Raw genomic sequence first — 72,089 nt, 5'->3', positions numbered from 1 at the left:
TCCTACTGAAAACAGTGCTTCCCCCCCTCCCCCACTTTTCAAAAGCTGCCTATTTTACCGTAGGTACAGATGTAACCACAGGATAAGAGTCAACCAACAAGAAAAATGAAAAGAATGATGGAGTGTGTAATCACCATTTGGGAGCTTAGCAACACGTATTATACAGAATATTAGTGAGATGCTATCCTCTTGTTTTCTGCTGAAGACTGTGTCTGCAATGGTTTCACACTTAAGGAAGAGGAATCTAATAGCAAGAAAGTACAACGGTAGGCTCTTTGTAAAAAATGGGATTATTTGTGGTACATTGGTCTGGTAGGATCAAGAGACTCTTGCCTCAAAGTGAACTATCTTCTCAGGGTCAAAGAGATCTCAGACAGCTTCTTCCCCGTTGGAGAAATCTTTATGTCATCAGCCTTGACAGAGGTCTGTTACTATCTCCTGTGATGAGGGACGCAATACTTCATTGGGTATCCCATACTACTCTTCTTGCAAGATTTTTCTGGTTTACATTGAGCCAAAATATGCCTCCTGTAACCTCTTTACCCTCTGACAATTGACCCTCGTTGTTTCTTATGGAACCACACAGAATGAGCACAATTCCTCTTCTTCAATGAAAAAATGTCTCCAAAAAATTGTACCATATCTTTCCTGTTTTCTCTCCTCTGGACTAAAGATTATGTTTCTGCAATCACTCTTCACATGAAATGGTTTCTAGTTCCTTTCTAGTCCTGGCTGTGTTCACATTTGTTAGTGTCCCTCTTATGATTTGGTGTGTAGAATTAGTTATTGTATTCTAGGTGGCATGAAATTACCAATCACTGATATTGTTTTTAGTGTTACTATGTGTCTGATATAGTGTTAAGCCCCATAAATGCATTATTTGACTTAATCTTCCAGCATTTCTATGTGATAGGTGCTGTTAGTACATGACTTTACACATGAAGAAACCGAGGCACAGCAGAAAAGTGTTGGGGGACCTGGGTGGCTCAGTCAGTTAAGTGTCGAACTTCAGCTCAGGTCAATTCTCGCAGTTCAGAGATTGAGCCCGGAATTCGGCTCTCTGCTGTCAGCACAGAGCCCACTTAGGATTCTCTGTCTCCCTTTCTCTCCACCCTTCCCCTCTTGTGCTACCTCTGTCTCTCTCAAAATAAATAAACAAACTTAAAGAAAAGTGTCTGTGTAGGGTAGACTATGACATTGTCATGCGTGTCTGGGCTGTTGTAAACACAGTCCATGGAATCATAAGCACTATAGAAAGATGTGCCGACAATGGGCCAAGGAGGACTCGAGAGAGTACAACCTGTGGCTATCATATTTCAATTCACTCTGTCACTTACTTAGCTCTGAGAGCATAAACAAATCACTTAACTCTCCTGAAAATTAGTATTTTCATCTTTAAAATGGAGATAAGAATACCCAGGGATCATTCTGTGTAATTTTTTAAAGTATTCTAAGATCCTTGCATCATCTGCTAAAAATTAGAAGAGCTAATTAATATTAGACTTTGATAAGTCAAGGAAAAAATCTAATTTCTAGGTGAACCATTAAAAAATATAACAATAGAGCTAGAGGGGAAAAAGAAAGGAACACAACAGCTACAAAAAAAAACACCTTGAAACAGATTAGACATAAGGAAGAAAAATTGAAATAATAGATTTATACCCAAATAATTCACATTATCGTGCCAAATACAAATGGACTAAGTGATCCAACTAAAATAGAATTGTCAAATTGGATTTGAAGGAATACAAAACAAGTATAACTTTCTGACAAGAATCCCATCTAAATAATAATGATACAGAAATGTTCAAAGTTAAATGAGAGAACAAGCGATAGCTTGAAAACATTAGCCAAACAAAATTTGGTTAGCTAGAGTAATGTTACAGAAGTAAACTTCAAGGAAATGAAAATTGTTAGAGATACAGCTGCATTTCAAAATTATAAAAGGTTAATAAAAACCAATTGCACAGAGTGACTTTTCACACACCTCTCATAAAATGAGAGAACAAGCAGAAAATCAACAAAGATATAGAATATATATTAAAAATCAGCAAGAATGTGGAATATTTTAACAATACCATTAACCAAATTAATCTGACATCTATAGATGACTGCCGAACAACCGCAGAATACTTTTTCTTTTGACTTTTAAATATAATTTTGATGATCAATAGAGACTCTATATTAGCCATGATTTGTGCATGTGGGTGTATAATTTTGAAATACATTTGAGATAAATAAATACTGAATATTTTACATTGATTTTGTGATAATTACTAAGTTTTCATTCCAAAACTCTTAAAATACTTGAAAAGGATAACACATATAAAACTAAGTTATAGATTTATCTTTATACATTTATATATACATATATATATAAACATATAGTTTCATGCATTATACCTATACATAAAACTCTAAATAAAATCTTATGAAATTAATTTAACAGACAATTAACATATGTTCTACTCCTAATTCAGAGGCTCTATCTCAGAAAAAAATATTATTTCAGAACAAAGATAATATTAAATATAGCAGTTTATTTTATTTTTTAATGTAATTTTTATTTATTATTATCCACATAGACCATCTTTCAAAATCAACCATGTTTTGACTCCAAAATCAAGTCTCAAATATTTCACTGTAAGAAATCATACACGATAGGTTCTAACCACACTAGAAATAAGTAATGAATAATAACAAAAAATAACTAGAATGTCCCCATATGGTTGAAAACTTAAAAATACACTTCTAAATAACCTGTGGGTCAAAGAAAACATAGCAATGAAAATTAGAAAATACTTTGAATTAAATGATATTGAAAATTCTACATATCATAACTTATGGATATCAGGAAATTCATTCTAATAGGAAAAATGTATAGTTTTAGTTGAGAATCAGTGACCTAATTATTCTTGTCAAGAAAGTATAAATGGAATAGTTAATTAGGCCAAAGAAAAAAGAATGAAATAATAAAAATAAGAGCAGAGATTAAGTGAATTTAAAATGTATAATTAGAAAGATTAACAAAGCCGAAAGTTGATGATACATGTTGGTGATATTGATCAAGAAAAAAGAGAGAATCCACAAGTTACTATGGTGACCATTTATATCCTGGTTTAGCATACCCTCTCATTCTAAAAATTATTTGGGTCTGGTTGATAAATTATGGCCATCCTGAAAATACTCAAAATCAGAAATCAAAAAGGTACATCACTATAGATCATCCTCTACAATGCCCTTCCCTCTCTCCCCACCTTTCACTAAGAGCTGTTTATTCTGATTATCCCCTTATCTGTCATCTATATTAGTGCAATCCAGCCTCCTAAAAGGTCTCTGTGTTCTCTAGTTGTAACCAAAGTGATCTTTTTAAATGGCAAAACCAATTAGGTTGGTCCCAGGATAGGGTTGTTAAATTTAGTAAATAAAACTACAGAATTCCCAGTTAAATTTGGATTTCAGATGAACACTGAATAATGCTGTAGTATGTGGAGGCCCATGCAATATTTGGGACATGTTTGTATTAAAAATGTGTCATTTTCTTAAATTCAAATATAACTGGATGTGTTTTAATCTGGCAACCCTATCTTTTAACAGAAATTTATGTGCACAATAGTACATTTTTGACTTTAGGTATAATGTTGCACAGTAGATCTCTAAGGTTTATTCATCTAGCTTAACTTAAACTTTAGGGCCATTGATTAGTAATTCTCCACTTCCCCCTCCCTCTCAATCCCCGACAACCACTCTTTGATTCCATGAATTTGATTGTTTAGATACCTAATATAAGTGGGATCATTTATTATTTGTCTTTCTGACAGGATAATTTCACTTAGCATAAAGTCTTCAAGGTCCATCCAAGTTGTTGCATATTATACAATTTCCTTCTTTTTTTAAAGCTAAAGAGTATTCCATTTTATGTATATACCACATTTTCTTTATTCATTTATCTGTTTGATGGACATTTAGGTTGTTTCCAACATCTGCTTCAAGTTTTTATGTAAATTCCAGTTAGTTAATAGTGTAATATTAGTTTCAGGAGTAGAATATAGTGATTTATCACTTGCATACAACATCTGGTGCTCATCACAACAAGTGCCCTCCTTAATACCCATCACCCATTTAACCCATCCCCTCGCCTATTTCTCTTCTAGCAACCCTCAGTTTGTTCTCTGTAGTTAAGAGTCTGTTTTATGGTTTGCCTCTCTCTTTTTTCCTCCTAATTTCATCTGTTTTGTTTCTTAAATTCCACATATGGGTGAAGCCACGTGGTATTTTTCATTCTCTGACTGACTTATTTCACTTAGCATAATACTCGCTAGCTCCACCCACGTCGTTGCAAATGGCAAGATTTCATTCTTTTTTATGGCTGAGTAATATTCCCTTGTGTATATATAGCACAACTTTTTTATTCATTTATCAATCAATGAACATTTGGGCTCTTTCCATAATTTGGCTATTGTTGATAATGTTGCTATAAACATCAGGGTGCATGTATCCCTTTGAATCAGCATTTTTATATCCTTTGTGTAAATACTGAGTAGTGCAATTGCTGAATCATAGGATAGTTCTCTTTTTAAGTTTATTTTATTTATTGCGTGTGTGTGTGAGATAGAGAGAGAGCATGGGAGGGGTAGAGAGAAGGAGAGAGAGAGAATCTCAAGCAGGCTCTGCACTATCAGCATAGAGCCTGATGTGGGGCTCGAACTCACAAACCATGAGATCATGACCTGAGCTGAACTCAAAGGTTGGATGCTTAACTGACTGAGCCACCCAGGTACCCCTGAATCATAGGGAAGTGCTATTTTTAACTTTTTGAGGAACCTTCATAATGTTTTCCAGAGGGTTGCACCAGTTTGCATTCCCACCAACAGTGTGCAAGCGTTCCAATTTCTCTACATTCTTGTCAACACTTGTTGTCTTTCTTTTTCTTTCTTTTTTTCTTTCTTTTTCTTTTCTTTTCTTTCTTTCTTTCTTTCTTTTTTTTTTTTTTTTTGTTTTTGTCATGGCCATCCTGATAAGCGTAGGGTGATATCTCGCTGTGGTTTTGAGTAACTCCTTTCCGCATTTTAAAATCAGACTACTGGTTTTGTTGCTATTAAGTTATATGAGTTCCTTAAACATCTTGGAGATTAATCTCTCATTAGATATATGGTTTGCAAATATTCTTCCCATTTTGTAGGGTACTTTTTTACTCTGCTGATTATTTTCTTTGCTGCACTGATTAGTTTCCTTTCCTTTTATTTGATTTGCTTTCTTTTTGCAGAAGCTGCAAAATGCTTTTATTTTTATTTTTGTTACCTGTGTTTTTGATGTCACATGTATAAAATAATTACCAAGACCAATGTCATGAATATCTTTCCCTATGTTTTCTTCTAGGAGCTTTGCAGTTCTAGGTCTTACATTTAAGTCATCCTTTTGAGTTGATTTTTGTGTATGATGTAAGATAGTTGTCTACTTTCATTTTTTTGTATATGGATATTCAGTTTTCCTAACACCATTAGTTGAAGAAACTATCTTTTCCTCATTGCGTATTCTTGGAACTCTTGTCAAAGGCCAGTTGACAATATATGCATGTATTTATTTCTGGTCTCTGTATCTCAATTGGCCTATATATCTGTTTTTATGTCAGTACCATACTGTTCTTATTACTATAGCTTTGTAATACAGTTTGATATAAGGAAGTATGATGCCTCTAGCTTTGTTCTCTTTTCTTGGGATTGATTTGACTATTCATGGTCTTTTGTGGCAGATTTAGGTGACTTCAAACAAACATTCTGCCTTCAAAGAATATCAGTATAGTACTTGCCTATTTTATTATGGAAGTTTAAAAAACTTCTACCTTGCTTTTTCTGTTGCAGATGCCCAACAAACTCCACCAACTCCTCTATGCAGAACATAGGGGCTTAAGAAGAAGGCACAAAGAGGAAAAGTAGAGGCTTCTGAGGTGAACACCTTTTGTGAATGAGGAATATATTGACAATATATTCAACTTCGAACAGGCCTTACAAACACAAAGACCAACAGAGGTCAGGAAGGTCAGTAAACCAGATGGGACAAATAAAACATTTGGTCTTTTGGTTTGATATATTTTCTTACTTTTGATAGAGACACGGGTATAAACATTTACTATTTAATTCTGGTATAAGAACAAAAGCAGTGCAAATATGATGATAAAAGTAACTGACATTCACCTTCAGTGCTAAAGGACGTGGTGAGGTCTATAATAAACTGGAGAGTCGATGCAACACATAAAGAATGACCAGCAACACAGGCATGATAACAAATGGCAACTACTCTTGGCCTCAGTGCCGGGGAGACAATGGGAGGAGGGAATGAGGGGGTGATAAAATGGAGAGCCCAGGCTAAAAGGGGGTGTCACTTTTTCATGCCAGCTATTGATCCCTTGTGGAAATGAGGATCTCTTGTTTCCCATTATTATGATATTTTTAGAGAAGCTGGAAATCTGTATATTTATGTGAGATCTTGTGATTTTAAATATTGATAATTAATTTAATTTTTCAAAAACCAAGTTCAGAAAAAGAAAAGATAAATTAAACACTGTGCTGGTCAGACAGACATAATTAAAAGCAGACTTGGGATGGGTATTGAGGAGGGCACCTGTTGGGATGAGCACTGGGTGTTGCATGGAAACCAATGTGACAATAAATTTCATAATAAAAAAAAAGCAGGCTTGGGCCTGGAACTATTGGAGGCCTCCAAATCTAGTTACATTTAACATACTTCTAACTTTCACCCATCAAAAGTGATGGAACAAACAAACAAAAGATTCAGGAAAGAAAACCAAGGATTGGTCCAGGAGGTGAGCGAAGATATTTCTCGGAATTCAAGAATGGACAGAGAATCAAGGAAAAGACATATATCAGAAGCACTTATGCAACAGAGTAGTCACAAATATGTCAAACATCATCCCTGAATTGTATCTCAGAGTGTGTATAGTTTAACACTTTAATTTAACAGATGAGACACCTAAAACATAGAGGTTAAGTGGGTTGCTCAAAATCAAATGGCCAGTTTTTGCCTTGGTCTCATGATTCTACTACCAGCTCATGCTTTCTGTAGGGGCTTTCAGTGAACCTGTTAATAAAGCAGCCTCGGGAAATGATAAATGTTTCCCAGCAATTCACTTGGCATGCTTTTGTTTGTTTTCCTCCTTGTATAGAGATGTGAAACACCTGATTGTGATGGAAATTTTGTGGTTCCTGTGCACAACAGACAGCTATATGGATTGTAGTCTATTTACTATAGCCAACTTGGTGGGGCAAGTAAACAACAAAGAAAGTCAGTAAGAGCTAAACTCTGTACATTCAATTCTGGCAGGGAAAAAGGTAGGGATTGCAAAGGGGTGGTATGCGTTTATTCCAACCACATATACATGAAACCAAGAAGCCAAGTTGCTCCCACTTCAGTACTTCAGAAGCTTAGGAATGAGCTCTGAGTTGAACAGGGCAAAGTGTGATTTCAGAAGCCTTAAAATACTGTTCATGCCGCATACTAAGTTACTCAAAACAAATTCAAGATGTTTGCTTCTGTGAAATTATTTCACAGCTCCCTGCTTCCTCTCCCTTATTTAGCACACTTTCATTTCCAAGAAAGTCTGCTTAGAAACTCTTTTTTTCCCCCACCCTTCCTTAAAGCTGTCTGATTCTTCAGGTCCTGGCCATTTTCTGATTGCTTATCCTAAAGGTACCATGACATAATCGTGTCATCTCCTTCCCCCCTCCCAATATCAGATGTTTTTTTCTTGAGCCATCAAGGTCTAGAGCTTTGAGCTTTTCTCACCCTCTTTGTCACAATGATTCACTCACAGATTTCCCAAGAAAGAGCTGCCAAATTCACTAAGGAAGAGATGATATGATGCAAACACAGCTTCTGCCGTCCAGACAGATTTGCATTCCAAAGTCCCAGCTCAGAGTCACTAATCAAGGACTTGCTTCTGAAAACTTAAAGATGGACAGTGGTCAGAAAATACATGTAAATGTGAGTATAACGTGGTTACACATGAGCTCAAACTGTCTTAGGAAACAGAACTTTTATACACACACACACACACACACACACACACACACAAATGGTAACTCAGGAAGGAGATGAGCTAAACCTGAGTTGAATAGCTTTTAATCAATCAATGAAGATTTCTTGATAAATACCATATGCTTGGAAGATACCAAGAAAAGGAAAAATATGGTTTGTCTCCAAGGACCTTAAGTTCTGTATGAGGAGAAAAAAAATTACCAGGCATGAACTAATCAGATATTTGGCAGACTTTGAGGTGTGCTGAAGAAGTACAATAAGAAACGTACAAAGTAAAGACATCAATATGTTCTGAAGCAATAGTCAAAGGCTTTATGGAGTAAGAAGGGCTTGAGCTGGGTCTTGAGGGATAGTTAGGACTTAGATTGATGGAAAAGAGGGTACACCAAGCTAGAAGAACTTTAGGCATGTGAGCAAGAACAGGAAGATGGAGAATAGAGAAGAGATCACCCAGAATGAGGCTGAGAATTAATATTGGTGAATAGTGGGACATAAGAGCATATAGAAGAGAAGGGATAAGTATTTTATAAGTCAAGCAGAAGAGTTGGTATTTAATATGTTAGGAAACAGAGAGCTATTGCAAGTTCTTACACAAGGATATGAGTTGATCTAGCCATGATGTCCACCGGGGTTAGATGGAAGAAAGAAAGATTGTTTGGAGATTATGGCATTAATGCAGATATGAGGTGAAGGCATCTGGCTTTCAGGAAAAGGGCAGGCATGATAATGGAAGTTTAATCGTTTTAAAAGAGTTACCTAGAATAAAAAAATATTAAAACTAGAAAAGATGTTAGAAGTCATCTAATCAAGTTTCTTCACTTTATATAGGAGGAAATTGAAGCTAAGAAAGTAGAAGTGATTTTTCTAAGGTTACCTAGTCAAGTAGTTAGTGACAAAGCAGGGACCTAATGCAGGCCTTCCAACACCTTAACAGGTGCATTTTATAAACACTAAGCTGTTGAATTTAAAATGAGAGCAAGATATCTAAGTCGGATTCCCTGGAGGGAGCAGTTGATATGTGGTACAGACAGTCAAGTGAATGAATACTTAAGATGTTATGGGAAGGGATAGCATCTGGACCCACAATCATGGATGAGCTCTGAGAGGCAGAATATAGAGACAAGAACAAAGATACCCACATTGAAAGGTGAGTGAAAGAAGAGTATTTACAAAAAAACTGGGGGATAATCAAGTGGAAGTCATATCACAGGAACCAAGAGAAAGGAGACTTTCAAAGATAAAGGATGGGAAACTCACTTGTGGCCCAGACGGACTAGCAAGGACTGGATTTACTCTCCTGACTGAAACAAGCAAAACAATGGACAAAGCATATGAAACAACAGTTCTCAAAATATCAGACATTAGGTAAGGAAACGTAGCAATCCCTGAGAGTCGGATAACAAACAAGGGGAACTCTATGATTGCCCCAGATTACTGCCTTTAGAGTGTTTCCAAGCCACAGTACAAAGTGCAGGAACCCAGGAAAACCTGGTAGTCTTTCCTTGATTTGAAGAGACAGAGCTGTGGATCTGGGGACACCCAGGCAGCTTGGGTTTCCAGGGCAGAATACCAAAAAGGAGATCTACGTGAAAAGAGAACCATGCTGATCTGTAGAGGGTCTCCTTAAGTATTCAGCTGAGTACTGATCAATATATGTGTGTGCTGTACCATCTGAAGTGATTAGACATAAGAGTACTCAATGTTCACATAGTCTGGGAATAGTGCTTGTTCCCACTAGTCAGACTGCAAGAACTCAGTGTTCACAGATCGCTGGGTAGAGTACCCAGAACAGTCTTACCTCGAAAAGAAAAATAATTAGTCCAGACTAAGTATGGCTACAGTCCCACCTATCAAATCTTCTAAGCAAACCCAAAGGGATCATGATGTTTTAAAGTAGATGTCCCAGAAAAAAAGCTCAAGAATATTTATAGGAATACGAATATATCTAGCACCCAGCAAAGTGAAATTCATAATGTCTGTCTTTCAAACAAAAATTACCAGGCATGCAAAGAAGTAGTTAAATATAACCCTTAATGAGGAGGGGGAAAATCAATTAATCAAAATTACCACAGAAAGAATACAGATAACAAAATTAGCAGACAAGGACATTTAAAGTTAACATAATTTTATTCCATATGTTCAAGAAACTTGAAGAAAAGTGGAACATGTTAAGAAGAGACATAAAAAATAAGAAAGAAAAAAATGAAGTTCTAGATATGAAAACTACAATGTCTAACAAAAAAAATACTGGATAGGATTAATGGCAGAGTAGACATTACAAAGGAAAAGATTAGTGGACTTGAATACATAACAATAGAAAAAATAAAAGATGAAACATAAATAGAAAAAACTACTGGAAAATACAGACTATCAGAGACAGCTGTGGGACAACTGCAAATAATCTGATATAAGTATAATTGGAGTCCTTGAAGGAGAAGAGAATGGGGATGAACAGAAATTATATTTGAAGAAATATTGGCCAAAATTCTTCTAAATTTGATGAAAACTATAAATTCGTAGCCCTAAGAAGCTCAAAATCCCCCAAAACAATAAGCGCAAAGACAACTATAGCAAGGCATATCAAAATTAACCTGCTTAAAACAATGATAAAGATAAAATTTTGCAAGCAGAAAAATAAGGAACACATCACCTACAGAAGAACAAAGATAAGAATGACAGCAGATATCTTCTCAAAACAAAAAAACAAAAACAAAAACAAAAAAGAACACAGTGGACTGAAATATCTTTAGTGATAGAAAAAAAAAAACAAACCCTGTCAAACTAAATCACCCAAAGAAAATGTCCTTTAACAACAAAATAGAAATTGAGACTTTCTCAAATATGCAAAAGCTGAGATAATTAATATTTCAACAGACGCATACCACAAGAAACTTAAGTTAGTCTTTTGTGTAGCAGAAAATGATACTAAACGGACATGTAAATTTACACAAATCAATGAGGAACTCCAGGAATAGTAACAACATGAATAAATATAAAGACTTTTTTCTTACAATTTCAATCACTTTTAAGCATAGGCAACTGTTTGAAGCAAAAATAAAAACATGTGTTTTGTGGTTTATAACATATGTAGAAGTACGATGCATGACAAAAATAGCACAAATATTGAGAAGGAAAAAATAAAAGGAAACGGTTTCTATACTATGTGTGAAGTGGTATAAAAGCATTTGAAGACAGACTAATAAGTTAAAATGTGTATTATAAACTCTAAACAACACAACAAAGGGCTATAGCTAGTAAGAAAAGAAAGATATGAAATGGAATCATCAAAAGTTATCCAATTCAAAAGAAAGCAGAAAAAGTGAAAAATAGATGGAGGAAATAGAAAACAAATAGATAATAGATTAAAACTCAAATATATCAATAATCACATTAGATGTTGGTAGCCTGAACACTCAAATTAAGAGGCACATAAGGGGCACCTGGGTGGCTCAGTCGGGTTAAGCGTCCAGCTTTGGCTCAGGTCATGATCTCGCAGTCCGTGGGTTCGAGCCCCGCGTCGGGCTCTGTGCTGACAGCTCAGAGCCTGGAGCCTGCTCTGGATTCTGTGTCTCCCTCTCTCTCTGCCCCTCCCCCGCTCATGCTCTGTCTCTCTCCCTCTTTCAAAAATGAATAAACATTTTTTTAAAAAGTTTTTAAAGGCATATATTACCAAATTTGATTTTAAAAGGCAAAATCCAACTGTATGTTGCCTCCAATAAACCAACATTAAGTATTATGACACAAAAATATGGAAATAGATACAATATGCAACACTGATATAAAGAAAGCTGGAGTGTCTATATCAGGCAAAGCATATTTCAGTGCAAAGAATATAATCTGGGATAAAGAGTGTAATTTAACCATGATAAAGGGGTCAATGCACCAACCGGACATAAGAATCCTAAATGTTTATGCCTCCAGTAACAGAGCTTCAGAATGCATAAATAAAAAAGTGATAGACCTGCAGGTAGAGGAAAACAAATCCACAGTTACAGCCAGAGGTCTCAACACCTTTCATCAATAATTGATAGAACAAGTAGACAGAAAATCAGTAACTATATAGAACACTTGAATAATACTATTAACCAACTTGATGAAATTAGCATTTATAAAATACCTCACCCAACAACAGAATACACATTGTTTCTGAGTGCTCATGGAATATTTGCCAGATAGACTATATTCTGGGCTATAAAACAAGCTTCAAACATTTTAAAGGACTGAAGCCATACAAAGTCACCATTCAACCATAGTGGAATTAAACTGAAAACCAATGACAGAAAGATCTCTGGGAATCTGCAAATATCTGGAAACTAAATTTTTAAAATTCTAAAAAAAGTTATGGGTCAAATAGAAAGTCAAAATGTAAAGTATTCTGAGCTGAATGAAAATGAAGACACACTACGTTATAATTTAGAGATGCAGCTAAAGTCATACCCAGAAAAAATTATAGTATTAAAATGCTTATATTAAAAAAGAAGGGATCATATAAATCACCTCAGCTTATACTATGTGATTTCACTTATATGTGGAATCTAGAAAACAAAGCAAGTGAATAAACAGACAAAAAGCAGAATCAGACCTATAAATACAGAGAACAAACTAATGGTTGCCAGAGGGGAAAGAGGTGGGGGAAGAGCAAAATGGGTAAAGGGGAATGGGAGATACAGGCTTCCAGTTATGGAATAAGCAAGTCAGAGAAATAGAAATAGAAAATAGAAAAGGCAATAATTTGTAAAGCCAGAAGCTGATTCATTGTAAATATAAATAAAATTGATAAACCTTCAGTCAGACTCTTCAGAATTTTAGATAGAAAGAGAGTGGGAGGGGGAGAGGGAAGAAGTGAGAAAAGAAGGGAGGGAGAGAGAAAGAGAGAACATATGATCAATATCAAGAATGAGAGGTGACATCACTAAAGATTCTATAGATATTAAAAAAATAATAAGGGAATAGAATTTACATTTAAAGCCAAGAAATTCAACAACTTAGGTAAAATGGGCAAATTCCTTGAAAGCCACAGGCTGCTAAGGCTCAACCAAGAAGACAGAAACTCTGAATAGCCCTACATCATTTGAAGAAATTATAAAACCTTCCGTCAAAGAAATCGCCATGTCCGAATGACTTCAGTTGGGAATTCTGCCAGATATCTAAAGGAGAAATAATACCTATTTTACAAAAACCTCTGTAGAGATTTTATGAAGAATCATTCTCTAATTAAGATAAAGCCATTGTTGGGGCGCCTGGGTGGCTCAATCTGTTATCTTGGTTTTGGCTCAGGTCATGATCTCATAGTTCGTGAGTTTGAGCTCTGCATCAGGCTCTACGCTGACAGTGCAGAGGCCTGCTTGGGATTCTCTCTCTCTCCCTCTCTCTTTTCCCCTCCCCTGTTCATGCTCTCTCTCTATCAAAATAAATAAATAAACTTAATTTTTTTAAAAAAAAACCAAAAAAGTATTGTGAGAAAAAAATACAGACAATACTCTCATGAACATAGATGTAAAAGATTATTAAAATTTTACCAAATCTGATACCACAATATATAAAAGGGATAATACAATGTGACTAAAGAGGTTTGTCTCAGGAACAGAATATGTGTAAATGTTCCAAAAGCACACAATGTAATTGATCATCTTATCAAATTAAAAAAAGCAAAACCACACGACCATCTGAATAGATATAGAAAAAGCATTTGATAAACTCCAACGTTGGCTTCTAATGAAAAGTTCTAAGCTAACTGGGAATTGAAGGAAATTTCCTCAACTTAAGAGAGCGTTTACAATAAAACTACAGCTAACATCATACTTTGGCAAAGAGTAAATGATTTCCCCTTAAGATTACCCTAACAAGGTAAGGATGTGGACTCTCACCACTCTTATTCAGCACCATATGGAAAGACCTAGCAATGCAACAGGGTAAAAAGAGAATACAAGGTACCTGGATTAGAAAGGAAGAAGTAAATCTGTTCTTATTAATAGACAATATGAGTTCCCATGTAAAAAATCCTAAAGAATCTTTTAAAACCTACTATAAATAAATGAATTTAGCAAATTCATATAAAATATGATCAGTATGACAAAATTCATGAAAGACTTAAGTGTAAACTTCCCCCAGTGCATGCAAGATCTGTGTGCTGAAAACTATAAAACACTGACAAAAGAATTCAATGAAGATTTAAATAAATGGAGACATATACTAGTGTTTTCATGGACTGGAAGACTGAGTACCTTTGAAGATGTCAACTATTCCCTAACTGATCCATAAATTCAACTTGGTCTGGATCAAATTTTGTTTTTATTCCCCTCCCACCCCCATCTCTCCGCCATGACTACCATATGTGGTCGCTTGTGTGAAAGGTCAAATCAGAATTAGACGAAATTTTTAAAAAATACTCCATTACAAAATATTATGCTATATGGAAAGGCACAGGAACTACAATAACCAAAACAATTTTGAAAAAGACTAAAGTGGAAGGAATCAGTCTATCCATTGCAAGACTTGTAATCTAGCTACAATAATCAAGACTGTGGGGGGTATTGGTAGAAGAATAGACACATAGATCAAATGGACACAATAGAGCCTGTAGGAATAGATCTACACACGTATGACCAATCAATTTTGACAAAAATCCAAAGACAAATTAATGGAGAATGGATGGTCTTTTCAACAATTGTTACTGAAACTATTGAATTCAAGTCATACAAAACATGATTGCAAAACAAACAACTTTTTACCATAACTTGAACCTTATAGAATGATTCATTTAAATGGATCATACACCTAAATGTAAAATCTAAAACTATAAAAAACTTCTGCAAGAACGCGTATGATAAAATCCCGGGGATCACGTATTAGACAAAGATTTCTTAGATACATACCAAGTACATGATTCTTAAAAAAAAAAAAAAGATAAATTATACTTCATCAAAGTTGAAAATGTCTGCTCCGTGAAAGGCAGTTTTAAAAATGAAAAGTTACAAACTGGGGGGAAAATATTTGCAAAACACATACCTGCATATCTGACGAAGGACCTGTTTCTGGAATAAATAAAAACTTTCAAAATTCAATAATAAGAGAACAAGCCAGTAAAAAAAAAGTGGGGACAAAAGAATTGAATGAATACTTTACCAAAGGAGATATATGAATGTCAAATAATCACGTGAAAAGATAATCACATTGTTAGTCATTAGGGAAATGCAAATTAAGCCTATAATGAGATATTCCTACATATATTAGAATAACTAAAATTAAAAATACTGATAATACCAAGTGCTTACAAAGATATAGAGAAACTAGAACTCTCATACACTGATGGTAGGGATGTAAACTGTTTCAGCCATATTGAAATAGTTTGGATATTTCATATAAAGTTTATTACATCCTATCATATGACCCAGCAATCTCACTTCCAAGCATTCATGCCAGTGACATAAAAAGTTATTATCTATATCCACACTTTGGCTATTGTTGATAGAGCCCAAATGTCCATCAATGGATGAATGGATAAAGAAGATGTGGTATATATATACAATGGAGTATTACTCGGCAATCAAAAAGAATGAAATCTTGCCATTTGCAACTATGTGGATGGAACTGGAGGGTATTATGCTTAGTGAAATTAGTCAGCCATAGAAAGACAAATAGCATATGACTTCACTCATACGAGGACCTTAAGTCACAAAACAGAAGAACACAAGGGAAGGGAAGCAAAAATAATATAAAAAGAGGGAGGGGACAAAACATAAGAGACTCTTAAATATGGAGATCAAGCAGAGGGTTAATGGAGGGGTTGTGGGAGGAGGGATGTGCTAAATGGGTAAGGGGCATTAAAGTATCTACCCCTGAAATCATTGTTGCACTATATGCTAACTAACTTGTGGGTAAATTTTTAAAAATAATAATAAATTATAATTTAAAAAGGTCCATGCACCCCCAATGCTTATAGCAGCATTACCAATAATAGCAAAATATGGAGTGAGCCCAAATGTCTATAAACTGAATAATGGATAAAGAAGATGTGATATATATATTAAAATGAATAAAATATTGTCCTTTTCAATGATGTAAATGGAGGAATACAATATGATTTCACTCATATGTGTAATTAAGACATAAAACAGATGGACATATGAGAAGGAGGGAGAGAAGAGAGATAAACAAACCATAAAAGACTCTTTTTTTAATATAATTTATTGTCAAATTGGCTAACATACACTGTGTACAGTGTACTCTTGGTTTTGGGGTAGATTCCCATGGTTCATCGCTTCCATACAACACCCTGTGCTCATCCCAACAAGTGCCATCCTCAATGCCCATCACCCACTCTCTCTCTCAAATTAAAAAAAAATCTTGGGAATGCAAGCTGGTGCAGCCACTCTAGAAAACAGTATGGAGTTTCCTCAAAAAACTAAAAATAGAACTACCCTATGACCCAGCAATTGCACCACTAAGCATTTATCCAAGGGATACAGGTGTGCTGTTTCAAAGGGACACATGCACCCCCGTGTTTATAGCAGCACTGTCAACAATAGCCAAAGTATGGAAAGAGCCCAGATGTCCATCGATGGATGAATGGGCAAAGAAGATGTGGCATATATATACAATGGAGTATTACTCGGCAATCAAAAAGAATGAAATCTTGCCATTTGCAACTACGTGGATGGAACTGGAGGGTATTATGCTAATCGAAATGAGTCAGTCAGAGAAAGACAAATATATGACTTCACTTATATGAGGAATTTAAGATACAAAATAGATGAACATAAGGGAAGCAAAAATAATATAAAAACAGGGAGAGGGACAAAACAGAAGAGACTCTTAAATATGGAACAGAGGGTTACTGAAGAGGTTGTGGGAGGGGGGATGGGCTAAATGGGTAAGGGGCATTAAGGAACCTACTCCTGAAATCATTGTTGCACTATATGCCAACTAATTTGGATGTAAATTTTAAAAAATAAAATTAAAAAAAATTTTTTAAATTAAAAGTTTGTATAGTTTAACTTAAAAAAACTTATATCTACATCAAAACCCCATATAAAAATAATTAAAGCAGTTGTATTAATAATCACCCAAAACTGGAAATAATCCAAACCTCTTTCAGTGACTACCTGGATAAAAAAAACCGTGGTTCATCCTTACAATGGAATACTACTCTGTAATAAAAAGCAAAAACTATCCACACAACATGGATGAATCTCAAATCCATTGTGCTTTGTGAAAGGAGTTAGGTCCAAATGACTACATACTATATGATTCCATTTATATGACGTTCTAAAAAAGGCAAACATACAGAGACCAAGAACAGATCAATAATTGCCAGAGGTTGGGATTCAGTGAGGAGGTTAGTACAAAGACAAGCATGAGGAAATTTTTCCAGGTGATAGCATTGTTCTATATTTTGATTGATGATGATTATTGGACTGCACGCATTTGTCAAAAATTATAGAACTGTATTCCAAAAGAGTGAAATTTGCTGTATGTACATTAAAAACTAGAATAAAAATAAACATCTCTCTACTAAAAAATCAGTCGCATTAACAATGTGTATAAAGGGAAAAAAATGTTATGATCATATCAATAGATGCATTAAAAGTGATAAAAGTCAACGTCTCAGAAACAAAAAGAATTGTTAGAAAACTGTAAGTTAAGTGAAATATTCTTATTTTGATTAAAATACATGCAAATGTGATTGAAATATATGCAAAACATGTACAGCAAGTATCATACTGAATGGTTACATGTTATAGCTTTCCTTCTGAGAGTCAAAATAAGACAAAGATGTTTGCTATTATTACTTCTATTAAACATTATATTTGGATGTCCTATCCAGTGCAATTAGGCAAGAAAAATATATAAGAATTGAAAAGGAGCACATAAAAATGTCATTATTCGTGAATGATATGATGGTATACATAGAAAGTCTGAAAAACCACAGCTCTGGAGAAACTGCTAAAATTAATAAGTGGATTTGGCAAGGCTGATAGATACAAAGTCAATACACAAAAGTGAAATGTGCTTATTTAAACCAGCAACAAATGTCTGTAAAATAAAAGAATTTATTTTTACATAATATCTTAGATTAGTTTCCCTGATCAGCTTTGATGAGTGGGACTTCATTCTATTTGGCACCTGTCTCCATCTCCACTACCTTGGATGTTTTACTTATGTTCTCATGTGCTAGCACTGGGGTTGTCCATGATAGAGGTTAGGCAATGTAAACTGGGCAAATAATTCCGTCTACTTGGTTGCAGTGCCTCTTCCATGGCAGATGATTCGGATAGGCTTTAACATGTGATTTAAAGACCTTCCTACCTGGTATCCCATCCTATAGGTCTATCCACATTCCCTAAGTCTATCATATGTCTCTTTCCCAGCCCTTCTTGTCCCTGATCTTTTGATCGTTCGATCTTTCACTGTCATAAGTTCTTAAATATTCATAATTTAGACCACTTATTTTTCCATAAAATTAAGTGACCAGATATACCACCTGAAGATCTGCCTATTGGGAGAATTTCCCCTCAAGTCTCTCTTTCAGCGTGGATGACTCTGTGTTTAGGCTCAATGTCTTTCTGAGTGGGGCTGCAGTGCACCAGAAGTCCACTTTTGGCTTTGCACCTACATAGTGAATTGACATGATTGTGAACCATGTTTGGTCTTTTTCCTCATCCATAAACCAGTCAGAAGAGATACCCCTGCACCACCACCATCACCAGTATGGCCATAAGTGCAAGCTGAGGGAGAGGTACAAATACAACATTGATGGATGACATGAAAATCTGGTCCATCTACCCATACAACTTTCTTGTTTCCTCTGGCCTTGCTCATGACCAATCCCAAATTATACCCTTTCCATCATACAGTGAATTGCTGCTAGGTCCACTAAACCTTTTAACTCAGTCCACAATCTCTTACAGTCCAATTCTAGCCATATAGCCACTTGATGTTCCATGGTGAGGCACTCTACTATGCTTTAATAGCATGCCAGGGACTGGTTTTGAAATGGTATGTAACTTTCCATTGAAATTGGCATGGCTTTGCTCTAGAACACACTGGTCTACACTGTGATTCTCCTATTGAAACTTGTGATAAATTCCACATGGCATCTTTTTTTTTTTTTTTTTTTATCCCCAACACCTTCAATACCATAGGTTTGCTGGGTCATATGGCCCAAGCAACAGGGCTACTTACATGGCAGCTTGGACCTGCTGTAGAGCCTTTTCCCGCTCTGGGCCCTACTCAAAGCTGGAAGCCTTTCATGTCATCAGGTAACAAAATGAAATAGTATTTCAAAATATGGAATATGCTACCTCCAGTGCCCCTACCAAGTGGTGTTCTCTCTTTTTAGTGATGAGAGGTATTAGTAAATTAGTTATACTTTGCTTTGAGATGCCTGGGTGGCTCAGTTGGTTGAGCATCCAACTCTTGATTTTGGTTCAGATCATGATCCCAGGGTCATGGGATCAAGCCTTGCACTGGGCTCATCGCTGAACATGGAGCCTGCTTAAGATTCTCTCTCTCTCCCTCTCCCCTGCTTGCATGTGCTCTCTCTCTAAAATAAAAAAATAAAATGAAAACATACATTAGTTATCCTTTGCTTTGAAGGGATTATTATAGAACACCCCAGATCATCCTAATTTTTTTAATAATGTCACGAACTCCTGAATCTTATAGGATGTATCTTCTTTCTGATGTTCGTATTTCTTACTAATGCCTTCAATTGCTTATTTTTCATCTTGTCTAATTCACATGACATCATTGATATAATGCACCAATGTGATGCTATGTAGAATGTTTAGAAAATTAAAAATTCTTGGAACTATTTACAGAGAATAGCTGAATTAACAGTGCTGACGGCAAAAATATACATGTAGTCTGTTATCTATTCCAAGTAAATGCAAACTGCTTCTGATCCTCTTTCTTGATAGGGATAGAACAGAACTCACTTACTAGATCAATGACCATATACCAAGTATCTGGGGCCTTGTTAATCACCTCTAGCAAAGACAGAAATTCTGCTGCTGCAGCTGCTATGAAGGCTTATTTGCTTGAATCTACGGTTATCCTGGAGTAAATGTGTGGTTTTTTGAAGAACCAGACTGGTGAATTAAATGGAGATATGATGGGGACCACTACCCTTAAGATTTTTAAGGAGGGCACTAATCACTGCTATTTTACTTAAGTTGTAATATTACTTTTTATTTACAATCTGGGCCTTCTCTTATTATAATAGCTCTTATGCTATAGGCCAAATAACTAGAGCAGGGTCCTGTCAACTGCTAAATATTTACATTCCAATTAGATATTTGAGGAGTTGGGAAATAACTATGGATTTGGACGGTGGATTCCCTGTAAATTGGGAAATGGTTGGGGCTCCATTTATCCCATACTTCCCCATTCAGAAGAGGTGGTCAGTGATGATGATTCCAGTCCTTGAATATTAATCTCAACTCAGACTCAACAGTTCTTAAAATATTTGTGTATTCCCTTTTCACTAGTGTATAGCCATCTGAGTAAATGACCATGGGTAACCTTGGGGCAGGGTTTCTCAACCTTATACTAATAGAGATTTGGGGCTGGATAATTTTTTGTTGTGGGGGCTGTCCTGTACAGCATAAGATGTTTGGCAGCATTCTTGGCTTCTACTCACTAGATGACAGTAGTATCGCTCCAAACATGACAATCAAAAATATCTCCAAGCATCACCAAATATACCCTGAAAGGCAAAAATCATTCCTGGTTGAGTCAATGCTGTAAGAAAAGACAGAGGAAATACATACTGTATATATTTGCTGTGGTATTGCAAGTATTTGAGTCCTAAAAATTGATTCATGTCCAGTCTTGAAATTGAGCAACGGAATGTGATTTTTTTTTTATGTTACTGTGCTTAGTCTCCTGATTATCCATCTTTAATTTCTCTTGATTATGTAGGTCTGAGTTTAGCAGATTTTTTATTCAAATAATTTACACTTGCTAGTCATTTGGTCTCTGTCACAAGTACCCAGTTCTGTTAGTATAGTGTGAAAGCAACCATAGACAATATGAAAATAAATAGGCATTGCTGTATTCCAATAAAAACTCGATTTATAAAAATTAGACGGTTGGGGCGCCTGGGTGGCTGGTCAGTTAAGCGTCCAACTCTTGATTTCAGCTCAGGCCATGACCTCACAGCTGTGGAATCCAGCCCCACATTTAGCTCTGCACAGAGAATGGAGCCTGCTTGGGATTCTCTCCCACCCTCACTCTGTCCCTCCCCTGCTCATGCTGTCTCTCTCTCAAAAATAAGTAAACTTTAAAAAAAATATTTGAAAAAATAGTTCATGGATTATAGTTTACTGACTCATGGTATAGATTGGGAAATACCCCCCCCTTTTTTTTTACTACCAATTTGTTTTTCTTTTAGGGATACTATGTGTTATTAACCGTGACTTGTTTCTGAAGGTAATGCACCATCAGCTGGCCTTCGTTATTTCAGAATTATCTCCTCTCTATGGCTATCAGTGAGCTTAACTTTGTAATAGCATTTTCACCCATCATCCCAAGCCCCCAAACAGCCCCTCCTAAGCTTTTTAACAAGCTAGTCCACCCCCTCAGAGCACATTCCTTACTGCTTTGAGTACCTCTGAGTCCTCTCACAAAACATAATCAGCCAGTGAGTTTCCAAGCCTTATGAAGTATACCCACTCTAACATGCTCACTTCTCTGAACCGCGGATCTCTTATTTTTACGGTCTCTTATGACAGTTCTGGTATATCAACTTCACTTAGCATAACCCATCCCTTCCTCTAAGTTTGTAAGGGCCATCCTAGCAGCTTCCTAGCACCGCTTCTCAAGGTCCTTTTCAGGATGGTAAAGCCTGGATCAATGGACAAGGCTTCCATATCAATATACTCTCTTTTATCCAATCTTCAATTTCCCCTTCTCCTCCACCTTGATCCAACACCATGACTCAGTCCTACACATACTTTCCTGGCTCCTGTTTGCCAGGTCCTGTACCCGTTTTGTGATATAGTCGCTTTTGCTTCTTAGTAGCTTCAGTTTATGTTTTTACTTGGCACAAGTTTCTGGTCTTGGGCCAGGAGGGGAGATAGGAGTAGTCTATGAAGGAATTATATGTTGCTTTTTAAGGCAGAGTCCTCTGCATCATCTTCAAGCAAAGGAGGATTGCTAGTCTTCAACAGGGAGAAGTAGACCACTTCCACAGGCCTAGAGGGTTCAAGGGAAACTGAAGTTCCAAGGATTTTTAGTTATCTGACCCTGTTGTCTCCATTACAAGTGCCAGGATTCCTACATAATTAGGGATCCAAATCTGGCATAGAAGATTTTCTGTGGCTGAGAAGCCAACCTTCTCTGGAACCTTGCTATTCATATGATTAAGTCCTGAGTCTGACCCTCAGTTTTTTTTTTTTCTTTCCTCTGCAGGAGATATTTTTATAGGCTGCCAAATATACCCTTTGACCTTCACACCTTATCTTCAATTGGTGGTTAATCACCCTCAGCCATTCATCATCTTTCTGCAATGCATTGACGGCATTCAGGAAGAGCCATCTGATTCCATTTTCTTTATAATTAGTATTTCCCTCAAAACTCCCAAAAGCCTGATATTATACCAACCAGTAGCCAATGCATTCTCTTCAACTAGTATCCCATCCTGGTCCACCACAGTTGAAAGTTTTAACAATTTCACCCATAGAGCATGGCCAGGAGCTCTATCTACTACAAGTGATGGGGTTCTAATTGCCAGATGCCCAGTGGGTGATCCAGATCCAAAGGTCTATTTTTAGTCTGCATCCTCTGACCACTCCTGGTGCCAACTGGCTTTGATAACAGACTCTGAAACAAAGATCTGTATGCTTTAGATTATTGGAGAGTACCGTTAGGGTCAACACTGGTGGAGGAATGTAAGAAGTAGAATTATGCAAAGGAAGGAGTTGAAGTGCAACGCAATAGCAACACAGGCTCATTCAAACCCAAAGGACTCTCTGAAGGTGGAATGGCACTTCACAGTTGTCTACCCTTGAGTATCATTGACAGAATTAGTTAACAACAAAACAAAACTAAAACAAAATGAAAAATAAGTTGCTGAGCTAAAGAGGGGAAAAATTCTTTAGTATACGTATGTTTAAACATTAGTACAAGAATTCTTATTTATCTGAAATTCAAATTTAACTGGGTGTCTGTTATTTTATCTGACAATCCTACTACTTTTCTGAATCAATCAGTCAGTGGGAGGGGGGTGAGACTTATGGCTAGGAATTTCTTTTCAGCTGAGGGAAATTCTTGGGAAAAGACTCAGCCAAAAACCCTCAGTCCCCAGGACTCCCAGCAGCTAGGGGAATTATTTCCTTGGCCCTGAAGGAGAAGATATGGGTAGCACACCACAGTTTTCACTTCACCTAGGAGTAAATCTAGCAGAAAATATGCAAGTCTTTTACACAGAAAACTTCAGAAAAATTTGGACATAAACTTCTAATGACCTAAAAAATGGAAAGATACTCCATGTTTGTGGATTGGAAGGCTCATTCTGTAAAAATGTCAGTCATTCCCAAATTGATCTACAAATCAATGAAAATTGCAGCAGATATTTTTTGTAGAAAAATGACAATCTAACTCTAAAACGTATATAGAAGTACAAAGAATCAAGAACAACCAAGAAAATCTTAGAGAAGAACAAAATTGGATGACTTACACACCTGATTTCAAAATTTACTATACAACTATACTAATCAAGGCAGTGTGGTATTGACATAAAGATAGACAAATAGATTAATAGAAGTTTCCAGGTGCTTGTAAAGAGATTGGAGGCCAGAGTAAGAGATTGAAAGAACTTCCATACCTTGATGGTACAGTATGTGATTAGCTGCTACTTGACAGATAAGAGTCTCAGTTGCTCCCTAGCATCCTTCCTTCCTACAAAGTGAGGGTTAAGCTGGTGTTTGCGGGGCAACAATTTTTTTTCCTTAAGACCCAGGCAAAAATCCATTGCTTTTGGGGAAGGAGTAGAAGAAATCTTCATTTGCCTCTGGGGGAGGAGTAAGAAATCCTCTTACTATCAAGACCCAAGTGTAGTAGCATTGTTTGTAATAGCCCCAAAGTGGAAACAACTCTAATGTCCATCAAGAGTAGAAATGATGAATAAATGAATGATGAATAAATTAAGAAATAACAGAATACATGATGATATGCTATTTCATACAGTAGAATATTATATAGCAATGGAAATAAATGGATACTGCCACACTAAACAACATGGATGGATCTCTCAAATATAATGTTGAATAAAAAGAAACAAGACACACTAGAATATATGCTGTATAATTCAAATTAAATAAAGAGTTAAGAAATCGATGCTGTCAGAAATCAGGAGAGTGTTTACCTATAGGGAATAAGAGTGACATAGAAAACTCAAGGGGCCTTCTGTAGCGCTGAAAATGTTTTTAACTTTGACTGATAACATGAATCTATTCACCTTGTGATAATTTATAAAGGTGTACATTTATTGTTTGTATACTTTCTGTATGTATTTTATGCATCAAAAAAGCAGTTTGCTTATAAAAATAATAAACATATTAGTTATATATGTAACTCCTTCACTTAGAGGCATGTTTTCTATGCACCTAAATTTAGACAAAATTGGAGAAGAAAGACATACAATTTAAAAGTGTGCATATTATGTTTTTCTCCATAGGCTGTGGATTAGGATCTAAATATTTAACAATAAATTTCAATTTCTAACATAGATGGCTTCAAAGAGTCTTTAAACGGTGTGTCAGATGAATAGAGAGATGGACATTTGACAATTATTATACATAGATAGGTCAATAGTTTCATTTCATGGTTGAAAACAATTTGACAGAAATAGCCCATATCTGAGAGGGAGAAATTAACCCTAATGAAATGAAGCTGATATTCTAAGTTTCAAGTTATTACATACCAGATTGCACATTTGCGGAACATTTTGTCCTACTTGTATATATAAGTAGATGTTATGCTTTTAAGACTTCAGTTTAATGTACTTAGTGGAAAAAAAAATAATGTACTTAGTGGAAATTAACAGCAAGAACTAGACAAGGTATTGGCTAATAGTAAATACAGAACTTACAAAAGGCATTAATACCATGTTTCTCTCTTTATATTACTCTGCCTAGGCCCTTGTGTCCAGAAAATTTCATTCTTTAGCAATAGTCAGAGGAGGGACTACATCATAGTAATTCTGGATGGGTGAGAGGTATGCCTTTCTCTGTAGAGCAGGAGAAGGACTTTGAAAGAAGAGGTGCAAAGGAGAACTAGCATGACAGTCGAATTACAGATCTATTTTTTTAATACGTATAAAAATTGAGAATCTGGCAATTGAGTTTCTTAAAACTGTGTTTTTCCACAGAAAGTCTTCATGCACCTGCAAGGGTACATACATCCTGTTACAAGACTGTTAATTTAGCATGTGTGTTTCTGTACCAAGAACCTTGCTGTGTGAATTATTGTCATCAGAGCCAAAAAATGTAGAAATCAAGATTGATTTACTCTGATTATAATGTGAAATATCCATAAACAGTTTCAAGGGAATTAAGACCAATTCTGGATGCAGTCCTATCTGAGAGACAGAGTAAGGAACACAGTGACCTTGGAACAATGATTCAGCCCAGTATTTACTGATTCTCTTTTTCCTGTTCTTTCCTTAGAAATCAAGGCTCTCATCACTGAGTTTGCACCCAAAGAGGAGTTAAGGGGAGCAAGGTGCCCTCAAAAGCAAAAGAAATGTCTTTTAAAATGATGATAAATACGTACAACAGCTTTGGGAATGACTCTTCTACCTAAAGTAACACCTACTATATGAGACTTTCAGTCTGCAAACAACAAACTGAAGATATGTGGAACAAGGTAAATGCTTGCTCTTCTCAGAATTTGGGACAATGGTGGCTTTCCTTCCCTTTCATAAAGCAAACCGACAGGTGGCAGCTTGCATTTCAAACTACTTTTCAAAATATTTGCATATGAATTATACAGAAAAAAATTTCCTCACCCTAGTAAGAATGGATTCTTATTCGGCTAGGATTAATAATCATTATATTAGCCTGCAGGGAAATGATAAATATTTATAACCAAGTAACCTCTTGAAGTTTAAATATCACATGGAAAATTTAGCTATAGTTGCCATGAGAGGAATACACAATGGGACATTGGCTAGAGACTTAAGGTTCTTAACTTTCCAAACCCTTTCTCAAGGCTGCTGGGAGGGGAGGTTGGCCATTGCAGTGCTCACGCCACAAAAAGCAGGCAGGCAGAATTAGTCCCCGGTCAAACTACACAGGTCTATTAATATTGGATCCAGATCTTGTTTATTTTTTTCTCAATCTTTATACCCTTCCTTGATAATCTCATCTAGTCTCATCGGTTTTATATCTTCACCCCATACCTCTCTCCAAACTTGATTTGTTATACAACCAGTTGCCTTCTTGACGCCATTACTTGGCTATCTAATATGCATCTCAAATTTACTAAGTCCAAAACTGAGTCTCAACCTATGCACAGTGTTCCTCATCGCAGTGCCCCTGTGATGAGGGGGCACATGCACCCCAATGTTTATAACAAAACATAACAAAAAGTTATGACTTCAAAACTTTGGAGTCATACTTGAGTCCTCTCTTCTCTTACAGGCACGGCCAATTCATTAGGAAACCATGTTGGCTCTACATTGAAAATATATCCAGAATCCACATATTTCTTACTGCTGCCATGCTGATTTGACCACTGCTATTACTTGCTTCTGATTGCTGCAATAGACTTCTAGGTGGTCTTCCAGCTTCTAGCCAGAGGGATTGTATTACAGCATAAGTCAGTGTCTTAGTCTGTTTGAGCTGCTATGACATAAATAGCACAGACTAGCAACAAACATTTATTTCTCAGTTCTGAAGCCTTACAAGTCCAAGATAAAGGGTCCCATAGATTCAGTGTCTAGTGAAAGCCTACTTCTTGATTCATAGATAGTTGACTTTTTGTTGTGTCCTAACATGGTAGAAGGGGTTAGGGAGCTTTCTGAGGCTTCTTTAATAAGGGCACTAATCTCGCAATCCCTATCAAAATAACACCAGCATTCTTCACAGAGCTAGAACAAACAATCCTAAAATTTGTGTGAAACCAGAAAAGACCCTGAATAGCCAAAGCAATCTCGAAAAAGAAAATCAAAGCAGGAGGCATCACAATCCTGGACGTCAAGCAGTATTACAAAGCTGTAATCATCAAGACAGTATGGTACTGGCACAAAAACAGACTCAGATCAATAGAACCGAATAGAGAACCCAGAAATGGACCCACAAACGTATGGCCAACTAATCTTTGACAAAGCAGGAAAGAATATCCAATGGAATAAAGACAGTCTCTTCAGCAAATGGTGTCGGGAAAACTGGACAGCAACATGAAGAAAAATGACCCTGGACCATTTTCTTACACCATACACAAAAATAAACTCAAGATGGATGAAAGACCTAAACGTAGAACAGGAAGCCATCAAAATCCTAGATGAGAAAGCAGGGAAAAACCTCTTTGACCTCAGCTTCAGCAGCTTCTTACTCAACACATCTCTGGAGGCAAGGGAAGCAAAAGCAAAAGTGAACTATTGAGACCTCATCAAAGACCTATTGAGACCTCACCTACACAGTGAAGGAACAATCAGCAAAACTAAAAGGCAACTGATGGAATGGGAAAAGATATTTGAAAATGACATATTGGATAAAGGGTTAGTATCCAAAATCTGTAAAGAACTTATCAAACTCAACACCCAAAAGGTAAATAATCCAGTGAAGAAATGGGCAAAAGACATGAATAGACACTTTTCCAAAGAAGACATTCAGATGACCAACCGACACGTGAAAAAATGCTCAGCATCACTCATCATCAGGCAAATACAAATCAAAACCACAATGAGATACCACCTCACACCTGTCAGAATGGCTAACATTAACACCTCAGGGAACAACAGATGTTGGCAAGGATGTGGAGAAAGAGAATCTCTTTTGCATTGTTGGTGGGAATGCAAGCTGGTGCATCCACTCTGGAAAACAGTATGGAGGTTCCTCAAAAGATTAAAAATAGAACTACCCTATGACTTAGCAGTTGCACTACTAGGTATTTATCCAAGGGACACAGGTGTACTGTTTCACGGGGGCACATGCACCCCAATGTTTATAGCAGTGCTATCAACAATAGCCAAAGTATGAAAAGGGCCCAAATGTCCATGGATGGATGAATGCACAAAGAAGATGTGGTATACACACACACACACACACACACACACACACACACACAATGGAGTATTACTCGGCAATCAAAAAGAATGAAATCTTGCCACTTGCAACTACGTGGATGGAACTAGACGGTATTATGCTAACCGAAATTAGTCAGAGAAAAACAAATATCATATGAATTCACTCGTATGAGGAATTTAAGGTACAAAATAGATGAATATAAGGTAAGGGAAGCAAAAATAATATAAAAACGCGGGGGGGACAAAACATAAGAGACTCATAAATATGGAGAACAAACAGGGTTACTGGAGGGGGTGTGGGAGGAGGGGATAGGCTAAATGAGTAAGGGGCACTAAGGAATCTATTCCTGAAATCTTTGTTGCACTATATGGTAACTAATTTGGATGTAAATTTTAAAAAAAATAAAATAAAATAAACAGGGAGGGGGACAAAACATAAGAGACTCTTAAATATAAAGAATAAACAGAGGGTTGCTGGAGGAGTTGTGGGAGGGAGGATGGGCTAAATGGATAAGGGGCATTAAGGAATCTACTCCTGAAATCATCGTTGCACTGTATGCTAACTAACTTGTAAATAAATAAATAGGCACTAATCTCATTCATAAGGGCTCCATTCTCATGACCCAAGCATCTCCCAAAGGCCCCACCTCCTAATACCATCACATTGGGGATTAGGTTTCTACATATGAATTTATGTGTGGGGGTGGGGAGGGACACAAATGTCAGTCTGTAGTAGTCAGATTCGAAAATCCCTAAGTACTTTAAACAGTGTTGCTACATAGTGGGTACTCAGTAAATATTTACTAATAAAAAGTAGACTTCTCTTTCTCCTTTTTCCCTTCCAAGGAACTTGAGAGTTCCTCTTTGATGCCCAAAATGTAAGGACCTTATTCATTCATTCATTCATTCATTCATACATTCAATAAGTATTTATTTATTGAATGCCAAAGATGTACTGTGAAGGCCAGATGTCAGGACTCCCCTTCCTAGATGGCTGTGGAAGACTCTTGAGTGGGAGCGCCATAGCCTTACACAGATGGCCAGAGTTTCATTACCTTTCTATGAGAAGCCCCTGAATAGTCCAAGCCTGACAGTGGGAGACCCACCTTCAGGAAGGATGCCTCTTAATACAGAATGGGGGGGGGGTGCAGCTCTTGCTATCACAATTTAAGATATACCCTAAAGCCAAAACCTTATAAAATATCTTGGCCTGGGGTAGATACTCTGTGGGGGCTCCACCAGTGGTCCCATACGTGGAACCTAAAGCTTCACAAGCAGGTTTTCTGGTGCCAAGGATAATTCTAAGAGACACACAGCTTAGGCAGGAGCTGCCACAACCCCATCATTTCTTTCTTGTTCCTTTAATCTAAAGTGCAAGTGGGCACACTGAATGTTGGACAAAAAGAACACGGACAACAGGCATTCTGGGTCTCTGAAAGATTAGAGTAAGTTTGCAGATACACTCTAAATATCATATGCACATATACTCTGAATACTTGCAGCACACATTTCACCCCCAAACTCTTGAAACTTGGCTTAGGTTATTGAGATCACATACACCAATGTCTGGTTATTAACAGTCCAATCATTCCAGCGATGGTTCATTTATCCAGCTGGTCCACAAAAGAGAGTCTTCCAGGTCATTAAAGCTGATCCCTTAAAGAGTCAAAATGTGCATAACCACTCTAGCTTGTAAACTCATAAGCTTTAAAGAGACCTCTGAGTGTAATCCAAGTCCTTTATATTGTCTAGCCCAGGGTGTCACAACTTTGGCATTATTGACTTTTTGAACCAGGTAAGTCTTTGTTGAGGAGAAAGGGCTCTCTTGTTCATTATAGGATCTTTACCAGCATCGCTAGTTTCTACTCACTAAGTGCCAGTAATACACCTTTTCCCTGGATGTGACTATTGAAATAGGTTCAGACACTTCTAAATGTACCCTGGGTAAGGGACAAAATCTCCCCTCTTGAGAACCAATGATCTAGTCCAAATTCCTCATTTTACAAACGAGGAAACTGAATTTGATTTCAAAGCTAGTGTGTGGCCAAGCAGGGACTACTAAAAGAAATGGCATAGCCACCATCTCTCCTGTTGCCCATGCTAGGAAATTGGGCATTATCCTTGATTCCTCTTTCTAGCTCACCAAACATTCACAATGTCCTATCAATGCCATTTCTAAATCTCTATCAAATCCATCTTTTTTCCATTGATACAGCCACTGTCTTAGTCTAGGCTTTCATTTTCTCCCACCTGGGTCAGTGACACAGCCACCCGACTCTACTCCCTGTCTTCAGTCTTGCTTCCTCTGATCTAATAACCACACTGTAGCTAATGTAAACATTTAAAATTTTTAAAATTGATTCATGTTACTTGGTATCTTAAAACTCTTCAGTGGCTTCCCATTGTCTTCATGAAAAAGGTCAAACATCCGAATCTGTTATCTCGCATTCACACATCTTTCCCTCCCCACTAAACTACTTGGTTTTTTTTTTAACATTTATTTATTTTTGAGAGACAGAGAGAGACAGAGCGTGAGTGGGGAAGGGGCAGAGAGAGAGGGAGACACAGAATCTGAAGCAGGCTCCAGGTTCTGAGCTGTCAGCTCAGAGCCCGACGCAGGGCTTGAACTCACAAACTGGGAGATCATGACCTGAGCCGAAGTCGGACGCTTAACCGACTGAGCTACCCAGGCGCCCCTAAACTACTTGTTTCTTAATTACTATTTATTATTATTATTATATTATTATTATTATTATTATTATTATATAATTTAATGTTAAGTTAGCTAACATGCAGTGTGTATACAGTGTGCTCTTGATTTTGGGGGTAGATTCCTGTAATTCATCACTTGCATGAAACACCCAGTGCTCATCCCAACACATGCCCTCCTCAGTTCCCATCATCCATTTCCCCTCTCCCTTGCGCCCCCCCCCCCATCAACCCTGAGTTTGTTCTCAGTATTTACGAATCTCTTATGGTTTGCCTCCCTCTGTTTGAAACTATTTTTTCCCCTTCCCTTCCCCCATGGTTTTCTGTTAAGTTTCTCAAGTTCCACATAGGAGTGAAAACATATGATATCTGTCTTTCTCTACCTGACTTATTTCACTTAGCATAATACCCTCCAGTTCCATCCACGTTGTTGCAAATGTCAGGATTTCATTCGTTCTCATTATCAAGTACTATTCCATTGTATATATAAACTGCATCTTCTTTATCCATTCATCAGTTGATGGACATTTGGGCTCTTTCCATAATTTGGCTATTATTGAAAGCTCTGCTATAAACATTGGGGTACATGTGCCCCTATGAATCAGCACTCCTGTATCCTTTGCATAAATTCCTAGCAGTGCTATTGCTGGTTTGTCGGGTAGTTCTATTTTTATTTATTTATTTTTCGAGGAGCCTCCACACTGTTTTCCAGAGCAGCTGCACCAGTTTGCATTCCCACCAACAGTGCAAGAGAGTTCCCTTTTCTCCACATCCTCGCCAACATCTGTTGTTTCCTGAGTTGTTAATTTTAGCCACTCTGACCAGTGTGAGGTGGTATCTCATTGTGGTTTTGATTTGTATTTCCCTGATGATGAGTGCTGTTAATATTCTTTTCATGTGTCCGTTGGCCATCTGGATGTCTTCTTTGGAAAAGTGTCTGTTCATGTCTTCTGCCCATTTCTTCACAGGATTATTTGTTTTTTTGGACGTTGAGTTTGGTAAGTTCTTTATAGATTTTGGATACTAACCCTTTATCCAATATGTCATTTTCAAATATCTTCTCCCATTCTGTTGGTTGCCTTTTAGTTTTGTTGATTGTTTCCTTTGCAGTGCAGAAGCTTTTTATCTTTTTTTTTTTTAATTTTTTTTTCAACGTTTTTTTATTTATTTTTGGGACAGAGAGAGACAGAGCATGAACGGGGGAGGGGCAGAGAGAGAGGGAGACACAGAATCGGAAGCAGGCTCCAGGCTCGGAGCCATCAGCCCAGAGCCTGACGCGGGGCTCGAACTCACAGACTGCGAGATCGTGACCTGGCTGAAGTCGGACGCTTAACCGACTGCGCCACCCAGGCGCCCCCAGAAGCTTTTTATCTTGATGAGGTCCCAATAGTTCATTTTTGCTTTTATTTCCCTTGCCTTTGGAGATATGTTGAGCAAGAAATTGCTGCAGCTGAGGTCAAAGAAGTTGTTGCCTGTTTTCCCCTCTAGGGATTTGATTGAGGTCTTTCACATTGAGGTCTTTCATTCATTTTGAGTTTATGCTTGTGTATGGTGTAAGAGAGTGGTCCAATTTCATTCTTCTGCATGTTGCTGGCAAGTTCTTCCAGCACTATTTGCTAAAGAGACTGTCTTTTTACATTGGGTACTCTTTCCTGCTTTGTCAAAGATCGGTTGGCTATACATTTGTGGGTCCAATTCTGGGTTCTCTGTTCTATCCCACTGGTCTATGTGTCTGTTCTTGTGCCAGTACCATACTGTCTTCATGATTGCAGCCTCATAGTAGAGGCTAAAGTCTAGGATTGTGATGCCTCCTTCTTCGGTTTTCTTTTTCAACATTACTTTGGCTATTCGGGGTCTTTTGTGGTTCAATACAAATTTTAGGATTGTTTGTTCTCGCTTTGAGAAGAATGTTGGTGCAATTTTGATTGGGATTGCATTGAAAGTATAGATTGATTTGGGTAGTACTGACATTTTAACAATATTTGTTCTTCCAATCCATGAGCATGGAATGTTTTTCCCTTTTTTGTGTCTTCTTCAATTTCCTTCATAAGTTTTCTATAGTTTTCAGCATACAGATCTTTTACATCTTTGGTTAGGTTTATTCCTAGGTATTTTATAGTTCTTGGTGCAATTGTGTATGTGATCAATTTCTTGATTTCTCTTTCTGTTGCTTCATTATTGGTATATAGAAATGCAACTGATTTCTGTACATTGATATTGTATCCTGTGACTTTGCTGAATTCTTGTATCAGTTCTAGCAGCTTTCTGGTGGGGTCTTTTGGGTTTTCCGTGTAGATTATCATGTCATCTGTGAAAAGTGAAAGTTTTACTTCTTCTTTGCCACTTTGGATGCCTTTTCATTCTGGATGCATTTCATTTTGTTGTCTGATTGCTGAGGCTAGGACTTCCAACACTACGTTAAACAACAGTGATGAGAGTAGACATCCCTGCCATGTTCCTGATCTCAATGGGGAAGCTCTCAGTTTTTCCCCATTGAGGATGATATTAGCTGTGGGCTTTTCATATATGGCTTTTATGATGTTAAGGTATGTTCCTTCTATCCTGACTTTCTTGAGGGTTTTTATTAATAAAGGATGCTGTATTTTGTCAAATGTTTTTTTCTGCATCAATTGACAGGATCATATGGTTCTTATCCTTTCTTCTATTAATGTGATGGATCACAATGATTGATTTGCAAATATTGAACCAGCCCTGCAGCCCAGGAATGAATCCCACTTGATCACGGTGAATAATTCTTTTAATATACTGTTGAATTTGTTTTGCTAGTATCTTGTTGAGAATATTTGCATCCATGTTCATCAGGGATATTGGCCTATAATTCTCCTTTTATGTGTGGTCTCTGTCTGGTTTGGGAATCAAGGTAATGTTGGCTTCATAGAATGAGTCTGAAAGCTTCCCTTCCATTTTTGTTTTTTGGAACAGATTGAGAAGGATAGGTATTAACTCTGCTTTATTTTTTATAATATTTTTTAATGTTTTTATTTATTTTTGAGACAGAGAGAGACAGAGCGTGAGCAGGGGAGGGGCAGAGAGAGAGAGGGAGACACAGAATCTGAAGAAGGCTCCAGGCTCCAAGCTGTCAGCACAGAGTCTGACACGGGGCTTGAACTCACGGACTGTGAGACCATGACCTGAGCTAAAGTCAGATGCTCAACCGACTGAGCCACCCAGGCGCCCCTAACTCTGTTTTAAATGCCTGATAGAATTTCCCTGAGAAGCCATTTGACTTAGGACTCTTATTTGTTGGGAGATTTTTGATAATTGATTCAATTTTCTTGCTGGTTATGGGTCTGTTCAAATTTTCTATTTCTTCCCATTTGAGTTTTGGTACTGAAATTTGGAAAGCCTCCAAATGCATGGAGGTTAAAGAAGATCCTACTAAAGAATGAATGGGGGGCACCTGGGTGGCTTAGCTGGTTAAGCATCTAACTTCAGCTCAGGTCATGATCTCACAGTTCATGGGTTCAAACCCCGCATCGGGCTCTGTGCTGACAGCTCAGAGCCTGGCGCCTGCTTCAGATTCTGTGTCTCCCTCTCTCTCTCTCTGCCTCTCCCCCAGTCGTGGTCTGTCTCTGTCTCTCAAAAATAAACTTTTTAAAAAATTTAAAAAGAATGAATGGGTCAACCAAGCAATTAAAGAATAAATTACATCCACGTTTCTACAAAGGGCCATATTTCATTCTTTCTCATTGCCACGTAGTACTCCATTGTGTATATAAACCACAATTTCTTTATCCATTCATTAGTTGATGGACATTTAGGCTTTTTCCACAATTTGGCTATTGTTGAGAGTGCTGCTATAGACATTGGGGTACACGTGCCCCCATGTATCAGTACTCCTGTATCCCTTGGGTAAATTCCTAGCAGTGCTATTGCTGGGTCATAGGGTAGGTCTATTTTTAATTTTCTGAGGAACCTCCACACTGCTTTCCAGAGCGGCTGCACCAATTTGCATTCCCACCAACAGTGCAAGAGGGTTCCCGTTTCTCCACATCCTCTCCAGCATCTATAGTCTCCTGATTTGTTCATTTTGGCCACTCTGACTGGTGTGAGGTGATATCTGAGTGTGGTTTTGATTTGTATTTCCCTGATAAGGAGCGACGTTGAACATCTTTTCATGTGCCTGTTGGCCCTCCGGATGTCTTCTTTAGAGAAGTGTCTATTCATGTTTTCTGCCCATTTCTTCACTGGATTGTTTGTTTTTTGGGTGTGGAGTTGATGCTAAGTGAAATAAGCCATACAGAGAAAGACAGATACCATATGTTTTCACTCATATGTGGATCCTGAGAAACTTAACAGAAACCCATGGGGGAGGGGAAGGAAAAAAAAAGAGGTTAGAGTGGGAGAGAGCCAAAGCAGAAGAGACTCTTAAAAACTGAGAACAAACTGAGGGTTGATGGGGGGTGGGAGGGTGGGGAGGGTAGGTGATGGGCATTGAAGAGGGCATCTTTTGGGATGAGCACTGGGTGTTGTATGGAAACCAATTTGACAATAAATTTCATATATATAAAAATGAATAAATTAAAAATAATAAATGGAAGCAAATTAAAATGAAAACATGACAGTCCAAACCCTTTGGGATGCAGCAAGGGCAGTCCTAAGAGGAAAATATATTGCAATCCAGGCCTATCTCTAGAAATAAGAAAAATCCCAAATACAAAATCTAAGAGTACAAAATACAAAGTACAAAAATCCCAAATACAAAAGATAATGGCCTCTAAAGGAACTAGAGGCATAACAGCAAAGAAACCCCAAAGCCAGTAGAAGAAGAGAAATAATAAAGATTAGATCAGAAATAACAATATAGAATCCACAAAAAAAACTGTAGAACAGATCAATGAATGTGAGAGCTGGTTTTTGGAAAAAATTAACAAAATTGATAACCTAGCCAGACTTTTCAAAACGAAAAGAGAGAGGACCCAAATAGATAAAATCACAAATGAAAGAGAACAGATCACAACCAACATCACAGAAATACAAACAATTACCAGCAAATACTATGAAAAATTATACGCCAACAAATTGGACAACCTGGAGGAAATGGACAAATTCCTAGACACCCACACACTACCCACTGAACTACTTGTGTTTCCACAAATATGCCATATTCTTTCTCATTTTCAGTCTGTCATATATGATGTTCCTTCTACATAGAAATATTCATCTATACTTATTTTTGTGTGGCTAACTTATTAACTTAGACATCATATCCTCCAGGAAGCTTTCCCTGAATACTTATATTCAGTGTGATCTCTTAGTGCCCTGTTATTCCCCTTGTCACCCTGCATTTTAACCACTTGTTCCCTTGTCAGTTTCTGCCATTAGAACGTGATCTCCAAGGTGGCATGGGCTATGTATCATTCACCATTCTATCCCCAGTGTCTGGCACATAGCAGAGTGGTCAATTGATATTTCACAAGTGAAAGAATCAATGGAAGAAATGAGATTTTTGAGTTTTAGTGGTTTTTTTTTTATGGCATTCTTTAAAATTATACACAGAGGGCTGTGCTTACTTAAAGATATCTAATATAATTTAGGTTTTTCTTCACAATGAGTCATTAAGCATTATATGGTGATTTCATGTAATGATGCCTCTAGGGACTTTGAGGACAGTTATTATTTGTCATGGAATTCAAAGATCCCAAACAGCTAAGGTTTTCCATTCTTGGATCTTTTTAGTCATCAGTTTCCACTCATGTGTCATTTCTTAAAGCTATCAATATGACCGACACTAATAACCTAGCGATAGGAATGGGGGAGTCCTATGCTTTGTTCCCTTTATATTTTGTTCTTTCTGATCTACTATAGACAGGGAAAGGAAATGGCCGCTTATGCTAAAACTGTACACAGAGTAAAGCTATATTGGTATAGGGTGAGGATGATGGGGTTTTCTTCCCGTGTAAAGGATATGAACTTTAGGACACGTAGTAGTTATTTTGACTATTAGCAGTCCTTTGTACGCTTCCTTGCTTCCTAGCTGTGCTCCAGGCAGAACAATTTGCCTAAAAGGCAACCATCTAATTGTCTCCATTACCCACATTGCTGGGAGCCTATACCCTGTTTCCTGGAGTCAGAATAGGCCTCTCAGGATTCCATTTCAGGGTCGGCCAAAGCTGCCTCAGACCAGCTCTCTAGGCTTGCCATTTGACACTGTGGGTCCTCAACTAAGAAAGAAAGAGTTGTCATCTTTATTCGGTCCCCATCAAGTACACACAGAAAAAAAAGCTTATAGTTATTTTTTGTGAACACTACGAATGCAAACACATTTGAAGTTTGCCCAAGTTTATGGATTGTGAATACAAAAAAGGGGGGAGCTGCCTTCAAAAGAAGAATTTGGCAGGCAGGGAGGGGCGCATGAAGAACGTGAGTCAGACAGCCTGGGAAGGCAGCCTAGCATATTAGTGAAATAAGCCCCTGAATAAACAGATACTTAATTCTGGAGAGCAGAATATCTGGATGGAGAAGCTTAATTACATTAGCACACATCCTGCCATAAACTCCAGACTCACACCTCATCTTTCCCTAGAGGCAGCTGCTGGGCAGGGAGGGGTGTGTGGTGTGTTTAGAGCTTGGGAAAAGTCACCTGTGTGGCATATGTCAGGTCTGCATAGGATGATGATGGTGGTGGTGGTGGTGATCATACTAATTATTACCTTGCCTTTTTTGAATAGTCTATGTTTTAGAGCACTGTCACATCCATCATTACTTCTTGTCAAGAGGAAAACAAGACACAGCAAAAAATAAGTGACGTACTCAAGATCCCACAGCCAGGGCAGAGTAGAACTGAATTAAAACTCAGGTCTGCTGAGGCTTATTTACTTTTTATCTAATTACGCAGCCTCAACTGTCAAAATGTATTGGTATTGTCTAAAGGCCAAATGAGAGAAGCCTCTCTCTCTCCTTGAGGAAGTTGAAAATGCCTGTGGGTTAACTGCAAGCCACAGCTCAAGCAGAATCTAAGTTTCCAGGAGGCCATCAGAGGTGAAGGAAAGAAGGAGCATCCTCAATTCAGTAGGTGTTCCGCACTAGAGGAGATAGAAGCTTCCTGAACAACAAGAGGAGCTTAGCCAGGAGTGCAGGCTGGGCTCACAAGACATCTAGCTTGCAAAATCAGGGAAGGAGGACCTTAACTTCGATTCAGAGATAGCATGATGGAAAGGGCAGAGTAACACCTTTTCCCAAGTTGGATAAAGCTAGGCCTATTGTCTAGGTGGTTGTAGTTTCCTAATATCCTTCTACTTAAGCAAGTAGCATGGGCTTACAGAAAGAGAACAGAAGTGAAAGGCAGATTATCTGGGCCAAAAATCATGGACATTCAAGTCAGAAGGATATTAGAGGTCAAATACTCCTATCAGTGGGTCAGACAGATCTCTAACATCCACATTAAACTCCATGGGTAACTCTTTCTACCTTGAATCAGGAAACCTTCCCAGGGAGTCTATAAACTTCATATGAAGCAAGTTGAACAGGCACTAAAACCTATTTCACATTGGTGATTTGACGTCTTAATCTATGAAGACTAAACCCCTACAGAACTGAGTGTCTCCTAGCCAGAGGAATGAAAACCAGCATAAATAAATTGGAAGTATCTAACCTTGGTAGGGTAGCTTAAAAGTATTTTCCTCTGAGAAGCCTTACCTAGCCCTACCTAAAACTGGATTAAGCACCTCTTCCATGCTCATTTAAACAATGACCTGCTCACCATCTTCTATCCTATGCACAGATTGCAATTACAGGTAATCTCTACCAGACCATAAGCTCCATAAGGGGCTCGATCATTGCTACACACCCATATCCAGCACAGTGTGTGACATACAGGAAGTATGCAGTAAATACTTTTTGAGTTGAATTAATATTAGCAATAGTTTGACCTCAGAAAATGCATTGTTTCATAAAGCAATCGTGGCAGTATACCAGTCCATGCCAGTAAATCATCCAGAATTTGTTCAACCTAGTTCGTTTTCTTTTCCCCATCTGCTGCCATTTTATTATTTATATTTCTTCTTGCTCTTACCTCTCTTTATATAACTTTCTGCTCTGTGCTGCTTCCCAATCTCTGGTCCGATAGCAGCTCAGAGATGCCCCCTGTTATTCTTCTTACCTTCCCCAGCTTGATCCATGCTCTGGGACCATTCTTTACTCCTGTACTCCCACCAGCAACCCCCCCCCCCCAAGATGCTGATGCCCAGCCTAACAACTGCTTTAAGTCTTAGGATTTCTACAGTTTATTTTTTTATTTTTTTAAATTTACATCCAGTTATTACTTATCAACAGCCCCTTTATGAAACCCCAAGTGCTTTAAAACCAGAGAAATAAATCTGTGATATTGGAATTTCAGTTGGGAGACATGTTTGTGAATGGGTGCTGGTAGGGATTGTGTTGGGGAGGCTATGCCCTCCAAACCATACAATAGCCTAAGCCATAGCCTACATGGTCTCACTGTGATTTCAGTCTTGAGTTGAGGAAACCATGGAAGAGAAAATCCAAGTCAACATTTACTTCTTTTTGTTGCTGTTGTTTTGTTTTGAGAGAGAGCGAGAGTGTGAGCTGGGGAGGGGCAGAGGGAGAGGGAGAGAGAAAATTTTTTTAAGTTTTTTATTTTATTTTTGAGAGAGACAGAGACAGAGTGCAAGCTGGGGAGAGGCAGAGAGAGAAGGAGACACAGAATCTAAAAGAGGCTCCAGGCTCTAAGCTGTCAGCACAGAGCCCGATGTGAGGCTCAAACCCATGAACCATGAGATCATGACCTGAGCTGAAGTCGGCTGCTTAACCGACTGAGCCACCCAGGGGCCCCAAGAATCCTTTTTTAAATGTTTTTACTTATTTTTGAAAGACACAGAGAGACGGAGTGTGAGCAGGGGAGGGGCAGAGAGAGAGGGAGACACAGAATCCGAAGTAGGCTCCAGACTCTGAGCTGTCAGCACGGAGCCCAAAGTGGGGCTAAAACTCATGAACCACGAGATCATGACCTGAGCCGAAGTTGGACATTTAACTGACTGAGCCACCCAGGCATCCCAGAAGAGAGAGAATCTTAAGCAGGCTCCACAACCGTAAGATCATGACCTGGGCTGAAATCAAGAGTCAGACGCACAACCGACTGAGCCACCCAGATGCCCACATGTACTTCTTTGGAAGGAGATCGGAACCTCTGTTAAAATTAACCTTGCAACTATTACATAAAGTAGCTTGCTATTACCCAGGTTCTTCCTGTTCCCATTCAATTCAACAAATCCTACTGAATGCCTGCCTGTGATCTACATGGTACTGAGGGAATCAACACTAGTTTTTCCAAATCAAAAGTTATTCATGGTTCTATAATGGTTAACCAAAGCAAAGCCCCTTAATCAAAAGAAAGAAATTATTTTGGTCCCCCTCCCTCCTCACCCATTTCTCCCCAGAATATCCTCCATTGGTGCCTCTGGCTTCCCAACTAGCTGTACATCCCACTGTGTTCACCTCCTGCATCTCCTGCTTATGGGTCAGTCCTCCAACTGCTGAACAGTTTGTGTTTAAGATGGAGACTGCGTCATATTTATGTCGACGGTGCTGAAGGTTAATGGTGCTTCAGATAATGAGCTTTTATTTTAAAAAATACAACAGCAAAAATAGGAACATCTGAAATTAAAGGGCTTTTAACAAAGTGCAATTGAACAGGAGCAGGTGTCTATTTTTGCTGTGAAACTGTGATTCAAGTTCTAACTCTTATTTATCTACCAAATGGTTACACTTAGGATGCAAATATCAGGACCTTGTTACTGATTGGTCCTACTCTGGCATAAGTGTGCATATAGGGCTCCCTGAATCTGTGGCCAGTTGGCAAACTGCCGTGGACTCCTGGAGTTATACCACAATATTTATCTCACAGACGACCCCATCATTTCCCAATGCATTTCCTTCTTGCCCTTGATTTAAAAGCAGTTGTCCACTTGGGTCTAATTTCAATGCAGATAGCACCTTCCCCTGGAGACCCTCCAAGCATTCAATAGGGAGAAATGATTATGCATTTTTTGGTTTCCCTGCAGATAGGAAGGGCCACAGAACTTTGCAGAGCTAATCTATTTCCAAGTCATGGGCCTTTGCTGCCAACCTGCAAACCTTTCACTGTTTTCATTGACTTCCAAGTGTTCCCATCACAAAGTCTGGTTCAGAGCTGATCTCTCCTTAAGTCTCAAGCTCACTTCTTTCCCACCTCTACCCTTCCCTGAGCAGATAAGGTGACCCCTTGCTGGAGAAGAGAATAAGGGGAACTGAGGTTTGAGATAAAAGAAGGAAGGTAAAGTAGGTTGCAGAATAAATTCGTGCTTTTGCCATGCAATCTTGGGAGAGATACACCTCAGGCCTTGGAATGGTATTTGTACATGTTAGAGACAAGGAATCTGAGAGCTTCCCCTATCCATCTCTATGATCTCATTTCTTACCACTCTCGCCTTTGCTCATTCTGATCCAGCTACACTGGTCTTTCTGCTTTGAAAACACTCCAAACTGAGTCTATGCTGGATCTGTTCTATGTTCTGAGAACATCTTTTCTCTAGATCTTTCCTTGGCTTTTTCCTTCCCATCTTTTAGGTCTGGACTCAAATTTCACATCATCAAAGATATTCTACCTAACCGTTCACTATAAAACAGCCCTCTATTTCTGCCTAGTCTCTTGCATATTATCCTCTTCTATTTTCTTCATAGTGCTTAGCAGTGCCACAAATGATTTTATCAGTATGCTCACTTTATTTATTACGTGTCTCTCAATGAAATGTGTCACTAAATGAAAACTCCATCATGGCAAGAAACATGCCCTTTTTGTTCACTGCTCTATCACCAGCACCCAAAAGAGTAGCAAGAGCTCATTCTATCTGTTGAGTGAATAAACAAATCCAGGTGCCCATGCATTGCAAGGTGCACATCACTGATGGGGATGTTACAGAAGTACTTGCAGTACGAGCTAAGAGATTGCTTTAGTTTCAGGGTCATATCTGAGTAACTTCTTCGAGGGATGTTCATACAAAAGGGATCTAAGTGTGTATGTGTCTCACAAATGTTCTCTGGATCTTTGGTATAGACACTGAGGATAAAAAAGGAATCTATAGTTACTTGGGAGTGGCAAACATTATTGGTAGGACGCGGCTGTTAAAGTTGGGAAATAGACAAAGAGAACTTAGCATCCTTGGAGTAAATGACTCAGCAAAAAGACCAGCCAATTGGAATTAATAGTGGCCATGAAAGAGTGTAAATTCATCAAAATTAAGGTAGAGCCTTGGGGCGCCTGTGTGGTTCAGTCAGTTAAGCGTCTGACTTCGGCTCAGGTCATGATCCCACAGTTCAGTTCGTGGGCTCGAGCTGCACATCGGGCTCTGTACTGACAGCTCAGAGCTTGGAGCCTGCTTCGGATTCTGTGTCTCCCTCTCTCTCTGCTCCTCACCCGCTCATGCTCTGTCTCTCTCTCTCTCAAAAATAAATAAACATTAAAAAAGTTAAGGTAGAGCCTCTTGATACCAAAAATTTCACTTAAGGAAATGAGAATATAGCTAAAGGAAAAAGAAGGAGGGAGAAGGAGAGGGAAAGCAAGGGAAAGGAAAGGAAGGGAAAGGGAGGGAGGGAAGGGAAGGTGGAAAAAAGAGAAGGGAAGGGAAAGGAAGGGGAGGGGGAAGCGGAGGGGGGAGGGTAGGGGAGAGAGATTAGGAACTTAACAGGAATATTAAATACATTTATGAGGCCGGAACTCTTCTCACAAAAGATATTAAAAGAGACTGCCCAGACTTAGCAGAGGAATCTCTCCCCTGGATGAAGAAGGTAGAGCATAAAGACTGGATTATGGGATAAAGTAAGGAGGAAGCAGAGGGCACTGTGAGGTTGCTTATAGAAAATTCTCGGAGTTTTCTCTGAAGAAGGGAGCTATCTGATCAAAATCTTATATAATGCGGCCCAGAACGCTCAGTCTTGAAATAAAAAGAATAAAAAGCAAATTATAAAGTTGTATTTTGAACTTCTTGGAGATCGAAGTCAGTAGGTAAGCTGTAAAAGTTATCTATCCCCGTGGGGAAATGGAGGGCAGGGGGCAGGGAGGGCCATGAGAGAGAAAGAAGCAGGGAATGGCTGAAACAGAGACGCTAGGGACTAGAATAGGAGCATGAAGACTGTTAGTTGATCTTCTAAAGCTATACACTAAAACAGTTGCTAATTTCTGGGTGCACATGTATGTGTATATGTGCGTGAGCACACACGTGTGTATTAGCATGTACATGTCTTATTTTTCCAGTTGGAATAGCAACTTATCTGGGGGAGAATGTTTTCCCTAAAGGAAGAGAACACTGAAAGAGGGAAAATAAGCTCTCAGGCAACCTTTGGAGTAATTTTGTGTGTGAGATTATGTGTGTACCGTTGACCCTAGAACAATGTGGGGGTTAGGGGCATTGACCCCTCCCCACTTTGCAGTCAAAATGCATATAACTTTTGACTCCCCCCAAACTTAACTACTAATAGCCTACTGTTGACTGGAAGCCTTACCAATAACATAAACAGTCAATGAACACATATACTCTACGTTATAAATACTATATACTGTATTTTTACAATAAAGTAAGCTAGAGGAAAAAAGAAGTGTTATTCAGAAAATCATAAGGAAGAGAAATACACATTTACAGTACTCTATTGTATTTACCGAAAAAATCCATGTATAAATGCACCCAGGCAGTTTAAACCCATGTTGTTCAATGGTCAACTGTATGTATTTAAGTGTCATGAGTATTTTTTTCCCTTGTTATGTGCTGGCTAATTCAAAGTTAATTTGATTTAGAACATCTAAAGGTTTTTTTTTCCTTTATTTTTTTTTCTCTGTTTCTTCTCTGGAATACAAAGAGTACTCTGCCTCCCTAGGCCATAAATAACTCCAGGGACATTGGAATAAGTCATACTATTATGAATTGGGTTTCGTAACTATATTAAATGACTCATTGTGCCTATCAGGTTTAATGAAATGCTTCTTCTCCATTTTTTAATAAGCACAGAGTAGGAAGAATGACACAAAATTACCAAGAGGAATGGAATGAGGAAACTCACTTACCATAATATTCTTGTGAACAAAAGGCCAGAGACAAATGTTGAAATGAGTTTAGGAAAGGGAGTGAAATAACAGAAGGCAGACAAATACAGTAACACAGTATGAGGATGGAGGAAAGAGGACCAGAAGTTCAAAGACCTGTCAAATTAATATATAAAAGTGTCAAAGTAAGCATTTAAACTGGGTATTTTATGCTCTGAAAGAGTTCCTCTTATCCCTATTTTGATTGACCTAGGTCCTTTGGTAAACAACTAAACAATGTTTGATTGGAATCTGTGTTGCTTTGAGGTTTCTAAAGTTTGTTCTCTATATTCTATTATCTTACTCTTTAAAAACAATCCACAATTCGATTTAAAAAGAACCTGGAAGGGGGGGGGGGTGGAGTCAATATTAGAAGAGGCCCAAGGATAAAGAGGATCAGTATAAGAACTGTATCTGCCAAAAAATGAGCAGTGAGTGAGTACAGGATAGGAAATATGAAAGAGGACAGAATGAGGTCCAGACAGTGAGGCTCAGACAGAATAGGCTTCATGTATACAACTCCTGTAAAAAAAAGGGATAAAACATGATGCTTACATAACAAATATGTTTTACTTTCAATTGCTGTCATTATGGTTATTTTCTGTTAACTGTGTAAGAACTTCTTCGGTTTTTCCATGTTCCTACAAGAACTTCACTCTGATTTAGTAAATTGCTGCCCCATTTGAAAAATTGTAGCTTTCAAAATGCACATTAGTTCTGGTTATGGAGAGCTGATATTGCCTGCATTAGGAAACTATACTGTCATGGCATCTAGAGAAGCAGCCTCAGAGAACTCAAAAAAACGCCTCATTGAAGAGCCTAGATTTCCATGCCAGTCACAATGGCCCTCAGTGTTAGCCAAGAGAGAATTGTCAGAAGCAGCAATTAAGTAAAAACAGACTCTTGCTTATTTTTTTTTCCTCTGTCTCAGTCAATAGGAGGATGAAAGAACAGGAGTATAAGAACCATTAGGAATGAAGAAAGGTTACCCCGTTTCCTGACTGTAGATCCTTGAACTAGAGAAAGGGGGAACATAGGAGACTGAAGTTTTGCTTTACACTAGCTAGATTCTTCAGTAACTAAAAAAGTCTTAATATTCGAGGTGAAACAATCCTTACAGATGACAATACCTGAAAAGCTACACACTCTTCCTAGGAGTCATTGTAGGGCTAGGAAAGAGGTCTCAATAGCATGATTTAAGATGATATGGGGTGAAAAAATAAAGCTATTTCCTGTTTAGACCTCTTCAAGTTCTGGTTATTATTTATTAAGTAACCAGTTATAGAATTATCGGTTATTATTACCGGTTATCTAATTATCTTCATAGAAAAATAAGGTATTTCTGATATTTAACTAAAGGGTATAGTTCTTTGGTTTGACATATTGTAGACCTATTATTTTCATCTAAATATTGACACTTGTTTGTCTCTCCAGCAGCCATATTCTATTCTTCTAGCAATGACATAGTGATTGTCGAGGAATCCATTCTTCCTTGGCTTTCAGTCATTATGGTTTGGATGTGATTGATTCCATCCCCTAAATCCAGGGATGGGCACTGACTGGTGCAAACAAATCAGCAAATCTCATCCTCCTGGCCAAAGTGATTAGTTCGAGGATGAATATTAGACTGAATTTATGATAATTATGGAGAATGAATAGGACTAGTGCAGAAACTAATGGAAGAAATTCTGTCTTCCCCTATGTGGGATAGGGATAGTGGGAAGTCTGGAATTGCAGCCATTGGTATCAGCCATTTTGTTACTAGGAGGTGGAAAAGGTTAGAGCTGCCAAATATCTACCAAGTGGAATATGAGAATGAAGGCAGTACTGCAGAAGTTCAAGGAGAAAGATGTAGAGAGACTCGGTTGTCAGTGACATTGTTCGAGTTGTTGGATCAAGCTTTATTTACCTCTAGAATTTTAAGTTATGTGGGTCTCCTCTACACATTCTTTTCATTATACAAATTACTTTGAGTTGGGTTTTTAGTCACTTAGCACATAAAGAATTCTAATGGATAAATTAGTTTTATCTTGGTTTCTTTCTACAAAATGGGCCAGTTGGCTTTGACCATGTTTTATCTGCCGCGTAAGTGTAAGTGTGATCAGCTGTTTCACAGATGCATCCCAGAATCGGTTGAAAGTGAGTTCGGATGATTCAGTGGAAACGATTTCCTATGACTACAAAAATTTAAAGCACAAAGCCCATGTTCAGGGCATATGAATAGTATTGATAGTATAACCAAAGGTCTAATTACTCTATTATTTTGGGACTCTTGACATGAGGATCAGTTCATATTCAAATGCTTATCTTAGAGTCTTCCAAGTGGTTACTTTCTGAGCACCTGAAGTTAAATTGTATGTCAGCGTTTGAAACGTCCTTGGCAATCTTGTCTAGTACAATCGCTTTCGTTTGCACACGGGTAAGCTGAGGTTCAGAAGGAGGATGAACAGTCCACAGAGTGGTAGCCAAACATGCCTTGATTATATCAGTGTTGGTTGTATTTGAACATACATCCTCAAGATTACTGGTATGGCCACATATAACCTCCCTGTATATACAGATGGTTTACTAAGAAAGTTGCTATCAATGCAGCATGCTTGATATTTTAACTGACCTACTGCCCTTAAAGCTAGGTGGTTATTGATTTGAGAAGAAGACAGATGAGATTAAGGGCATTGTTTTAATCCTCTATGTGCCAGTGATGTGGGCATCAGTTATTTTTACTTGTCCAACATCCTCTTTTCTGGTTAAAGAGCCTACCTCTTCCTTTTGACTTAATCAATCTTTCCAGATCTAAAGATGAGCAAATAACCCTGGACTGGCCAATGAAAGGACAATATTGTCCTGGCTTGGGAGTGAGCAGATATCCAAACCAGTTGAATTAGAGAAAATCCTAAGACACTTATAGAAATTATTAGACATGAGGAGCTTGTGGGGTTTTTTGTTTTGCTTGTTTTTCTGCTGAGGTTATTACTCTAGTAGAATATAAGTTTAGAGATGCTGTCTTCTTCATTACTTCGTTGGAGATAGCTTCCAGCACAAAAGAAAGCAGAGGTCAAGAGATTCCTAAAACATATCATTTGAATTCCCCACTTCAGTAAGCCTTATTCCTGAAACTTTCACATATGTGACCTGATATATTCCCTTGTCTTTAATAAACTAGTTTGAACTGTGCTTTCTGTCGCCCAAAGAGCCCTAACTAATGCAGACCTTTATTTCTCTGAAATCCACAAATGGCATATATAGTTGATATGAGTTGTCACCTAGCCAAAGCCTCCTTACTTGGAACTGTCCACATAGTTTCAGTCCCTGATGAAAGAATGGTGGTCATGTTTTGAACTGGGGTGAACATCTGACCCAGAAGTTACCAATCTATAAGCTATGCAGAGGCCATTATTTGGACACGGTAACTGAATGAATTAGCTATAAGGTCATCTCCAATTGGGTCAGAGTTGGTGCCATGGCAAGACGAAGTCACTTATAAGCCATAGTTCTGGGAAAGCAGAGAAACCATGAATAAATAGAGAAAGCTAATCTATAAAGAGAAAACAGTAGAAAAGAGCACATAGAAACAAACCGACCATGTAGCACAAAGAAAAAAAAAGGAATATATAGCTGCCTAATGATTTTCTATACAAAATATGGTGTTTCCTTCACTCCATTTCTTCCAGAGCCTTGCCCCAATTTCATCCTTCTAATGCAACTTCCCTTTGTAATTTAAACTAGCCTGAGTGGGCTTCTATTCTTTAACCGGCTTCCTTTTTCACCCACCCATCCCAGCACTATGCCAGAGGATGAGGAAAATTTATTACAAACCTACCTGGACTAGAGGAAATAGGGCTAAAAGCAGAAGACTGCAGGATGTCTGTGGCATGAATTTTGCACGTAAAGAAGACCACCTGTTAAGCCTCAATTCCTTGACTCAATTTGAAGCCTAAAAATCTGTGGACTGGCTTCCTTGTGCATGGAAGCTAGGGAAGCTCTCCCCCACAAGTGTTTATAACAATGTTTAAATTATCATCTCAATTACTCTCTGTGTACACATCAATGAGCACTGTGCATATCAATAAATGAACTCTGTGTATTCTGAAGGCTACTGTGGTAACATCAACATCTAGATCCAGTTTGCATGTGATGGGCACCTTACCAGCTAGTTTTAAATGGTTAAGGGATTATGTCTGACATTTAAGGGAGAACAGATGATTCTCATTGTCCTACATGAGGTAAATTAAAGCAGTCTGAAAATGAATGCCTTAAAACATGGTATTATTCTGCTCCTGGTCTGTTCTATAGCCATACAGAAAAAAAAAAAAAAAAAAAAAACACAAGACAAAATGTTCCTGGGGAGAAAAAAGATCCAGAGATGCCTGGCAGGATGGGATCACATGGCCAAAGCAAGCCAACACCTTCTATAGAATCCAGGTTCCCCCAACTAACTCAAGGTCATCTTCCAGACTGCCAATCAATCCTTAGGATGATCCCACTCCAGGGCAGAGAAAATGAAACATAATGTAGTCCTGGCTGTATCTTGTTTACTATCCCTCTTAAATTATTTTCTGAAGTGACTCGTGGAGCCAGTGAGAGATTGTTTGGAAATGACGAAAAGTGTTTCATGTGTATAGGACTCCCCAGAAGCTCAATTCCTGGAGAAGTAGCAAGAACCTTAAAATGGTGACTTTGGTTGGCATGAAAGGTCCTAGTCTTTCTCTTTGATTACAGAGCTTAAAGACTCTCTCTCTCTCTCTCTCTCTCTCTCTCTCTTTTCTAGCTTAAAATGAGGGGGGCAGGAGAAGGAGAGCGAGAGTGGGGAGGAGGGGGGAAAGGAGAGAGAAAAGGGGGGAGAGAGAGAGAGAGAGAGAGAGAGAGAGAGAGAGAGAGACAGCAGACAGAGAGAGAGAGGAGAGAATAGATGTCCTAGATATTGGTGATGTTATTTTCTAGCCTGTGATTCAAATCATTTGGGAACAGAGTTGACTTCCCTTTCTTACCTCTCCTTCCTCCTTCCTTTTCTTTTTTTCCTCTCCCTCCTTTTCTTTAAGGAGGATGCTTTTTTTTGTATCATTAAAATGAGCTTGTTGTCATTAAAATGCCTACTCTACCATGGTTACATAAGGGATTAATAACCCAAAGCATTGTTAAAACAACTTAGAAGCAGAGAAGGGGGAAGTGAATATTCTCCCCCCATTGTCAGCAAAATTAAAACCAACTTGATTTCCTCTCTTGTGATGTCTTAGTTTTTTTCCCTCCTAGCTGAAGAAAGGGAATAAACCAGTCCTCAGAGACTCAACAGCAGAAGCAGCAGCCCCAAACATTTACATGGAATAATGCATGGGAAGCATTAGCACAGTTCTTGGTACATTGTGAGGACTCAGTAAGGGTTAATTATTCATGTTATTGTTATTACTATTAGTCTCAAATATTCACATTTGTTGTTCAAGATACCCTTAAAAGCTGGCCATCCCAAAGATTCAATCTTAAAAAAGGCTTTCACACCGGAATTTCAGGGTCTCTTTAGGTTTTAAAGTGCTTTCACATCTCGGACCTCACTTTTGTTCTGATACAAGTTTGGATTTGTAACTGAAAGGTTTTTTTTTTCTTTTAATGGCAGTGTTCTAGCTAGAACAGTTACCGAAGTAAAAAACCAAATCATTACTGTTGCACGAAGAAAATGCTGAGAAAGGGCAGGGGAGGCTTTGTCTTCATAAAAGCATGAAACAACTTCATGTGCAATGTTTGAGAGACACAAAGATTTTTTTTCACTTTTATCAGTGCACAAAGACAACTCTTTGCATATTGAGCAAAAACTGAGTAATAAACTGGTGTGAAAACCAACTTTACGGGGCTCTATGTATATTTTAATAAACACTCTCATGGTGCTAATTATCATGTGACAGTTTTACAAATATTAAGCTATTTATTTTCATAACATGCCAAACAGGTAAGTTAGGTACTAGTATGTGGCCATCACCATTTTCTTTTTGAGAAACGCAGGGCAAAAAAGAGCTATGCAAATAGCCCACCATCATGCAGCCAGTATGTCCCAGAGTCTGGACTGGAACCTAAGCAGCCTGGCTCCAGTCTATGCTCCGTACCATAATGCTGTGCTGCCTCCCTCTGCAACTACACCTCCCCGAGAAGCTGATGCTTTCCCAGGTAGCTCCCCTCTCAGTGCCACCTTCTCACCATCTGCAGACTTCTGGAAAGAAAGCTTCCGGTAGCAAAATTATGCATACCTTAGTCCACTGCTCTATGTAGGAGATAAAACTGCTGGTGGAAGAGAGGGGTGGAAAAACTGCAGTTGCCCACGGGTAGTGGCCAGAGTCATGGCAACAACTTCGGCTCTAACTCTAAGGCACTCTCTTCTATTCCTTTAACTGATGAATTCAAAAGGATCACTTGCTTTCCGTTTCCTGGACACTCCACAATACACTACACCTCTCTTTGATTGAGGGGGGAATTACTTTCTTTGCTCGAATAAAAAAGATGGAGGGATGCAGCCCTTTCTTTCTAAAGGCTATATAACCTTCATCTTTAACTGGTTAGGCCACTTGATAACAAACCCTGAAACCGAAAGAGGGCATCCCTGTGGAGTCAGAGCAAGGCAAGGATCATATCAGGTACACAGAACAGATGGAGTCACCCTCCTTCTCTAGAGAGGGACAACGACAAGTTGATATCAGAACCCATTACGCATCCTTTATAGTTCACTGTATATAAATATTTAAACTGAATGCAATTCCTTTTCTTGAAAATAGCATAGTATTTATACTCTGGATCCAGACGTCTTGTGCCGAAATCTAATTTCTTCAATTAGTTTTAGTGTTTTGACCTGTGCGCTGCCCAGCTATTGCCTTGGGCGAGTCACTAAACTAACCTGATGCCTCCGTCTCCTGATTTCTAAACTGGGGGTGACAACAGTATTTACTAATAGAATTGTTGTGAAGATTAAACAAGCAAATGCGTTTAAAGGTGTTATAAAAGTGTCTGGTAAGCATTATACGTATCAGCCAGTGGCAGTAGTAGGTATGGAAAAATAATACAGGGAGTTCTCATCTCTCTTTGTATCCCCAATTTCTCTCCCATGCTATTTACTCAGGCCACTGACTTCGTTCCAATTCTAATTGTCTTTAACCACTTGTTCCTTGGTTTCTGTCCATGATCAAACAGAAAAAAAAGGCAACAGCACACACAGTCAGGTTTTGGCACATGCGCAGACAGGAATTTGCCATATGGGACCTACTTTAAGACACATTCTCTAGGAACAGAGTACTGTACATTCAAATGCCGGGTCTGTCTGAAAAGTAGACAAGTGCCACTTTCTGATGGCAACAGTCCAGACATGTTAGGTTCATGTTACTATCAGGAGAGAGATGGCTATGTGGTCTGTTCTTTCTCTGTGCCTTTTGGGTTGTCTGCTTATTTGTTTGTTTCGTGAGTTTTGCTTTTTATCTTGTATAAAAAAGAGAGAGAGAGAGAGAGAAAGAGACTAAAAGAATAGCAAAGACGACCTAAAAAATCTGGAACAGTAAAAGCATAAACTAAATTTATCACTTTAATTAATTTTAAAAGTCAAAATACGGTGATTATATTACTCATCAAGGAGAGAAGAAGAAAGGCCCTAACTGCTTATAAAGGAATTGATCAAGAGGCAACCTAACAAAATCCTGGCACCTGAACTAATTCTAGGGCCATGTCCAATCAGGAATGGAGCATTTTAATGGAAACATAAGATTGGGTCTTAAAAATACTGCTTAATATCAACTAGTGAGATACATACCAAAGTATTATTTACACCTGCTCTGTAAGATTATATTTAGAATGCAGAAAAGTTATACCTTGTTGGAAAAGCAAAGATCTCGAAACATTTCCTGGTTCCTATCTGTCTGTTATATAAAATATATGGCTTAGAATTCAGTTTACAAAACCATATAAATCAATGGACATACTGCAAAATTACTCTAACTAGAGGCAAATAATTAGGCAAGAAGGAGCCTTGGATGTCAAACCTGTAAACTCAAAAGTGTAGTCATGACAGATAATAATACAGCCACAGTTTGCACTGGAGGAAATCGTTTGAAGATTGGTTAAGGGGCTGTCCCAAAAGTTCCACAGCTGGTCAGCAGCAAAGTTAGTAGTTAGACCAGCCCTGTCACCTCACCCCTCCATTACATTGGAAACATCTCAATGGAGGTCGGATACGTTGGTTTTTTATTTAGTAGGTAATGAGCCACTCCATCGTATAGCACAGAATTTTACTTTCAGTCCTGCCTAAATAGTCTAATTGGTCCTAGAGATAATTTCCAGTCAAAGGCATAGAAGGTCTCAGAGTTCCTGTTCCCCATCTAACCTCAGCTGCAGATTTGCCCAGGGTTTTTCCTTGACTGTATCTAGGTCTGTCAGGATAAATGGTCTGCTCTTCTCCAGACCTGGACCTTGGAACAATTAGGGAGTAGGTGAAGTTTTACGTCCTGTCTTTGTGTATCTTCTCTTTTCCCTACCTTGCCAAACCTTTCTTACTTTTTCAAGGCCCGGGTCGAGTCGCATCTTCCTGGTGAAGAGTTTTTGACCATTCTGGAATAAAGAAGTCATCACTCACCTCTTCCAACTCCTATAGCATATAATATATTTGACACCCCTTTAACAGTTATAATATGCCTTACTGATGATGGTGATAGTGGCAGTGGTTGTGGTAGCTAAAATTTGTGAAATGCATCTCTATGCTAGAAGTTTTTGATTAATTATGTCACTCTTCACCACCACCCTATGAGGTAGGTTCTCGGCATTTCTGCTTGAAGATGAAGCAACAGGCTCAGAGTGTTTAGGGGACTTGGCCATGGTCACATAGCTAGTAAATGGCAGGACCAGTATTCAAACAGGTTTTTTGTTTTCTGTCTCCATCTTCCAAGCTCTTAACCACTATATCACGGTTTCTCAGAGTGCAGTCCACAAGCATCAAAATCACCCAAACATAGGTTGCTTAGGTTTATCTTAAACTTGCTGAAGGATGATCCCTGAATGTTTTCTAGCCCCTTGGAGGTTTGGCTATCCACGGAAGTTTCTGAGAACCACTGCACTAAAAACTCTACTGGTAGCAACTCCCTTGAGTTTATATAGGTTTTCATGCTCCCAGAACTCCTTGATGTCCATTATTTCTTGCTAGCTCTTTCTCTATCTGACTCCTTATAAACGTTTATGTTTTGTGACTCCTGACTAGAGTATAAAGGACATGGTTTCTCTCTGCAGGGCCTGCTCACTTCATACCTCAGTATTTTCTACACATTCATAGTTTTTAGTGAGCCTACTCTTTGTGATTGCTAAATGGTCTCTGCTGCTTCAGAGAAGATACCATTCTGTGTTTCATACTAAAAAGGGCATTTTTAATTCACAGAAGTCACAAAGAGTGGCTTGAATTTCAAGCATTATTGTGTCATGTTCAGTCCATTAAAAAAGGGGGATAGACACCTAAGTGGCTCAGTTGGTTAAGCGTCTGACTTCACCTCAGGTCTGATCTCACTGTTTGTGAGTTCGAGCCCCGCATCAGGGCTCTGTGCTGACAGCTCAGAACCTGGAGCCTGCTTCAGATTCTATATCTCCCTCTCTCTCTGACCCTCCCCCACTCACACTCTGTCTCTCTCTCTCTCTCAAAAATAAATAAACATTAAAAAAATTAAAAAGGGGGGTAGGGAATCACAATGGTATGACCTTTCTGTCTTCACAGGGAGAATGGCATCTGAGTCCATTGCTGAGATTTCCCTTCCCTTCCTGGATGTCTTTCCCATGTCACTAGCTCCTTGCCACGACCTCCCAGGGAGAAATGTGCTTACAGAAGAAGTTGAAGATAGTGGGGGCCTAATGCATCTTGGGTCATGGAAGGAATACTCTATGATATTACTGATAGGAGGAGTCTGCCTTTGGCCACAGTGATCAAACACTAAGATGATAACCACATTTAAAAAATATTTTTTTAATGTTTATTTATTTTTGAGACAGAGAGAGAGACAGGGGTCGAGCAGAGGAAAGGCAGAGACAGAGGGAGACATAGAAACCGAAGCAGGCTCCAGGCTCTGAACTGTCAGCACAGAGCCCGACATGGGCTCATACCCACGAACCATGAGATCATGACCTGAGCTGAAGTCCAGGGTTTAACCGACTGAACCACCCAGGTATCCCAATAATCACATTTTTAACTCTTTTGTTAGAAAACTTATTTAAAAATAATGTATTTTTTCCAAGTACAAAAATATCAAATGCTCATTATAGATTACTTGAAAATGGAGAAAAAAAGCAAACAAAAAAATTCCCTGGTCACTCAATCATTTAAACAAAACCACTGTCAACATTTTTATATACAGTCTTTCAGTCTTTTTTTCTATGCAAATGTGTGTGTGTGTGTGTGTGTGTGTGTCACATATTTTTTTAATGGAACAATACTGTACACAAGATTTTGGATCTTGGCTTTTATATCAGTAATAAATGATGAACAGTTTTCCTATTTCACTAAATACCTTTGTACAAAATATGATGTTGGAAACGTTTATAAAGTAGTTAAATTAAGTTCTTTTATTTTCTTTTTTAAAAAAAGTCTATTGACTACCATGTCTGTATCAATGATTATTGAAAAATAAGACAAGCAAAGAAGGACCAGAAATAGAAGCCAAGTTGGACCAGGGGGCCTATAGCTAATGGTCTAACTAAAGTCCCATTGGGACTTGGCTCAAACACCAAAGTAAGTATAAGGATGAAGCTGAGAACAGTATCCAGGGAATCAGAAGAGACAGAGCATAAGCAAAGTTCCAAATTATAGGATATGGGTTGAGAGTAATACTCAGAGAGGTCCAGATTAGTTGGAGGCCCAGCATAGGAAGAGTCAGAGGTCAGGGATCAATGCCCTGAAGGCTAAATGTAAGCAAGTGGGCAGTGTAGAGTCTGAGTGTACAAACGTAAGTTTGGATTAAGTATTCAAGACAAAGATAAGCAAATAGGAAATATTGGAGAACAAAGCACAGGAACTCAGGATCTGATTCAGAAGCAGATCAGCACAATAATGTGACAAGCAGTCCTTGGAGAGGAACTATCTGGATATCAGCAGTCTTGGTGAAGGCAAATACGAGTGCAATACGAACTCTGCATAGTCCGGAGATTGCACTCAAGAAATCGAAGCCCAGTGTGCCATTATAGTTGTAACAGCGACCACCATAGAAACTCTACTTATCGATTAAAGGCAAGAGGATTCAACTCATTGTTGGGACCATCAGCAATCACTAGCCAGCAATGAACATAAAAGAAGAGTAGGAGGCTGGGCTGAGGATACAGAATACCTTTGCATGGTAACGTTTTAAGAACCAAATGGAAATGGTTCTTATTTTTGTGGTCCAAAATGGTCAAATGGTGCTTCCGTACAGTTCAAATCATATAAATCCTTGGTAAAAGAGGTGAGTGTCAGGTTGAGAGAAGTAGGGTTAGTGGAGTGCTGGAATATGGATTGGGGAATTTGGCCAGGGGCACTACAATGGCATATAGTTTTACTGTACAAAAAAAAGCTAACTTTCAAGTCTGGGATATAGTATGTGTTCTGTAAACATTTATTTAATTAATTAAAAAATTGTTCAGGCCAGCACTGGGGTAGTCACAGTGGGACATAGGAAAGAAGAATGTACCACTGTGCCCTAAAAGAGCTTACTCCTTTTTGAAGAAAAACAAAACAATTAGAGAGGAAAAGATATTCATTTTCTCAGTGTGTAGAATTAGAGCACTACATCCAGGGAGCATGCAGGTGTTCAGAGAAGAGAAGCTGGAGATCATCATTGGCAAGAAAGGCTGAAGAAGGTTTGCAGGTAGAGGGAAAGATAAAACATAGGAATAAGCAAAGGGACAAGCTATCTCTTAACACCAAATTCCCTACCAATTCTGACCACGCTTTCCAAACTAGTGCTCCTCAATCTAGATTACAGTGATGACCAGTTCGTCCATCCTTTTTTTTAAATGAAATTTATTGTAAAATTGGTTTCCATACAACACCCAGTGCTCATCCCAACAGGTGCCCTCCTCATTGTCCATCGTAAAGAATGTTCTGCAATACACTAGTCCTGAAGATGCTTCATTTTAAAGATTTCCATAATCAAAGTTGAGGAGTGCTGCAATTTGCTCTTGGAGATTCACAATGCATATTAGCAAAATAAACTCTCTTAAAAGTCCTGTAATAAATAAGTCAGTTCTAATGTTTAATCCAACATTTCTGAAAACAATTTGACTATGGAAATTTCGTTTGAATAGATTTTGTTTGAATAAATGCTGCTAGTGTGCTAGAGAATATACTATTGAAGATACCACTACAGAAAAGTAAACAGTTTAAATTTTCTATCAAAATCTCCAAAAATGAGGGATAATAAGAAGAGAAAACAGGGTAAGGGTCTCTGGAATTAAGTACCAACTGCTGTCATTAAAGAGGGAAAGGGAGAAAGAATGGACACAAAGCATTTTAAAAGCTACAGAGTCATGGTTGGAAAACAGTTCTAAACCAGTACCCATTTCTAATTCCTTTAGCCCATGCTAAGCTGCATATGACATCTGAGTTTGTTAGGTTTGATGAACAAATAACCATTTCAGCTGAAGGGCAACAGTAAACAAACATCAAAGCACCTTTTCTTATTGGACCTCCTGATACTAAAGCATTCTCTCTCGCTTTCTTTTTCTCCCTCTCTCTCTCTCTCTCTCCTCTATGTCTATCTCTATCTCTATTTCTATTTATCTGATAACTGTACTCCTTTTTTAGTTTTAAACTTGTTTCAGTCCTGGTTACTGAGAATTGGGGTGGGTCATTGACCTTAGAAAGTAGAGACGTTCTCATAGTTTCTCTTGCTTCCCAGGAGAGTGTGTTGGCTGTAGTTGATGAGGAAATCATGTCCAGAGAAGGAGGGCTCCCTGGAGGCATCCTTTCCCTGGAGATGTGTAAGCAGAAGGTGGTAATCACTTGGCAAGCTTGTCAAGAAGTAGAGATTGGTCTCTATGACTTCCAACCCTAAGAGTCTAGAATTCAGTTGATGGTTGTCAAATCCCTCTGCACATTAAAATCTCATGGGGAGCTTTTCAAAATGCAAATGCCTGGCTTTCCCTCCAGATGAATAAATTTGGAACCTGAGAATTGGGGACCTGGGTGGGTCCTAAGCATCTTATTGTTTAAAGGCCGAAAAGTGATTCTAATATGCATCCAGAGTGGAAGAATAGCTGGCTTAGATATTTTTAATTCTTCACTAAAAATGCTGATGCTAGTATGGTATATCCTGTGATTTATATTCCAGATTTATATTCCATCAGAGTAGGTGTCTGCCAACATGGGATGATCAGGGAGGGCACTGGGTAGATTTACCCTTCTTAAGACCCTAGATTCTCTTTGGACTAACAACTGTGCTAGAAATTCTCCCTAGTAGAGGTGTATTCTAATGTATTATGTTAGGCCTCCAGAGTCCCCTCTTAAAATGCAAATACCCTCTGGAGACAGAGTACATTAAAGCTATTGTTAGTCACTGGCACCATGTTCTTTAATGGATCAGCCTGTCACCTAACAAGGCCAGAAAGGAGTAGGGAGAGTACATAGAGAGAAACATTACTTACTCAGACTTTATGCCAAGAATTGCATCAAAAGTTTACTGTCTTCCTTCTCTGTACTCCTCCATTGCCCTCTTCAGTTTTAAGATTACTCATCTGACCCCTCTACATTTGCTGCCTGTGAACTAACTGTGAGCCATTTTTATCTATTTTGTCCCTTTTGGTGATAGCATATTTGGTATCCTATAAAGAACTGGGATAAGGGAGCTATTTTTTGATGGTAACAATTTCCTCGAGTCTTCTCTTCTAAACAATAGAGTCAGAATAGCAAGTAATGCAGGCTGTGCCTATATAGGCCACCAAATTACCCAATTATCAAATTGCTTGCCAATTGGTCAGCCAACTTAATGAAATCAACCTAATAAATTTTAGCAAAAAAAAAAGCAAAATAGCAATTTGACCCCCCAGCCCCACTGGGGAACAGTTCTTTGAGAGACCTAACCTAAATGACCAGAAGTTCTGGAACCTTGTTGTCAATTTCATTGACATCTCCTCAATGCATCACTTGACCACTGATTAAACCACTGGATGGGGGTTTATCATTCTAACTTCTGAGTGACAGTTTTAGGTTCTCAATGGATACAGGCTGGATAGAAATGATAATAAACCTATTTTATTGCCAGAATCTACTGTGTCACTCCTTATTCACCCCTAACTCTCTTAGCCACGCTTGGCTGTTATTGGACATGCATTTTTGTCCACACAGTCCCATTTCAATGATTGTATCTTTTTCTGCACTCTAAATACCTAAATTTGCCCTTATCAAATATTTCAAAAATCAGTGTGTTCTTTAGTTCAAGTCATATAACACAGCATACAATTAGTGTCATTTAAAATGCTCTTATTTTCTCTTTTTCTAATGACTTAAAAATTCCACCTCCCCCTAATGACATAGCATTACTATTCTCTTGGGTTTTTGTTTCAAAGGTGCTCTAGCTTCTCAGATATTTCATCCACCTTCTCTGGCTAAATTTTGCTACTTGATATCTTCAACATACGGATTCATTTAGTTTGTAGTCATGTCTTCATCATCCTTACTGGATTCATAATTTAAGTTAGCGACAATTTCAGTTAAACTGATTATATGGCATCTGTTTATGTGACTGAGTTAATTATTTGCTTTTATTCATTTTGATCCCTTTGGTATGTGTATAGGCACATCCTTTCTGAAGGCTAGGACTGTGTTCATGAACAGAAAGCAAAGGAAAGAACCGATCTGGATAATACAGGTAAAAATGCTTTGTCCTCCATTATTTGGATTTTTCAGATTGCTAAAGATGGATTTTGCCCAAATTATCCAGACAACTATAACCAGTTAATATTTTTTGAGATTTTATATAGATAAATGTATGTATTTTGATCCCTTCTATTACAAACCTAGCTGACACTAAGAGCCTGAAGTATTACAATTGCCATTTAACCAGTCTTTTCTACCTATGGTTTAAGGGTTGGCAAACTCTGGCTCACAGGCCAAATCCGCCCTGCATTCTTTTTGTAAATGAAGTTTCATTGACACACAGTGACACCAATTTGTTTATATATCAACTAATGCTGATTTTAGACTACAATGGTGGGGTTGAATGTTGCAACAGAGACCATATGATCTAAAATATATACTACCTGGCCATTCACAACAAATATTTGCTGGCCCTTGCTCTTATCTCTTCCTCATTGATCTTGTATGTCAGTGCCATATTCATTTTTCTAAAATACCAATTTCATCATGTCAGTCTCCTGCAGAAAAATTTTAAATGCATAAATGATATGCAGCTGGTAGGCACTGTTACGGCCTTACTCTTTTCATTGTTAGTACCCACGCCATGCTGTTAAGTATTTTGAAAATCACCTTTGCTTAAATGGTTTTGATTTGTGTGGAATAAAATCAAGCTCCTTGGCCTAGCATTGAAGGCTCTTTCGAATTTCCTTCTTTTGAAATGCCCTGAACTCTCCTCTCGCCTTTTATAAATATGGAGATCATCTGTCCACATTTACTTCAGACAATCTCAGTTTATACCTGTTACTTTTATGTAACAAATGGTGCCTCCTTTCACTCTCAAACATGTCCTAGACTGGACAAGAAATTGTATGGTTACCCTAGCTATAAACCATATTATTCCTTTGAGGATCATTTCCAACTCTATTGCTCCCATGAAATCTTTGATATCTTGAAACTACACAGCTCTTTCCTTCTTTCAAGTTTTCTTAGTATCTAGAACACTCATGTTAAGGTATGGAGTCTTAAACTAGATTTATTTTTACTTTTGTAATATTGACCCTCAGAATATAAGCTCTCTTTAGATAAGAATCATGCCATATTATTTTTCCGTTCGACACATGTGTATTGAGCACTTTCTATGTGCCCAGAAGTGGGAACTGCTTCCACTGAGAAGCAGGAATTGAATCCCATTTATGATAAGACCAGCCCTGCACCTATGAAGCTGGCATAAGGTGAGTACACATCCCCACAGTTGATGGGGAAAGCAGTGCTAAGCCATGTGGGACAGTAGCAGATCTGTACTGCTTACTTCTAGTAGAGATAAGTCAGAGAGGGCCTCCTAGGGAAAGGGCCAGCTGGGCATCAATAAAGCCTCTTGGCCCCACCAATATTGTATCCCTTTGTCTCATTGTGGTAGGCTGCCTGGTGTTCATGTCATATATTTCATATCTGCTCAGCTCCTGGATTATATACATATATACATTAATTGCTTTATGTATATGTATTGATTTATTGCTTGATTTATAGATAGATAATTATCTACAATCATGACATAGGAAACATCTTGGAAGAAGAACTATATTCTTTAAAATCTAAAATGATATGAGCATCGACAATTCTATTAACCCATCTCTGGTATTACCAGGATGATTCTATTGACAAATCTTTAATTTTTAAGTGATTTTTTTAGGCTCATCCATTCAGTTTGAGTGGCTTGACAGTTTTCATTCTCAGAGGGATGTAATAGAGTATTGCAATAGGAGCTATTGGATTGAGATTTCTATTCTTGGATCCGTCACAATCACTAAACAGTTTAGGTCTCATTTTTCCCATCTGTTAAAGAAATAAAGTTGGATTTGATGATGTCTTAGAGCTAATATTGTGTTCTATTCAAAAGTGAGTTAATCACATGCAGAAGGTTGAAACTAGACCACTTTCTCACACCATTCACAAAAATAAACTCAAAATGGATAAAGGACCTGAATGTGAGACAGGAAACCATCAAAACCCTAGAGGAGAAAGCAGGAAAAGACCTCTCTGACCTCAGCCGTAGCAATCTCTTACTCGGCACATCCCCAAAGGCAAGGGAATTAAAAGCAAAAGTGAATTACTGGGACCTTATGAAGATAAAAAGCTTCTGCACAGCAAAGGAAACAACCAACAAAACTAAAAGGCAGCCAACAGAATGGGAAAAGATATTTGCAAATGACACATCGGACAAAGGGCTAGTATCCAAAATCTATAAAGAGCTCACCAAACTCCACACCCGAAAAACAAATAACCCAGTGAAGAAATGGGCAGAAAACATGAATAGACACTTCTCTAAAGAAGACATCCAGATGGCCAACAGGCACATGAAAAGATGCTCAACGTCGCTCCTCATCAGGGAAATACAAATCAAAACCACACTCAGATATCACCTCACGCCAGTCAGAGTGGCCAAAATGAATAAATCAGGAGTCTATAGATGCTGGAGAGGATGTGGAGAAACGGGAACCCTCTTGCACTGTTGGTGGAAATGCAAATTGGTGCAGCCACTCTGGAAAACAGTGTGGAGGTTCCTCAGAAAATTAAAAATAGATCTACCCTATGACCCAGCAATAGCACTGCTAGGAATTTACCCAAGGGATACAAGAGTACTGATGCATAGGGTCACTTGTACCCCAATGTTTCTAGCAGCACTTTCAACAATAGCCAAATCATGGAAAGAGCCTAAATGTCCATCAACTGATGAATGGATCAAGAAATTGTGGTTTATATACACAATGGAGTACTACATGGCAATGAGAAAGAACGAAATATGGCCCTTTGTAGCAACGTGGATGGAACTGGAGAGTGTGATGCTAAGTGAAATAAGTCATACAGAGAAACACAGATACCATATGTTTTCACTCTTATGTGGATCCTGAGAAACTTAACAGAAGACCATGGGGGAGGGGAAGAAAAAAAAAAGAAGTTAGAGAGGGAGGGAGGCAAACCATAAGATAAAAACTGAGAACAAACTGAGGGTTGATGGTGGATGGGAGGGAGGGGAGGGTGGGTGATGGGTATTGAGGAGGGCACCTTTTGGGATGAGCACTGGGTGTTGTATGGAAACCAATTTGACAATAAATTTCGTATATTGAAAACAAAAAGTGAGTTAATCAACAGGTGATTTGCACAACATGGGTCAGGATAAGTAATATAGTCCATAGAGCTACCTGAATTTATCCTCAATTAAGTTATCCACCTCAAATTGACTTTCTAATGGCCATGTTTAGTTTAATTATTCCAAACTGTGTTCTTGAGACAGAGAAAAAATTCATTTGGAGTGTGTGTGACTGTGTGTATAATAAACACATATGTTCTGATAATGAACTGATCTGGTTAATTAAATATTAGGAGAGGAAGATTCTGGGAACATGGTGAACTGAATATATAGCACGTTTCCCCTCAACTCCTAACTACAAGCTCTTTGCTTCTCCTGAGCAAAATGGGAACTAGTCCTCATGGCATCTGGGTACAAATAAGACCTGGGGCTTTGTTAGATCCAAGCAAGAAAACTGAGACAGGGTTTTCTCCCTTCCTGTATACCGTGTAAGTGTACAAAAACCAGCAGCAGGTATCGTCTAAGGTAAAGATTATAAGTTACTAGATCTTGACTTTTACAGACCTATGAATCTTTATGTAGACAGTTGACATTGGCCTTACATGCGATTTCCAGGTCACACTGCCTCCTAAAAAATCAAAGAAGAAATGTAAGAAGTGATTCAGGTTCTTCTTTCCTGAGTCAGAAAGAGTACAAGGGATATAAGAGAGCAAAGACACTGCTTCCAAGTGCCTTAGTAAGAGACTAGCACTCTACCTACTTCTATACTCTTGGCTTACAGAGATAGAGAGCACTTTGCATTTACCCCAGGATTGTTGACACATATGATATGACACCTACCAGACCTGAATCCCAAAGAGATGACAGTAGAAGGTACTCCTCAGCTAAAGAGAGAAAGATCAAGCAAAACAAACTCAATACATGCTCAGTAAAAGAGAGCTGATGGAAGAAACAGTTGAAAACTCTAATAAAAAGTAAGAGCACGAAAGAAGTTTCAAGTGCAGTAAGGAAAACATTTTTCTGGAACAAAAAAGAATAATTTTCATCTATCCAACTCTATAAACAAATTGAAACAGAAGACAGTCACTAGTAAGATGTGAATTGGTATACACACATTAAGATAGGTGGACTGGGAATCTGTTTAAAATGTTTGGTGAGGACTTAACCAAAGAAGGGACATACCTTAAGAGAAACTGTGTAACAGTCTAGAGCAAGGTCAGGCAACTACAGGCCACAAGTCAGATCTGATTAGCCACCTATTTTTGTAAGGCCTGTGAGCTAAGAATGCTTTTTATATTCTTAAATTGTTGAATTTTTTTATTTTTTTAGATGAAATTTATTGTCAAATTGGTTTCCATACAACACCCAGTGCTCATCCCAACAGGTGCCGTCCTCAATACCCATCACCCACTTTCCCCTCCCTCCCATCCCTCATCAATCCTCAGTTTGTTCTCAGTTTTTAAGAATCTCTTATGGTTTGCCTCCCTCCCTCTCTAACCTCTTTTTTTTTTTCCTTCCCCTCCCCCATGGTCTTCTGTTAAGTTTCTCAGGATCCACATAAGAGTGAAAACATATGGTATCTGTGTTTCTCTGTATGACTTATTTCACTTAGCATCACACTCTCCAGTTCCATCCATGTTGCTATAAAAGGCCAGATTTCATTCTTTCTCATTGCCACATAGTATTCCATTGTGTATATAAACCACAATTTCTTGATCCATTCATCAGTTGATGGACATTTAGGCTCTTTCCATAATTTGGCTATTGTTGAGAGTGCTGCTAGAAACATTGGGGTACAAGTGCTTCTATGCATCAGCACTCCTGTATCCCTTGGGTAAATTCCTAGCATTGCTATTGCTAGGTCATAGGGTAGATCTATTTTTAATTTTCTGAGGAACCTCCACACTGTTTTCCAGAGTGGCTGCACCAGTTTGCATTCCCACCAACAGTGCAAGAGGGTTCCCGTTTCTCCACATCCTCTCCAGCATCTATAGTCTCCTGATTTTTTGCAGAAAAATATTTTTAAAAAGAACATTTCAGGGGCACCTGGATGGCTCAGTCGGTTGAGTGTCCGACTTCAACTCAGGTCATGATCTTGCGGTTTGTGAGTTTGAGCCCCACACCCAGCTCTCCCCTGTCAGCACAGAGCCTGCTTCACATCCTCCGTCCCCCTCTCTCTGCCCCTCCCCTGTTTGCACTCTCCCCCAAAAAAATAAATATTAAAAAAAAAAGAATATCTCATGGCATTTGCAACTTAGAGGAAATTAAAGTTTTAGTATCCATAAATAAAGTTTTATTAGAACACAGCTATACTCATTCATTTATGTATTATTCCTGATTTGTGCAAAAAGCAGGAATGTGTAGCTGCAATGAAGACAATAAAGCTTGCAAGCCTAACATGTTTATGATCTTGCCCTTTACAGAAATTTTTGTCAATCCCTGATTTAGAGAAGTGCTGTCAATAGAACTGCCTGTGATGAGAGAAATGTTCCATAAATGCGCTGTCCAATAAGGTAGCTACTAGCCATGTGTGCCTATTGAGCAGTTGATTTGTGACTAGAACAAATGAGTTACTGTATGTTTATTTTTATTTACTTTTAATTATGGTAAATTTAAATAGTCACATGTAGTTTGTGGCTAGTGGCTATGTCTTGGGCAACACAGGTTTGGAACAAAAAGTACTAAATAATTTAAGCAAAATCTAGGCATTATGGTGGTAGTGATATTAGTGAGAAAAGAGAAAAGCAAAACTGGAAATCATAAAATCATATAAAGTGAATTTAAGGTTTAATGCATAACACAGAGTAAAAGGGATATTAAGGTAATGGTAAAAATCACACATGTGTTTATACAAAACTACACAGAATAATAACTATTAAAAATAAAAGAAAAACTTTATAAAATAAAATTATAGTGGGATATCATATATATCATTTTCAGAGCAGGTTGACCTAGTAAACATAAAAAATTATATAAAGGAATAGAAGGAAACAATCAACAAACTTGATTAAGTAATTATGTATAAGAACTTACATGACTCAAAGAAAGAACACACATTCTTTGATATGACCATGGAACATTAACAAAATTGATCAGATATGTAGCCACAAGGAAAGCCACAAGACAATGAGAAAATAAATATGTTACTGGTTGAAGTCCTTGATCATAATCTAACAATATTAAAGATGAAAAGTTGGACATAAAAATATTAATGACTTGGAAACTAAATTAAGAAATATTTGTAGATAACTCTTGGATCAAAGAGGATATAAAAGAAAATTACAAAGTACCTAGATGGCATGGAAAGGAGACACATTATACTAAAATCTATAAGATACTGAAAACTGTAGTCAGGAAAATATGTAGTCCTAAATCTCTTCATCATAGAGGAAGAACGATAATAAAGAAGTTTGCTCATCTTCAAAAAGTAGAAAAATAACAAAATGAAGTTTAAAAAATTAGAGATAAAAGCTAAAAATTAATGAATTTTTAAAAAACAACAAAAAAGAAAAGGCAAAGGAGTTCAAAGCTGGGGTTTTTTTTAGGAAAATAAACTTTTAATGTTCCTGTTTCAGAAAGAGAGTCAGACAGAGAGAAAGAGAGAGAGAGAGAGACAGAGTCAGAGATTGCCAAAAAAGATGTGTAGGAATAAGAAACAAACATGATCATGAAGAGAAATAATGAAACTCTGTGGTAACAACATTGAAAATCTTTCCAAAATTGACCCCAAAAGAACTTAAAAACTTAAAAATGTAATGCCTAGACCAAATATCAGAGAGGAAAATTGAAAAAGTAAATGCGTTACCACTGAAAAAGGCTTCATCTGGGACACAGGAGTTACCACCAAGTTTTATATGACATTTAAAGATTAAATGTTATGATATATAAATAATTCCAGTTCATAGAAAACAATGGAGGCTCTCCAATCCATTTTATAATGTCAGCAAAACTTCCATTATAAAATTTGATAAAAATAATATTTGAAAAAATTTGGCATACAAGGTGACAATCCAAACAAGATTGTTATGAATTACAATATTAAATAGGAACCCTCTAAGAAAATAACTCAAAAACGTACTGAAATAAATGATAAGGGAATTAAAATGATGTATTTGAAAATATCTATCGAACACAAAAGAGGGCATTCGTGGAGGAATGTAAGAACAAAAAAGACCTAAGTCATATAGAAAGCAAATAATAAAATGGCAAATGTAAATTCTGCATTATCAGTAATTACATCAAATGTTAATGGTTAAACACTACAATTGGAGGCAGAAATTGGGAGAATAAATAACAATATTCTCCAACTGCATGCTATCACAATTGACACTTTATTTTTTTTTATTATGAATATAATTTATTGCCTATTTGGCTTATATACAGCACCCAGTGATCATCCCAACAAGTGACCTCCTTAATGCCCATCACTCATTTTCTCCTCTCCCCCACACCCCCATCCACCCTCAGTTGGTTCTCTGTATTTAAGAATCTCCACAAGAGACACTAATTCTAGGACACCAATAGTTTGCAAGTAAAAGGATGGAAAAAAAGATATACCATTGAAACAGTAACCAAAAGAGAGGGAAATAGCTATACTAATATCAGAGAAATATATTCTAAGGTAAAATTTGTTACTACAGACAAGAAAGGACATTTAAAAATGATAACAGGATTCATCCATTGAAAATACATAGAAATGATAAATATATATGTGTCTAACCAAGCACCAAAATGAATGAAGCAAAACCTGACACACTTGAATGAAGAAATAAACAATTGAGCCATAACAGGATTCTTCAATACCCCACTTTCAATAATAGAACAACTAGATGGAAGATCAACAAGAAAATAGAATATTGAACAGCACAATAAACTAGAACTAACAGACATCTATACAACACTCTTCCTAACAGCAGAATTTACCATCTTCTCAAGTGCACATGGAACATTCTCCAAGATAGACCAACTGTTAGACCATGAAACAAATCTTAATAATTTAAAAGGATTGAAATTACACAACGTATATTTTTTGACCCCAATAGGAGACGCCACAGAGAAAATTAGAAACTAATTTGAGATGAATGAAAATGAAAACACAACATACCAACACTTTTGGGATGGAACTAAAAGTGTTCAGAGGGAAATTTATAGCTATTAATGCCTATATTATAAAAAATAAGATCACAAATCAATAATCTAATCCTCTACCTTCGAAAACTAAGAAAATAAGTGCAAATTAAATCCAAAGCAAGCAGAAAGAAGTAAATAAAAAAACAATAAACAAAGCATAAAAAAGAAATAGAAAATAGAAAAACAACAGAGGAAACTAACAAAACCAACAGTTGGCTCCTTAAAAAAAAAAATGAAAAATTGAAAAACTTTTAGATAAACTGACCACAACAAAATGAGAGAAGAATCAGGAATGAAATAGAAGACATTACTACCAACCTTGCAGAAATAAAAGAATTATAAAGAAATTCTATGAACTATTGTATGACAAAAATTAGATAACCTAGATGAAATTAACAAATACCTAGAAAGACACAAACCACTCAAACTGTCTAAAGAAGCAATGGAATATCCGAATATACCAATAATAATCGAAGAGATAGAATTAGTAATCAATAAATTTCCCACAAAGTAAAGCCCAGTACTGAATGGCTTTACTTTTAACTTTTGCCAAAATTTTAAAGAATTAAAACAAGCTCTTTTTTTTATATTCTTTTAATTCTCAAGCTAGTTAACATACAGTGTAGTCTTGGCTTCAAGAGTAGAATTCAGTGATTCATCACTTACATATAACATCCAGTGCTCATCCCAACATGTGCCCTCCTTAATGCCCATCACTTATTTTCCCCACCCCCATCAATCCTCAGTTTGTACTCTGTATTTAAGTCTCTTATGGCTTGCCTCCCTCTCTGCTTTTATCTTATTTTTCCTTCCCTTCCCCTAGGATCATCTGTTAAGTTTCTCAAACTCCACATATGAATGAAATCATGTGACATTTGTCTTTCTCTGACTGGCTTATTTCACTTAGCATAATACCCTCCAGTTCCATCCACGTTGTTGCAGATGTCAGGATTTCATTCTTTCTCATCACCGAGTAGTATTCTATTGTATATATATGCCACATCTTCTTAATCCATTCATCAGTTGATGGACATTTGGGCTCCTTCCATAATTTGGCTATTGTTGACACCGCTGCTGTAAATATTGGAATGCACATGTCACTTTGAATCAGCATTTGTGTATCTTTTGGATAAATTCCTAGTAGTGCAATTGCTAGGTCATAGTGTAGTTCTATTTTTAATTTTTTGAGGAACCTCCACACTGTTTTCCAGAGTGACTGCACATTCTTCACAGAGGTAGAACAAACACTCCTAAAATTTGTATGGAACCACAAAAGACCCTGAATAGCCAAAGTAATGTTGAAAAAGAAAACCAAAGCTGGAGGCATCACAATCCCAGACTTTAACCAGTATTACAAAGCTGTAATCATCAAGACAGTATGGTATTGACACAAAAACAGACACATAGATCGATGGACTAGAATAAAGAACCCAGAAATGGACGCCCAAATATATGGCCAATTAATCTTTGACAAAGCAGGGAAGAGTATCCAATGGAAAAAAGACAGTCTCTTTAGCAAATGGTGCTGGGAGAACTGGACAGCAACAGGCAGAAGAATGAAACTAGACCACTTTCTTACACCATTCACAAAAATAAATTCAAAATGGATGAAAGACCTAAATGTGAGACAGGAAACAATCAAAATCCTATAGGATAAAACAGGCAGCAACCTCTTTGACCTCAGCAGCAGCAACTTCTTACTTGACATGTTTCTGAAGGTAAGGGAAACAAAAGCAAAAATGAGCTATTGGGACCTCATCAAGATAAGAAAGAAAAAAACTTCTGCACAGCAAAGGAAACAGTTAAAAAAAACTAAACGACAATGAATGGAATGGGAGAAGATATTTGCAAATGACATATTGGATAAAGAGTTAGTATCAAAAATCTGTAAAGAAATTACCAAACTCAACACCCAAAACACAAATAATCCAGTGAAGAAATGGAAGAAGGCATGAATAGATACTTTTCCAAAGAAGACATCCAGATGGCAGACACATGAAAAGATGTTCAACATCACTCATCTTCAGGAAAATACAAACCAAAATCACAATGAGATACAGTCAGAGTGGTTAAAAAAAAAGCTCTTTAAAAAAATAGAAGATAAAAAATAACACATTCCAACTTATTTTATGAAGCCAGCATTGCTCTGAAACACCATGACGAAGTAGGAATTATCTCAGGTATGCAAGCTCGATCCAACATATGAAAATCAATGCAATATACCTTATTAATACAATAAAGAAAATCAATGCAATATACCTTATTAATACAATAAAGAAAAAACACAGTCCTAGGAAAACATTTGAAAAAATCCAACATCTTTTCATGATAATAACACTCAACAAACTAAGAATAGAAGGGAAGTTCAATCTAAAAAAAAGGCCAACTACAAAAAACCCACAGCTAACATCATACTTAATGGTGAAAGACTGAAAACTTTCCCCCTAAGATCAGGACTAAGACAAGGATGTCCACATCCACCAATTCTATTCTACATTGTACCGGAGGTTCTAGTCAGGGTAATCAGACAAGTAAAAGATATAAAATGTATCCAGGATGGAAAGAAGTGAAATTACTCCTATTTGCAGATGACATTATCTTATATATAGAAAACCCTAAGAAATCCACAAAAAAATATTACAGCAAATAACAAGTTCAGCACAATTGTAAGATACAAGACCAACATACAAAAATCAATTGTCTTTTTTGTACACTAGAAATAGACAACCCGGAAATGAAATTAAGAAAAATAATTCCATTTACAATGGTATCAAATGTAATAAAATACTTGGTAATAAGTTTAACTGAAGAAGTGCAAGATTTGTACACTGAAAATTACAAAGCATGGTTGAAATAAATTTAAAAAGATATAAATAGATGGAAAGATATCCCATGTTGATGGCTTGGAAGACTTACTATTAACAAGATGGCAATACTGTTGTACCAAAATTTATCTACAGATTTAACTCAATCTCTTCCAAAGCCTTTTTGTTTATTCTTGCAGAAATTGACAACTGATATTAAAATTCATATGGAACCCCAAATAGCCAACATAATCTTGAAAAAGGACAAAGTTGTAGGGCTCACTAGAAAGCTTTTTCTGTATTTTAAAACTTACTACAAAGCTACAGTGAGGGGCGCCTGGGTGGCTCAGTTCATTACGCGACCGACTCTTGAGTTTGGCTTAGGTGGTGATCTCAAATTTCATGAGATCAAGTGCAGTATCAGGCTCTGTGCTGACAATGTGGAGCCTGCTTGGGATTCTCTGTCTGCCTCTCTCTCTGCCTGCATGCGTGTGCACTCTCCCTCTCTCTCTCTCGAAATAAATAAACTTTTAAAAAAGCTGCAGTGATTACAACTGCATGGTTTGACATAGGATAGACATAGAGGTGAATGCAATATATTTGAAAGTCCAGAAATAAATCCTAACATTTATCATCAGTTGACTTTTGGCATGGATGACAACACTACTCAATGGTAGAAAGAGTAGTCTTTTCAACAAATGGTCCTGAGACAACTGGATATCCACATATAACACAGTGAAGTTAAACTACTGTGCATCGTTTACTAAAATTAGCTGAAAATTATTTAAAGACTTGAATGCAAATGCTTAAATGATAAAACTTTTAGAAGAAAACATAGTGCAGGGGCACCAGGGTGGCTCGGTTGAGCGTCCGACTTCGACTCAGGTCAAGATCTTGAGGTTTAGTGAGTTCGAGCCCCACATTGGGCTCTGTGCTGATGGCTTGGAGCTTGGAGCCTGGAGCCTGCTTTTGATTCTGTGTCTCCCTCTCTCTCTGTCCCTCCCCTGCGTGCACTCTGTATTTCTCTCTCAAAAATAAATAAACATTAAAAAAAAATTTAAACAAGAAAACATAGTGTAAATCCTTGTGACTTTGGATTTGGCATTGGTTTCTTAGATACAACACTAAAGCAATCAGCAAAAGAAACAATAAATAAATTGGACTTCATCAAAATAAAAGCTTGCACTCTGTATTTCTCTCTCAAAAATAAATAAACATTAAAAAAATTTAAAGAAGAAAACATAGTGTAAATCCTTGTGACTCTGGATTTGGCATTGGTTTCTTAGATACAACACTAAAGCAATCAGCAAAAGAAACAATAAATAAATTGGACTTCATCAAAATAAAAATTTCTGAACTTCAAAGGATGCTGTCAAGAAAGTGAAAAGACAACTTATAGAATAGGAGAAGATATCTGCAAATCATATATCCAATAAGATTCTAGTATCCAGAATATACAAAGAACTCTTAAAACTCAATAACAGCGAGACATAAAAATGGCCAACAGGAATATGAAAAGGTACTCAACATCACTAATCATCAGGGAAATACAAATCAAAACCATGAGATATCACCTCTCACCTGTTAGAATGGCTATTATCAGAAAGAAAAGAGTCAACTAGCGCTGGTGAAGATGTGAAGAAGAGAAACCCTTTTACACTGTTAGAGGGAGTGTAAATTGGTACAGCCACTATGGAAAACAATATGGAGGTTTCTCAAGAAATTAAAAATAGAACTACCATATGATTCAGCAATTCCACTTCGGGGTATATTTCTTTAAAAATGAAAACAAGATATCACAGAGATATCTGCACTCATGTTCATTGCAGCTTTATTCACAATAGCCAAGATATTGGAAACAATGGCCATCAAAGGATGAATGGATAAAGAATATGTGGTATATTTATACAATGGCATATTATTCAGCCATGAGAAAGAAGAAAATTCTGCCATTTGTGACCCCATGAATGGACCTTGAAGACATTATACTAAGTGAAATAAGCCAGATAAAGAAAGAAAAATACTGCATGGTTTCAATTATATGTAGAATCTGAAACAAAAAGGTCAAGGGTCAAGTTCACAGACACAGAGTATAAAAGTGGTTGCCAGTGGCTGGGGAGTGTCAGGGAATACAG

The sequence above is a fragment of the Panthera uncia genome, chromosome X, assembly GCF_023721935.1.
Source record: "Panthera uncia isolate 11264 chromosome X, Puncia_PCG_1.0, whole genome shotgun sequence".
NCBI classification, from domain to species: Eukaryota; Metazoa; Chordata; class Mammalia; order Carnivora; family Felidae; genus Panthera; species Panthera uncia.
This window is presented reverse-complemented; position numbering follows the sequence as displayed.